The sequence below is a fragment of the Lycium ferocissimum genome, unplaced genomic scaffold, assembly GCF_029784015.1.
Source record: "Lycium ferocissimum isolate CSIRO_LF1 unplaced genomic scaffold, AGI_CSIRO_Lferr_CH_V1 ctg638, whole genome shotgun sequence".
Taxonomy (NCBI): Eukaryota; Viridiplantae; Streptophyta; class Magnoliopsida; order Solanales; family Solanaceae; genus Lycium; species Lycium ferocissimum.
This window is the reverse complement of record NW_026726335.1, coordinates 48,893-115,435: the sequence shown is the minus strand read 5'-3', so window position 1 is coordinate 115,435 and position 66,543 is coordinate 48,893. Positions and strand designations below refer to the sequence as shown.

At 33.7% G+C, this 66,543-nt stretch overlaps 5 protein-coding genes and 1 non-coding gene across 7 annotated transcripts; 2 read left to right on the top strand and 4 right to left on the bottom strand.

Annotated features, from left to right (window-relative positions):
- Nucleotides 1-9,128: 9,128 nt before the first annotated feature.
- Nucleotides 9,129-13,420, bottom strand: LOC132045238 (glutaredoxin-C4). The gene is made up of 4 exons (XM_059435790.1): nucleotides 13,209-13,420; nucleotides 11,064-11,137; nucleotides 9,378-9,476; nucleotides 9,129-9,282 (listed from the first exon to the last, which is right to left on the bottom strand). Exons 1-4 carry the CDS (start codon nucleotides 13,376-13,378, stop codon nucleotides 9,209-9,211), a joined length of 417 nt encoding a protein of 138 aa, XP_059291773.1. The 5' UTR covers nucleotides 13,379-13,420; the 3' UTR covers nucleotides 9,129-9,208.
- A 2,627-nt stretch (nucleotides 13,421-16,047) lies between these two features.
- Nucleotides 16,048-21,431, bottom strand: LOC132045252 (uncharacterized). 2 transcript variants are annotated; one of them, XM_059435806.1, is made up of 8 exons: nucleotides 21,401-21,431; nucleotides 19,940-20,067; nucleotides 19,302-19,494; nucleotides 19,153-19,199; nucleotides 18,867-18,936; nucleotides 17,310-18,742; nucleotides 17,168-17,224; nucleotides 16,048-16,584 (listed from the first exon to the last, which is right to left on the bottom strand). In XM_059435806.1, the coding sequence occupies exons 2-8, from the start codon at nucleotides 20,009-20,011 to the stop codon at nucleotides 16,342-16,344; spliced, it is 2,115 nt and encodes a 704-aa protein (XP_059291789.1). In that variant the 5' UTR covers nucleotides 20,012-20,067; nucleotides 21,401-21,431; the 3' UTR covers nucleotides 16,048-16,341. The 2 variants fall into 2 exon arrangements, with proteins under 2 accessions (XP_059291789.1, XP_059291791.1); XM_059435808.1 differs by lacking the exon at nucleotides 21,401-21,431 and having other exon boundaries at nucleotides 19,153-19,193; nucleotides 19,940-20,217.
- Nucleotides 21,432-25,159: 3,728 nt separating this feature from the next.
- LOC132045256 (uncharacterized) lies at nucleotides 25,160-32,403 on the bottom strand. Its single transcript, XM_059435812.1, has 10 exons — nucleotides 32,019-32,403; nucleotides 31,425-31,481; nucleotides 31,008-31,124; nucleotides 29,663-30,151; nucleotides 28,236-28,693; nucleotides 27,320-27,419; nucleotides 27,141-27,206; nucleotides 26,549-26,641; nucleotides 26,319-26,438; nucleotides 25,160-25,659 (listed from the first exon to the last, which is right to left on the bottom strand). The coding sequence occupies exons 1-10, from the start codon at nucleotides 32,061-32,063 to the stop codon at nucleotides 25,351-25,353; spliced, it is 1,854 nt and encodes a 617-aa protein (XP_059291795.1). The 5' UTR covers nucleotides 32,064-32,403; the 3' UTR covers nucleotides 25,160-25,350.
- LOC132045267 (U6 spliceosomal RNA) lies at nucleotides 31,881-31,983 on the top strand. Its single transcript, XR_009412388.1, has one exon. It is a non-coding gene; the product is annotated as a U6 spliceosomal RNA (small nuclear RNA).
- A 10,988-nt stretch (nucleotides 32,404-43,391) lies between the features above and the next one.
- On the top strand, nucleotides 43,392-50,553 carry LOC132045251 (ATPase GET3B-like). Its single transcript, XM_059435805.1, has 11 exons — nucleotides 43,392-43,597; nucleotides 46,329-46,540; nucleotides 46,838-46,900; nucleotides 46,993-47,103; nucleotides 47,241-47,315; nucleotides 47,436-47,504; nucleotides 47,581-47,646; nucleotides 48,177-48,254; nucleotides 48,332-48,430; nucleotides 49,503-49,637; nucleotides 50,207-50,553. The coding sequence occupies exons 1-11, from the start codon at nucleotides 43,465-43,467 to the stop codon at nucleotides 50,342-50,344; spliced, it is 1,179 nt and encodes a 392-aa protein (XP_059291788.1). The 5' UTR covers nucleotides 43,392-43,464; the 3' UTR covers nucleotides 50,345-50,553.
- Nucleotides 50,554-51,357: 804 nt separating this feature from the next.
- On the bottom strand, nucleotides 51,358-64,401 carry LOC132045257 (ABC transporter G family member 28). The gene is made up of 14 exons (XM_059435813.1): nucleotides 63,696-64,401; nucleotides 62,023-62,099; nucleotides 61,400-61,666; nucleotides 61,005-61,068; nucleotides 60,762-60,908; nucleotides 60,551-60,585; nucleotides 59,796-59,869; nucleotides 58,003-58,892; nucleotides 57,269-57,565; nucleotides 54,894-55,379; nucleotides 54,301-54,449; nucleotides 52,872-53,161; nucleotides 52,655-52,788; nucleotides 51,358-51,808 (listed from the first exon to the last, which is right to left on the bottom strand). Exons 1-14 carry the CDS (start codon nucleotides 63,911-63,913, stop codon nucleotides 51,652-51,654), a joined length of 3,285 nt encoding a protein of 1,094 aa, XP_059291796.1. The 5' UTR covers nucleotides 63,914-64,401; the 3' UTR covers nucleotides 51,358-51,651.
- Nucleotides 64,402-66,543: the final 2,142 nt, after the last annotated feature.

Below are 66,543 nucleotides of genomic sequence, written 5' to 3'. Positions count from 1 at the left end.
TCAAAATTGCCTCAAGGGGGTTTTTTACCTTTAAAAACTTTAATTTTTTGAATTTTCATAAAATGTTTCTAAAAACTTTATAAATTAACCACAGAAGTTTATTTAAAAAAAAAAAAAATTGAAAATGCGAGATAAAATAGTTTGCACTTCTTTTATGAGTTAAGCATTATTGCTCGAAGAAAACCGCATGTTGTTGTATCTAGTCTGCATTCTTTGACTATCTATGTGCCCAATCAATTGTCAATTTTCATAGTTTGTTTTGAAAAAAGTGTTAATTATTAAATAGATATATACTTGGAACAAGTAAGATTTCACTATCATAGAACATTCAAAAAATCTCCTAGGTTTATCCAGATCAAATTTGATACATTCACCAAGCCACAGTATGATTCAAAGGCGGGACCAGTATTTTAACTTTATGGGTTCTAAATTTTTAAAAAATGACTTCATATATTTTGGGATGTTAATAATTGGGTTCTTAATTTAATATGTGTATATATATAATGAACTTTTCAATGCAAATATACTATTTGAGCAAAAGTTATTGAGTTCTTGATCTTTTCTTCAACTAAAGTAAAAGCAACAAGCAAAAACACACATTTGGCTCCCATCCTATTCTTATAGCATCATATTTTTAACTTATTAAAGTTTCATACTTTTTAAATTATCTACCTCCGCCACTAACTCAAGGATATGGATTGACCAAATGATTCCAATATAATGTCGTATCACCAATCACTTTATTGTTATTTCATCAAATAATTCGAAAGTTGTTTCAAGAATTTCTGGATTTGTTATGCAATAAATCCATAAGTTGCTGGAATATAAAATTAAAGTTGTTGCAACGACGTCAACAATTGCTGAAATATTTCATAATTGTATATTTGTATTGGAGTCCTCATTTTAAAATTATTTCTTGAATCTCCAGTTCATCATCTGATCATAATAACAACTTATGAGTCTAATGACACCTATCTTGTGTCCTATGTTGCTCAATTCCGCTAACTCAAGGATATGGTGCGTATCACCAATCACTTTATTGTTATTTCATCAAATGTAAGAATTTCTGGATGTTGGTCTCCATAAAATTAAAGTTGTTGCAACGACGTCAACAATAATTTTGGATATTTGAATCCTCATTTTAAAATTATTTCTTGAATCCAGTTCATCATCTTGTAATAACAACTTATGAGTCTAATGACACCTATCTTGTGTCGACATTTTGAAAAGTCCGCACTAATTTTCGAGATCGTAGCATTTTGCCAACATTGTAGTGGAAATAGAATTTTTCTTTCATGCATGGCTTAGTTGTGGTGTCTAATATTCATGATTAAAAGGTCAAATTAATATTTTGTGATGATAAGAAAATCTTGTGATATAAATTGAACCATATAATTTTATTATGACAGTCAAAGGTAGTTACGGGGGGTCAACATCGACCTGATTGAGCAAAGCTTTAAGATATCTATATTTATATATAAAATAGGAGAGGTGCAAGCAATATGATTAAGCCAAGTGGCAAGCTAATAATAAGCCACTTGGCAATTTTAAGACAAAATCAATGAGAATTAGAACAAAGTTAATAAGAATTGTAATACAAGTTTTGAATTGATAATTGAAATATAAAGATTCAAATTTGAATCTAAAGCTAAATATTTAAAAACAGATATTACCAATAGTTATATTTATCTATTTTTTTAATTTGAACTGAAATATCATTTTTTTAAAGATAAAGTTTTTGAATTGAAAGATAATGTTTTTCAAACTTAGATTTATATAATACTGGAATCAATTATAAACTATGTTAATCACGTAAAAATTCTCAATGTAGTTAGCTAGTGTACATACGTTTAGTAGAAGGAAAGCTTGGAAAGTCTTTGGACTGATTAGAGGAATAACTTTGCCACCACATTTACGGCTGTAGGACTTGGTGTATTTTTGGTCTTCTCAATTTTTGTCAAGTCTTTGGGGCTAGAAAAGTTAAGGTTCCACTTCTTTCATGTTGAGAAAATATGCTAATCATGTAAAAATTCTCAATGTAGCTAGCTAGTGTACATACGTTTAGTAGAAGGAAAACTTGAAAAGCCTTTGGACTGATTAGAGGAATAACTTTGCCACCACATTTACGGTTGCAGGACTTGGTGTATTTTTTGTCTTATCAAATTTTGTCAAGTCTTTGGGCTAAGAAAGTCAAGGTTCCACTTCTTTCATGTTGAGAAAATTCTTAGAAACTCTTCTAAGAATTATTGTCCAGATATCGCATTTGCTTTAGTGATTTTTTCTTGAGTCTGTGTAGTCACATCCTAATTGTACATTTTAACACGAACCCTATGCACAATTCTAGAGTTTTTTATATAGTTCAATTTACTTTATATATTTCTAATAAATCAAGCTTTATGAAAAACAATAGGCAACAAATGTCACTTCAGTGCTTACAATTAAACTATTAGGAACAATCTTATACGCAAGAAAAGCTATCAGGAATAATCTAATGCTTATATTTTTATGAATATATATATAGTATATATATGGTTATTTCAAGTGTAGTAGATGTTTAATTCTAACGGTATATATTTAGTTGCTAGCTAATTAAAATTATCTATCATAACAAGAGACATTAAAAAAAACACATTAAGAAGAAATTATTCGAACTATGCACATTTAAAAACTCATTCGGTTAATGATATTGAACATTAAGTTGTTAACCAATGGAATTGCAAGCTAACAAATAATTTAGTACTCATATCAATTTCTTTCATATATATATATATATATATATGTGTGTGTGTGTGTGTGTGTGTGTGTGTATTTCTGTATTTTGTATGTTTTAAAAGAATGTTTATCTATAAAATATATTCAAATTTAATAGATTTGATTTTCTGAACTAACTAAAAATTCAATCAATTAGGAAATAAAGTTAAGATTCAAAGTGTAACAAAATACACGCAATATGAGATTTAATGTCTTAAAAATGTTTAATGTCAGAATTAAAATTATTCAGAAGTTCAAGTCCGTTTAAATTGCTAACAAACCTGGTAGTTGATAGTGACTACAAGTCCATCACTTATGAAGTACTTATCCCATTCAGCCAAAAAAAAAAAAAAGGGTACTTATCCTATCTCTAATTCGAAAAAGAAATTAACATAATATGTAATTATAAGATAAGGATAACCAATTTAAATATCATTTTCAAACTCAAATATACAATTATATGATAACAATATTTTAGAATCCTAACTTATCAAATAGATATTGTTTAACTAACTGATAAGTATTCGAATTTGAATTTAAACGCAATTAAATTGGCATGAAGTTTCAGCTCTTAACCTCTTACTATATATACTCCTTTAATGACACATAAATCTATGTAAGCTTTCCTATTCTCTTCTATTGCTAAATTATTTTCAAATTTAACTTTTGTTTATCTCAAGAGAATTTGATTATTTCTACACGTCATAATATTATTCTATTCATAGATACTATGTAGGATAGCGGAAAGATGTTTTAATTCTCATTGTTTAGTACTAATAAGGTCATATTTATGCCTCTTATATTCTTTTTATTCAAAATACTATGCTCGCAGTAAATTAAACAGTAAGAATACTTCCAGTTATGTTTTTTTGTCGTACAGGATTTCTATAATGAGTAAAAGGATTATAGGTTATGCACATCAAATTTCTCTGATTAATATTCAAGGTATATTTTCATGCTTAATTTAACTTTATTATTGTTATTATTTCATAGTTGTTTACAATTAACATTACATTCATCTTTTTTTGACAGTAACTAAGGAATTTGAAGTTCCAATAGATCCGATATATATAAATATCTCACAAATTCGAAATGAATATCTGAAAAATGAACAAGTACGATGGAGAAGCGAAATATATGGAGGAGTTTTGCCAAATCAATCAAGCAAGGAATGAGTGTGAAAATATTATGAATATACAAGAGTCCTTTTTTCACTATATCGATAACTTACGTGCAAATAAAATTTCATTTATATTATGTTCTCCAGTTTGATTTTATTTTATATGGCTATTATAATTGCATGTATGTCTTTTCCTCGAGTGTGTGTCTATATATATATATATATATATATATATAGACACACACACACACACACACACACACAGAGATATTACCATTTTCAAAAAAAAATTATTCATTATATATGTATATGCAGTCTAATCTAATAAATAAAAAGAAAACGATGGTAAATTGGATACAATTTAAGCATATGTGTTCTAGAAGGCATATGAGCAACTATATCGCCAAACGAGCTTTGCACATATGAATGTTAATTTTTAGCGATGGTATTTCCTCTACGAACAATGTATCATACACATATAAATCTTTTTGAGGGTTCAAATTTATTTTCATCTACAAGTCATTTTTGTTGCACTATTTTTTATGATATAATAATGTTTAATCTCAAAAAGCTCAAGAATGTTACGTAAATATAATATTTAAGTTACTTCATCATTCTCTGTCAAAATTACATTATAGAAAGTAACTTTAATTTTATTCACTTGATAAAAAACTACTATTTTAAAAAATATTAGAGGTGTTTCATTACAAGAAAAAAGTGCTATTAAGAGCAGTTAAATTAATATATTTTTCTACTATTGGAGAAAAGTGAAAATTTGCAGATTCATCCTACAAATATAAACTTATTTTATTTGAAAAGGTACTTTAGAGTTCTGTCATTTTGTATGTTTTTGTTAGTATTAAAAAAAAAATAGTCAAAGGTTTGGCTAAACACGCCATAAATCAATTTGCGAGCTAATAAAAAGACATATCACAGTGTAAAAGAATTATAACGCAATAAGGATAACTAAGGAACAAAAGGAGAAAAAAAAATCAAATGAGAACACTTATTTGAATTTATGATCATAATTTTTAAATTATAATAAGAAAGAGTTATAATGTGGAGGATACCACATGACTATTATCTTATAATTAATTGAGTCAAAAAAAAAAAAAAACAATGAAATAGTTTCTAGCAACAGAATAAACTTTTTATAACATAATTTTTTTCCGTATATGATAGTTTAATATCATAATTCAGAATGAAATTAAAAGCGACAAAAAACTTTGTTGTTTATTGCAATATAAAACAAAATAATTATTATAATATTTGTTAGATTTTAAACAAGATAATAAAATTACTGTTTTTTTGTACTTTATACGAACTCAAATAAAAAATTTAAGTAAGATATTTTTTAGTTTTAGTAACATAATAAGAAGGAAAAACCAATAAAAGTATCATAAAAGAAAATAAAATGTAAAAAGAGGGTGATACAGATACTTTCAAGATAAACTTTTTTTTGTAAAACTTTTTTTTTTTTGTACTTTATACGAACTCAAATAAAAAATTTAAATATGATATTTTTTAGTTTTAGTAACATGATAAGAAGAACAAACAATTAAAGTATCATAAAAGAAAATAAAATGTACAAAGAGGGTGATAGAGATACTTTCAAGATATCTATATGTTGAATTTAGTTCAAAAATAAAATAAAGTAATTAATACTCAAACATATTATTAATGTCCTTTAATTTGATAGATGGATCACTCCGTAACTCTAAGCATACTAGGAGTAAAGCTCTGAGGAAATTGGTCATATTTAATGGACTTCGAAATTTAACTTTTGACGAACCTTTGTCGACTTCTTAATCACAACCCGCTGTACTTCCAACTTCCAACCTTGATGTATGACTAACATATGATTCAAAACTTTATGACACGGCCTATTTAGCACGATGAGCACTTCTAATCTTACTCCAAAAAATGAATGGAGGGAGTAAATGCTTACCTTTTTGGGCTAGATTATACAGAGATTCTTATGTAATAGGTCGAGCTTACCAAAGGTCCTAAGAAAAAGTTCTAATTTTGATTTGAGCATAAGAATGTGTTACGAGGCTAAAATGAGAAATAATATACCAACTATTTTGTAATATTGTTGGGAAGTTAGAAGGAAAATTTTATTTCATGTGGTATATAATTTCGACACAATATTTTAAAATAGCGTTATAATAATAATAATAATAATAATAATAATAATAATAATAATAATAATAATAATAAAATCAAATCTCTGTCTATAAGTTACAAGAAGTTCAAGCAATTAAGTAAAGTCCTTCTAAGAGATTTTAAAATGATTACGTTGAGATACTACCAATATTCTTAGGTCTATCGCAAATTTGGATCGATTTAATTATTTATAGCTGTAAAAATAATATTTCTTTTATATATTTAAATAGTGAAGCAATTTTTGAGTCTTTAAAATTAATTTAGATTTAAGGAGTATTGAATATTTATTATATTATATTAAAAGAGGAGTGATAAGCAAGGACATAAGTAGAAAACTAACAAACAATCGCATGATTAAGTACTCACGAATGCTAACACAATAAATATGGAACAAGAAAAAGATAAAGTATATAAATAAAAAATTAGAGCGTATAAATAAATATAGAAAGGATAAAGGCATATTTAAATTTGATATGAGAAAGTCTTTGAATTATGATCAGAAAAAACATACTCTTAGGGTAAGGTCATCTAACTAAAATCTCAATAGATATTGAATAAAAAAATATATAATTTAAATTCTTGTATAGGTAATATCAACAATTCAAACTTAAATATCATATTGAAAACAAAAATATAAGTAGTTCAAAATTATTATTTGGGTTATAGGTAAAACACTAAATAAAAAATTAACTAAAAGTATTATTGAAAACAAATGCCTACAAGAGGATAATAGGGATTTGACAGGATATTTATGATTTTGATTAATTTGTAAAATAAAAAAAATGCTAAAAGTTATGGTTTCAACTTAGATAATGAACTAAGTTAATATTTTGGTTTGTTTTTCATTAGTATTGACTATTAGCATTCGCTCAAGTAAACTTAATAATATCATTTTACAACAAGTTGAATTTTGAAATTGCTCATGATTAGGTTTAATCACTAACCGCGCATCGCGCGGGTACGTATATTAGTTCATGAAAAATAGATAAATATGTCATTTTTATCCAAATAATATCGACGTGATACTTGGCCCAAAATAGTTAACAGAAAAACAAATTGATACTTAATTATAGTTATAGGACTCATTTATTTGTTTAGATTAGTAACTTTTTATGACTTATATTATTGTTGTAACGGAAAAGGGTCAAAAATACTTTTAAACTATGCAAAATGAACAAAAATATCCTCTGGTCATAGTTTGGTCCAAGAATGTCTTTAAAAAAATACAAAATTGAACAAAAATGTCTTTATTGTTACTTAATTGGGTCAAAAATGCCCTTTTTAATAAACATATTGTTTCTTGTCCTTTTAAACACATTATTTTTATAAAAATATTATTTTTAAAGAAACCATTTCTTGTTTCTTCTCTTTTAAAATCTCTTTACTGAATAAAAAAGTGAGAGATAATTTTTTTCTTCTTAATCTCATTTAATTTTATCAATCAAAATAAAATTATCCCATGTACTTTTTAACTGATAATATATATCATATACATAAGATCATAGGTAACCACATCATTAATATTCATTTAGATAACGATAAAATTATTTTTCCTAATAAAGTAGAAAATATATTTATTTTTTGATCTTTTCCGAATTGAAGTAGGATGAGCATTTGCTGATGTAATCCTTGGTTTAAATTTAAAATGAAAAAGGGTCAACAATAACTTCATCAACAATATCTTAAAGATATTTTGTGATTTGAGGCAATGTAATAAAATTTGTTGTTTTATGGCATTTTGATTGTTGCACTAAACTTTAAAACCAAGGATTATACCAAAGAAATGCTTATCCTACTTCAATTCGAAAAAGATTAAGAAATAAAAACATTTTCTGTTTTATTAGGAAAAAGAATTTTATCGTTATATGAATGAAAATTACTGATGGGGTCACTATGATCTTATATGTATGACCTATATTATCAGTCAAAAAAAGTACATAGGGTAATTCTATTTTAATTGATAAAACAAGATTAAAATTAAAAGAAATTACTTCCCACTTTTTTTCAAGTTAAAGGGATATTTAAAGAAAAGAAATAAGAAAAGTTTTCCTTAAAAATAATGTTTTTATATAAAAAAAAATGTGTTTAAATGAAAAAGAAATAATATGTTTATCAGGAAAAGGGCATTTTTGATCCAATTAAGTAACAACAGGACCATTATTGTTCAATTGTGTATAGTTTATGGACATTCTTGGACCGACCTATAAACGGAAGACATTTTTGTTCATTTCGCATGGTTTAAGAGCATTTTTGACCCTTTTCCGTTGTTGTAATAGTCTTATATGCTCTTCCATTCCATGTCACTTACCCGTTAACCTCCCCTAATTACAACTAAAATACACACAAAAAAGCTACTACTTTTTAATCTTGGTAATTGATAGTCACTATAATGGAAAATCAAATTTCACAGGTGAAACTCCATCATGAAGTTTGAAGTGGCGACTGGATGCTATATTTACTGTAATTAATGTCTCGTGGGTGAAGAGTTACAACATGATCCAAGTTTTAACCCCACCAAGTAGCCATTTTGGTATGTAGTTACTGTTATGTTGCTCTTGACAAATTGTTTATTACTAGTTGGATCAGATGTCGACCGGTTAAAGTACCTTTTGTTACTTTTGGAAAATTTTCTTTTTGATGATCCTAAGTAGAAATGTATTGAAATTGTTTTCTCATGTATGATATACAAGGTTTGTTCACACATCGGTTGGTAAAAACTAAAACAGAAACCAACATAGATCATTGTAGATGTACATTGGACTCGCTTTCCTCTTTGGACCCCTCATCATAAGATCTGAAGATATCAAGAGTTAAGTTTCATGTACTGAAAATGTCTTATTAGTTTTTACACCATCAGATTAAGTTAACCTACAATAACAGGTAAGTTCATTCTCCTAATACTCTTTGCAAATATTTGAAGTATTTATGTTCCAGAATCCCTGCTTGATAGAATCCTCTAAGAAAATACTTTTATGAAAACGAGGCTCATACTTCCAAAATTTAGGAAATCCAAAAAGGATATAACCTAAACTGGATAACAAGTCTTAACATATTGCAATCACCGATTTCTCCAACTTCTACCCTCAAAGGGACTAAAGGCTGCAAAAAACTTATGGTGATGATATCATATTAGAGTCATTTAATTTGAAACTACCATGTAACAAATTCAGCTTAAAGATCATCTTTCTTTGCATTAACACCAAGAAGTTTAGCTAGCTCCCCGTTTTCATAGGCATCGACGGTATCTGTACAGTAAATAAATAACATTGTCAGCACAGGATTAACTATGACTATCCAAAGGCAGCAGAGCACTTAGATATGTTTGTTTTCAGTAGCTTACCATCTGATCCTCCGATATGTTTTCCATTAATGAAAACTTGTGGCACAGTACGTCTGCCAACGATCTCACTAAGGGCATCCTGGATGCTCCAACCATCATCTGACAAGAGGAAAAACAGAATTCTACTGTTTAAAAACATATCTTTGTCACCTTCTACATTGAGTTCAAATAGTTACTGCTGCAAATCAGTGTTGTCAAAGGCAAAAAGTTCCAGAAAAACGCTCCAGGCCTATTGGGGCTTTAAGCGCAAAGCCCAATAGAGGAAAAGAATTAAAATAAAATGTAATTCAAGAAAAAGGTAACAAATCCATTCAATAATGTTTTCCTTAAAAACAACTCGTAATAAACTTATTTGCCGATTATATTTGTTGTTTAGTGCCACTAGATTCAAGATGAACTCACAGGCAATGAGTGTGCACACCTAGCGTTGAACCACAGCTTAGGTGAGGGAAAGCGCCCTCCCTGAGCTTCAGGGCTTAAGCACGCCTTTGACAACAATGGCCCCCTCCCCTCCCCTCCCCCCCCACCAAAAAAAAATACCTAGGTCCAAATGAAGGGGAAGTTCTATCCTGATTCTGCTTCTAACACCCACAAGAGCCTTCGCCATTGTGGAATCGTTAGATGCATGAAACAGCGAGGTCGATAATCTAAGACATTAAGATCATTCAAAAGCTTCCAAGGACTCGGGTTGCTAGGTGTAAATGCTTAGCTAAGTGTAGTACTTTCTTGACTGAAGAAGTACAGACCTAAAAGTTAGCCACCCATCATGGCAGTGGAAGAGCCTCAATTTAAAGCAAATAAAAGAGAAGCAAGAGAAAATAACATGGACATGTAGGACCTTCAGTCTTCCCTATATGTTAAAAAGACCTCCCATTAACCAAACAAAAGAAAAAGAGGTAAGACAAAATAACATGGATGTCCTCTTATAAATTAGTTTAGTACATATGTTACTTTTCCCTAGTTGCCTCTCAATTCATTGTTTCATTCCCTGCAAAGTATCCACAAATTTAAATCAACAAGAGGTATAAGCTCAAGACATTTATAAACCCTTTTGAATCCATACGCTTTTCCGGGTAAGTAACATAACCCCTTTTGAATTCCAGTACACGTGGGACATTATAATCTATACCCTTTGTAACAGGATACTATAAATCTTAATATATATATATATAAGGTTTACAACTGTCGTGAAATTTGGCCCTATAGGTGAGAGACCGGCCTAAATGGTTGGCTTTTGATACGCCATGACATTTGAGCATTCAACCAAAACTTTGTATCTCTTGACATTGAAGAATAAAACTGAGGTTCTCAACAGTCTGCATATGATAATGCATGCAATAATACCCTATGCGCACCTGACGGGTAGCGGCTGCAGGTTCCCATGTCATCAAAAAAAAAAAAAAAAAATGCAATAACATTTCTCGAACTCTCAATAGTGTCTCTTTTAATTGGATAAATCTAATCGACTGAAAGTGTTTCAATCCCTTGTAAAGAAATCGTCGAAAGTATGATTGGCGATGGCAAGCCTAATGAAATCCATTTTATCTTACAAATTTACTTAGCTACTGAAATCCATTGTAAACAGTTGAGAGAACCTTAGAAAGTTGGGGGCTATAATCCTGTCTTACAACATGTGGGGATTGAAGAAGGAAATTTGGGGGTGAGACTGGGGCAAAGGAAGGATACCTCTCTCATCAAGCTCAACGACATAAGGTTTTTGCTTCAACTCTTTAAATACAGCCTTTGCTTTCCTACAGTATCTGCAAAGCAATAGAAAATTGATACAAACAGTTAATATAACATACGATAAACACAAATAAAAAGTTTTGCATGTCAGGACATTAGTTGTCAGTAGTTTGATTCTTTTGGATCTTAAACATTCTAATAAGCGCATGTTGTATTGCCTCCTATTTACAATCTCGCACATGAACTAGACAAAATTTACTTGATAACATTAGAATTGTAAAAGAGCAAAGGATGGGCACTTTGAGTTATGTAATTGTCCTTGGTGATGAAATGTAATCCTTCCATCAATTTGAGTTATGCATTCAGAAGGTAAAAGGACAGTTTCTCTGATACACAACAACTACAACATGCCCAGTATAATCCCACAAGTAGGGTTTGGGGAGGGTAGATTGTCTTCCGAATTTAAGCGGAGATCATATTGCACAGAACATAATTTAAAGGGGAAATTACACAATTTGGCGGCTCGACCAAACAGATTTCCGGTCCCAGGCAATATACATACGTTAACACTAATTATACATATATATTATACATTTGCCGGCTATTTGTTGGGCGGACGGATATTTTAAGTTAATATCCCAAATTTAAATGCAATTCTCCCCGACATCACCGAACGCCATCTACGTCCCTCCCTTTAAATGCATGACTTTGCAATATAATTTATGTAGAATAACAAAGGAACGATAAACCATAGCAATTCAAAACTCAACCACTGTATTTTTAGCATACTATGCTCTTTAAAGACTTGAGAACCCTGACCCCAATTCAACTTTTATAAACGTGCGGAGTATGACAAATATATTTCTCCTCTAAGTCAAACCTACCCTACTTGTCACTCAAGCCCCTGAATATGGATACTTTCACCTCTTATGAAGATCTTGGTATCTCTTTGAATTTTGTTATCCATGCTCCTAGAAAGGCAAAATACATTTTCTAGAGGTACATACGAGAAAACAAAATATAAGAAAACCCACTAATTAAAGCTTTTTTGAAAGGTAATTGATCTGCAAATGGAAGGGAAAATAAAGATAATCCCTTACTCTCAGAAGTTAGAACCATAGATTTCTTTAGTATAGCATTTGAAATAGGAATTAATTTTCCCCTGCCACCTCATTAACACCTTCTTATGTAATACCTCCTGTCTAAATAAACAAGAGATGATTAACAATCCTTCTTCATCTCTTTGCTCACATGACCCTTTAGGGAACAAAATGGACACTTGGGGCTCTTTAATTAGACATCACATGAGCAAGGTAAATCAAATTTCTTTTTTCTTTTTTTTCTTTATAGTTATATCTGATGTACTATTCAGCTTTATCAATTGACACGCACCAAATTTCGCAAGTCCAAACAACTTTAATATTAAGAGACAACCATTTTTGCTCTCTCTTCCTTTGATTTCAAGGCTAAGATTCAAGTATAACCTAGCAGAATAATCAGAGTGCACCCACTACCATATACATCAATATTTATCACAATCAATAAGTCAAAGACAGCTAGGTGAAAAAAAAGGTATGATGCTAAAGTTAATCAAGAAAAGAGCTAAATCACTGTAAAAGAGGAAAATGTTCCACATTGTTACATCTATCCATCCAATCATTAACTCGAACACGAAACCAAAATCAAGATCTTTCTGCAAAGTTATCCAGACAAAATGTATTACAGCAAATTCTTCCTTGCGTGCTTCAAGATTCTTTCAATATCTTTTTGTATAATGTAAATTACGTATATTCCAACAAATGCTCACATTCATCAAAGACACAAACTTTATGCTCACTTTTATCATCATAACTCTAACCAACAAAAAGGGTCACCAAATATAGAATTTATCATATCAATTTGTGAAAGAACAATCAAGAACCATAAAAGACACAAACTTTATTGCTTAATTTTAGCAGAGTAACTCTAAGCCATAAAAGGATGTCACAATTGGGATATATCATATCAATTTGAGAAATATCAAGAACTGAATTACAAAGGGACATCAAAATATGATCTACAATTACAAATGTAACAAAATCAGATAAGCTAAAAATACCCACCAAAATAAACATTAAAGAAGCTTAAAAAGGAGAGAAAACTAACGGGCAATATGATTTGGAGAAGATAACAATGGAATGAGATGAAACTGTCTTTTTAACAAAGGAAGAGGAATCTCCAGCTTCAGCTAAAGTTGATGTGTATAGCAACACAGTTACAGATACTACAAATAAGAAAATGGGGACAGAAATGGAATACATAGCTGATTTTGCCATTTTTGAGCTGTGAAAGAGTTGAACACTACTTTGGTATTTCAAGATCTCATCGATTCAATATGTGAAAAGGAAAATGTATATCATGTGATTGGACTTTGGGCCTTGTTTTTTGGTTCTGGGCCTGATAATAAAAGGGCAAAAATACCCATAACATCAAAAAAAAAAAAAAAAAAAAAAAAAAAAAAAAAAAAAAGGGGGATCTATGACCTAATTTCGCAAGGCAAGATTTCATAGAAACTATGCCTATTCGGCATAGTTCTGTAGAAATTAAGTTATTCGGCATAATTTTATTTTAACAGAACTTTTGTCGGACAAGGCGTAGTTTCTATGTAACTTTGTCTTAGTAGGCATAAATTCTATGAAACCTTGCCTTGCGAATTTTTTTTTTTTTTTTTTTTTACTCTGCTTGGGATCGAACCCAGAATTTCTGGTTTCGTAGACCAGCGAATCATTTTTTTGCGCGGACTGCCCTTCTTTTGGGGTGGTCTTTAAATTTTGCCCCTCAAATTTGTGGTCTTTAAATTTTGCCCCTCATATTTGTGGTCTTTAAATTTTGTCCATCGCTTGAAAAGGTAGGTAAATACCTAAGGTTCTAGGTTCGAACTCCAGCTTAGACATAAAATAAAAAAATAATTTCGCAAGGCAGATCGGGGGAGAGTATGCCGGATCCGCATACAATCTTTAAGGAAAAGCTAAAGTTATGCGGATCCGCATAACTAAAAGTCCGCCCCATAAGGCGAATTTTTCCTAAGACATAGTTTAGTTATGCCTTATGGGGCGTAATTTTAGTTAAGGCATAACAAAATTATGCCCCATAAGGCAAGAACTTTTCCTTAATGCATAGACTTTGCCTTATAAGGCAAAGTTTAAGTTATGCCTTAAGAAAAACTTTCGCATTACGGGCATACTTTTAGTTATGTCTTTGGGGCATACTTTTTTAGTTAAGGCATAACTAAAAGTTTACCTTGAAAAGTAAATATATATATATATATATATATATATATATATATATATATATATATATATATATATATATATATATATATATATATATATATATATAACACAGGGGTTTCCCTTAAACATATATATTTTTTTTTTTTAACTTTTCAAGGCATAAGTAAAAGTGTGTCGGTCCGCCTTAAGGTATAACTTTGCCTTATAAGGCAAAATTTAATGGGCAAACTTTTCACAAGTGTATCAAAGTTATGCGTTGGGCCCATAAGGCATAGCGAAATTTAACTTTGTAATTCGCCTTGCGAATTTTTTTCAAATTTTTGATTTTTTTCAAATTTTTACGCGTGGGGTTCGAACCCGGAACCTATGGGTTTTAGCCGAAGGGCAAAATTTAAAGATTTCAAATATGAGGGGCAAAATTTAAAGACCACCCCAACGAAGGGCAATTCTGCGAATTGCCCCCAGCGAATAAGAATACTTTGACCCACAAATTTTCATTAAGTGAGAAGCAGGGCAAAAATTAAAGACCAGCGATTTGCGAGACAAAAATTAAAGACTAATCCATATGAAGGACAATCCGCACAAAAGCGTCGGAGATTTTGATAAGGGGTCATTTGTACGATTACCCTTCAAAGGCACTGAGCTCTAATTTTTGCCCCTCAAATTGGTGGTCTTTAATTTTTGTCCTTCGCCTAATACCATAAGGTTTGGGGTTCAAACCCCGGCTCAGTAAAAAAAAAAAAATCGGAAGGCAGAATTACATAGCAAAGTTAAGCCTATTCGGGCCAAAGTTAGACCTCAGGTAGAGTTTTGAATGCAAAACTCTTGCAAATCCAAACCTCTGTCTTGCGAATTTTTTTTTTTTTTTTTTTTTTTTTTTTACTGTGCAGGGGTTCAAACCCAGAATTCATGGATTTTAGGCGAAGGGCACAAATTAAAGATTTTAAATTTGAGGGTCAAAAATTAAAGACCAGTGCCTTTGAAGGGCATTCCGCACAAAAAAAATGATTGATAAATAGCCACTTTTATGGGATGATTTACAAGAATGACCTTTATAATGGGTGGTTTTGAATTTTTGACCTCATTTTCCCTATATGCACAATTTCAAGTTTAATAAGTTTTGCCCCATGAGCAACACTTATGACTTTGGACATTGAAAGTTTGCTTGTGGGACAAAGAGGGCTCAAGTTCAAGACCATCTATTTTCAAGGTCACTGGTTGTAATTTCGTTGTTGACGAGAAACCAAGTACCATTTCAAAACTAAATGAAATTAAGTTATTTTTAATAAGTACTCCCTTTTTCGTATTGCTTTGAAATGCTTGTCGGTGTGCCGAGGGTCTACAGAAACAACCTCTCGACCTCCCAATGTAGGGGTAAGGTCTGCGCACACTCTACCCTCCCCAGACCTCACTTTGTGAAATTGATATATTGTTGGTGACTTCAAGACCAACACTAGTCATATTAATGGTTAATGATACAATCAACCAGTGAATTATGACTTAATTATTCCCTCGCTAGGACTCATCCGGTCGAAGTAACTACGAAGTAGTAATAAGATTATTGAATTATCAAAACTACTTCGATATATCTTTCTCCAAGACAAAAACACCCAATGCAGCACATATACATTGACTGATGAGGTCATATTCCTGACAAGTGATTACAGCCACATAATAATTAACGGACATTATAGGTTAAGAAACTTTTTGCACCATACATGAATCAACAAAGATAGCAACTAAAACCACTTTCTTCAGTCTTGCACATATTGTTACCAATAAGTATTCTCTAACAAAAAAGATTTTAACTAGAATAGAAGTAGTTACAATCTGTTAGAAATTTGCATCTCCAGTTTGAACTTGTACAAGTTTAGAATTAGCTACTGCCTGCAAAACATATATCCTACCAAGAATTTTGCTGTCAAAGTTATCTATCTTTTTTTCACAGGTATGATCCTTCTAAATACCTTAGTATCTATATGTGAGATTCAATCCACGCATCCCACCTAGTGGAAACCAGTTTCCTGGTAGAATTCACTTGGGTTAGAGGACAAAAATGTTACGTTATGCTCATTCATAGAGAAGCACTGGTGATCAGACTCCACATTCGAAGAAGAAGCAACGGATGCAGTTGGAGAGATTCTTGATCTACATTGCCTCGAATATGGATAGATGACAGCAAGCTCCCGAACACGGTTTAACACATCGTGAGGAATTGAGCGCACACCGTGCTTCTTCTTTGCATCAACCTGCGGCAAATCTTGTAGTTTGAATCAAAATAGCCATAAAAGATGCTAAGCCATCAAGAGAGAGCTGAGGACGAACAAATGAGATTCAAAGTAGCAAATGTCTTAGGTTAGATTTAACACCTGACTGGTGGTTTGTTTCATTTGTTATGGGCATGTATGAAGTATGATATATCGACATGGTTTTTGCATCATAATACTAATTCTGCTAAAAAAATGTAGTATAGAAGTTGACTATAAGTCTTTTAGGCAATCAACTTTCTACCATCACATAATGAAGCTTCTAGTAAAACTTCCGCTATTCAAGAAAATTCAAGCACCGGCCAGTACTTTCACATATATTCCTCCTATAACCTGAACCTCAAAAGAGAATATCACATCCAGAGGATGAGAAAAGACCATAAAATAGATGTAGCGGATCAAACAGATGGCACGGATACTTATCTCTGTGCCATAGAATAATCACTCTTAAAGTGTAACAAGATATTGATGTTCCGATAATTATGTGCAAGAAATCATAAAAGAAAGTTGAGTTTTGAATTAAAATTGCATTAGAGGTTTTCAATTGATAGGAAGAATACGATACCCCTCTCTGGCTCTGCAATCGTCGGCTGCTTTTCCTCAGAAGATTCCGCCATTTGTCCTGACAGAAGCGACGGACTAAAAAATCAGACCAAAAAAATAACATGGAAAGAGGGAAAATTATATGTTGATAGACGGTAAAGTACCTTCAAATCAGCTGGACTACGATGCACAGATGATTGGAAAAACATCCTCCTTATATCACTCCATCTACCAACTCCATACTTGGAAACACCCTCCACCAACTTTACAACCTCAGGTGTTGACCAATACTTGTGTTTTCTGTATTGGTTAGTGCCTCGGGTATCGGTCCATATAGTCCAATCATCTTCAGATGTATTATCACTAGACTGGTCAGAAAGAGTGCCAGAAGAACCTTGTGCCAAAGGCCAGTCCTCAATTGGCAAACCAGGTGGAATTTGGACACATCCAACTTGAGAATTTCTTTTACCAAGACCTTGTGATGATACTTTGACTCCTCTGTGGTAATATCGCCGACCAAATCCTCCTCGTGAAGGTTTACTTTTCAGATACCGTTCAGATATTCCTGATTTCGTTCCATCACATTTTACATTTTCTTCAGCTGACTCCTTGCTATCCCATTTGAAGGAATTCCATTGGATATGTTCTCTCCTTTTCACGTGTTGAACCCTTGGCTTTCTTCTGAAATTGAATATACTAGCAAAGGCCGTAGATGCTGTAAGGAGATTTTCACTCGAATCAAGAGAGAATTTCGGAAAACTGAAATTCTTGTCTGACATCTCCTGGTTTTGCAAGCCAAATGTTCTATGGGGTTGCAGCCATTGCTTATCCGCAACTGAAATTTGATGTCCAAACATCTTCGTGAATACCTCGAGTAGTTTATCAGTTGACATGTCATCAAGTTTGTCTAATGGCACAGAATCATGATTAGATGAGGTACTTGCATCTGACAACTTTAACACATGAATGCCGCAATTTCTTCCACCTAAATCAGCTAGCTGGTTCTCCAAATTCACATTCCCTATACAGGATATATATCTTGTGACATCAAGGAGGGCAGGACTCTCTTCCACAAGTTCCTGCTTATCTGCGACTGAAGTTTGATGTCCAAACATCTTCCTGAACGCCTCGAGTAGTTTGTCAGTCGACATGTCATCAAATTTGTCTAATAGCATAGCATCATGATCAGATGAGGTACTTGCATCAGACAACTTTAACACAGGAAAGCCACAATTTCTTCTGTCTGAATTAGCAAGATGGTTCTCCAAATTCACGTCCCCTATACAGGATATATCTCTGGTGACATTATGGAGGATGGAAGTCTCTTCCTCAAGTTCAATATCTAATAACTCTTCAGTTTGATGTCCAAACATCTTCCTGAACACCTCGAGTAGTTTATCAGTCGACATGCCATCAAATTTGTCTAATAGCATAGCATCATGATCAGATGAGGTACTTGCATCGGACAACTTTAACACATGAATACCATTTCTTCCGTCTGAATCCAAAAGCCGGTTCTCCGAATTCACATTCCCTACAGAGGAAATATCTCTTGTGACATCATGGAGGGTGGGAGTCTCTTCCTCAAGTTCAACATCTAACAAACAGATAAAAGGACTGAAATTAACTTATCAGTTGAATGACATTTAATTAGGACAGAACCAAAGGAAGAAAAGGAAAGAATAGACAGGCATGACACAGGAGAGGCAAAAACTCCATACCCAAAAGGTAATCTTCACATGAAATGGAGAAATGATTTTCATCATATCCGTTCGACAATCCATCAAGAAACTGCAAAATCAGATATCTACAAATGATTGATAATAATGGAAGGCTATGGAACAACAAAATAGTAATACGTGCCAATATTTATGGAATTTTCTCATTCAAGGCAAGATAAAGCTCATAGACTTCAAACTAATCAGAAATAATGTGAACAAATTAGAACACATAAACGCTCTAGAATATACGAGTAACATATTATGCCTGCTCACAAGGGTAACATACCTTCTCCCTTGTTTTATCATCTTCATTAAGATCTCTTTGAACTGCATCTAGATGAAAGGCCAGATATCAAAATATCATTAGTTATGAAAAAACTAAGATAAATTGAATACTCATCTGATTCGCATTGCTCAAGTTGTTATGACTATTACCGTGATCTCTTTTTATTAAGACAGACTCCAGAGCTGAAAACTCCTTAAAGTAGCTCTCTGGAACACTGAATGTACATGTGTTAAAACCTAGAAGAGTATCAATTATATCATCATACTCAGGTTCTGCTAATAAATATTCCACTCCTATTGCTTCCTCCTCTGATGCAAAATAAACCGATGCACCGCCTACAACCTAAAATAGCAGAACAGGTATGAGCACAATAAAGTAAAAATAGTGATCAAAATGTGCACAATATTCTAGAACAGCTAAAAATGCCAAGTTCAAAAGTTCCAAATCCTTCAAGTGGAAACAGCAAGGTGCTGTTTGGTTGCAGGTTAGAGTTATACAGATACTAGTAAGGGAGGGATTAGTTATTCAGGGTTTAGTTATTGATGTATTAGTTATTCCATGTTCTACCCTGCAGAAAATAATACATAAATTGACTCATAACTTATACAAGTTGTAGTTATGCGGGATTATAAACTGGTAACCAAACACCGAACTTGGTGTGTTGAATTTTATACATAACAACTAAAATGCTACCAAACATGGTACTACTTGTACTGGTTTTAATATATGGATAATTCACTTCCTAACTAGCAACCAAACTAGTCGTCCACCAGAATATTAAGCTAACCTGTTCAGGCTCGTGTTGAAAGATCTTTGCATTCCCATTCGGTGTCTTCCAGTTGTTCTCTAACGAATCCATAGCAGTTTGCAATTTACCCGTCTGTCCAAGTTTACCTAACACATTCTTGAGAATATCTACGAGAAACAGAACAAGAAAAAATTCAGCCTCAGCATATAAAAAGTAGCGTTGAATGTCAAATTGAGATAAGCATAGGTATTCGCCCTGACAGCTATAGTCTACAATAAAAAAAGGCAGCCTAGTGCACGAAACATCGCGCGTTTACGCAGGGTAAGTAATTCTCAGTAACAAATAGTGTACTTTATCCATTTGGGAATACTTAATGGAAATAGTAAGTGAATAACATCCTTTAGGCATATACATTTACCTTGTTTTCCAGAAGTACGGGGTCATAAAAATTAAGAAAAGAACATAATACAATCAGACCACTCTATAATGGCATCGTTTGTCCGAAAACTTTTTGGTTGTTATAGAGAACATAGTATAATATATCATAATATGAAAAATAGGCTCCAAATAAAAGTTGGCCGTTATAATGAAATGTTGTCATAGAGGATGACTGTTATAGAGAGGTTCGACTGTAATTGATTTAGCCACTACAAATGTTACTGAATTAGAAGCTCCAAAGATTTCAAAATAACCATTAAGAAAATGCATAACCAACTAAATAGAGTCATCTAATCCACAAATTATGGAACAAAATTTTGACTAAACACCTCAGCAGAGTCTCTCAGTATATAGATAGGCCATTTCTTTTTAATTTTATATTTATTAACCAAAAGTCATAGGAAATATCAACTAAAACTTCAGCAACATGAACATATATATAAAATAAAACAAACTTGTCTATGCAATCAATAGGGTAACAAAAAGCTAGTACTAAAAGATTAATGTGGACAAACAAATGATTCAAGAAGTATAAGAAAATGCATGCATAAAAACACAAAGGAAAAGGTTAAAAACAGAACCTTTGTATAAACAAGAACCTAATGCATCTCTGATCATACTTCCATTTTCACTAATACAAACAAACAAAAAAAATCCATTTTTTACACAAAAACCAAAAAATAAACAAACCCCATATAAAATAATCACATTAAATGCATGATGCCACTATTGCAGTAATGTGAGCTGTTTTTTTTAATTTATTTACTTCATTTTAAACTTGTTTATGCAATCAATAAAATATAAAAAGCTACTACTAAAAGACCAACATGGAAAAAACAAATGATTCAAGAATTATAAGAAAATGCATGCAAAAATGTAACCAAAAAACAAAACAAAGGGAAAAAAGAAAAGAAACTTGTATAAACAAGAACCAAAGGCACCACTGATCAAAAAAGATTCATTTTTTGTACACAAAAATAAAAAAATAAACAAACCCCACTTAAAATAATCACATTAAATGCATTAAAATAACTAAAAAAACAAAAAGAATATATCAGGTACCTCTGTTTCAGTAGCTGTAGCTGATTTTTTTGACACACAGAAGTGGAGACGGATGTGAAGTGACATGCATAAGGAAATTGAAATTGTGGGGTTGGGGTCCGGAAAAAGTGACACGTGGAGTTTGGTGGTTGACTGTTTGAGAAATTGTACAACCTTAAAAATTGGATTTGGAGAAATTCTGTGTGAATACCCTTTTTTGCATTTGCCAACTCATTATCGTAATACTCGTCACGATAAAAACAAAAAAAAGTGTTCACTTAATTTTTTTTTTCCAAAAGTGTGTCTATTTATAAATAATTAATTTTATTTTTTCAAATTTTTACCTTTTTCAAATTTTTTTTTTTTTTATTACACAGGGTAGGGGAGGAGAAAATTTGCACCTATTAAGTGCTATGTGAACAAATTTCAATATCTATTTAATTAGGGACAGTTTAATCAAATTATTTATTTTTATCTAAGAGTTAGTATTTTCTTAAGAGTAAGTGGACACTCTTTTTAATCGGAGGGAGTAATATTTTGGATTTACATTCTACGTATAATCCGAATATTAGAATTTTGTATTTGATTCTACCTTGATTCATTTCATTTTAAATAATGTATACTTCCTTTTTCGAAAAGAAAAAAAAAAAGAGGAGGAATGAAAGATTATTTATTTTTCGGTGTAAATAGATTTTTTTTAATTTTTAAAAATAAAAGCTAATATATACTCCATATTTGTTGTCACGACCCAACCCCGTAGGCCGTGACTAGTGCCTTTCATAGCAACACATACTAAAAACTTATACATATACACGTATATATATACATCATACATACAACCTGGAATGTACAGAACGCAAACGTAATGAAACAATACTACCCACTAAACCCACATGTCTAACCTCAGTGATAACGAGTAATCATAAAAAAAACATAGACATATATGCACCAAAAGAATAAAAGTGTAGGCTCGAACAAAGAAATAGCACTCCAAGACCGCCGAGTAGGAATCAAAAAGCGGCTCAAAACGAGTATCCGTACCGCGCGACATGAAACGCGGCCCGAAGAAAGAATATGTACAGCATGTAAAGCATGAAATACAATAAACAGTGGAGGACAAAAAGTTTAGTAACCGAAACTCATAAAGCTTACCATGATACATAAATCATGCATTTCAAAATCGTAAATAGGATAAATGGAAAATCATCATGAACGTATACGAATAACGTGCCCCGACGGGACGCGGTGTGTACATGTAACGTGCCCCGCCCCACGCGGTGAATGCATCATATGCCATCCGGCCGCCTCCCCCATATCATCATATCATTATATATATAACGTGCCCCGCCCTACGGGGGACGCGGTGAACAATGCGGGGAATTGCACGAATACATGCCCCGGACGCAAAGTGGAAAAGTAGCAACCGCTCGCACGACGTGGAGAAACCATATGCACATAAATCATCATCATAGACTCAATGGACATGAAGTAGTCGACGCTGAGAGTCAAAACGGAAATCATGCTAAGTTCCTTAAAAAACAAGTCATTAGAAGTTGAAAATCTCGGGACCACGGATCTACATCAACCAATCAGGCCCGCCCATGAAAACTTCATTATACGTTACAAAACTTTGTGAATAATCCTATCTACGAAAGTTACGGACATTTCTAGACATAGGATCCTTTAGAAGCAAAACCGTTTACACAACATTCTAAATCCAACCATGTCAAAGACATAAAGACCATGACATGACCATATTAAGGATACTAACCTCGAAAAAAGTATGAATCATAAACATGCTCGAATTTAAGAGTTTTTCATAGCCTTTACAACTCATGCAAAAAGTGTGTTACATAAGATATTCCAAACTTAAATAATTAAGATCTACAATACGTCATTAAATACCAAACATTAGCTAAAGGCACTTTTTTTCAATCCCAAACTAACACTTAATTATTATACATTTCCCCCGTAAATGCAACACCCCGAGAATTCAACTCGGCCAAATTCATCAACAACCACACCAACAACATACTAGCAACATCAATAATCAATTCTAAACGTATTTTAACATTAGCAGCCCTTTACTACATAACTCAACAACATTCGTTATATTCAATTCAACCACTTACATTCAAACCAATATTCATGCTCATACGTTCAATTACTACTCCAAAACCATTCAAACAATATTCAAGAACACTTTAAACAATTCACACAATATTTCCAACAATCCAACTAAGTTACCAATTCACCCGAAAACCATCCCCAACCCGAGAACAACATCACCAATACATTCCTCTCTCCCAAATTCATAAACCATCCCAACAATCTACACTTTAACAATGTCATTTTCATAAATACAAAAATTGCATAAGAATCACATTAAAGTGCCAAACGTCCCACATCAATTACAACTTCAACTTAGATCATTAAACTCTCATTTTCATTATAGAACTCACAACAACAACACTAAGTAACATTAATTCACTCCTTGTCATACACAACACCCCATATTCGGCCACCACCACCTCATGCCAACTTCATGATTTTCATTCATTTCAACACATTACAACAACACACAAACATGCTAAATACAATTAATTCACCACTCCTACACAACATATCATGCACACGGCCACAACCCAACATCCACGGCCAAGCTCCAACAATTATGATTTCATGAATTTCATTCATTTCTACATGCTACAACATACACAAGCCATGCATAACATATAAAAAAAAGATTAAACCTTACCTTCTTCACTTGATTCTTCAACTTGGCTAGAGTTTGTTCTTGCAAAATTGAGTGCCTTGTTTGCTCCAACAACTTTCCAATTGGTAGAAAAACTAGAAGAAAATATTTTTTTGTGATCAATTTTTGAACCTCAAATTTCCATGGTCATGGCCGAATGGCCTTGTCTTGTGCTTCTCCAAGTTTCTTGAAATTTCTCTAAGTGTGGGAGATGGAAAAGATGACTTATTAGTCATCTTTTTATTACACATAATAACCATCCATGTGGCCCTTGGCCCACACCATAGGCCCCTTTCTATTTTTTTTTTTTTTTTTTTTTTTTTTTTTGTGTTCATGAACTAATACTTTCCATAAATAACTTTTGACCCCAAATTTATATTCCATGCCAAGCAAATTACGGGCAACTTATGTCTTAAAACAAAACCGTGGTTAAAAGTCTCGACTTTGTATCCCGGAATAGTCTTGTCCCTAACTTATCGTAGTTAACTCGGATTATCCCGACGTACAAAATGCGGGATATAACATTTGTACTCCATTCGTCTCAAATTAAGTGTCAGCTTAGCAAAAATCACTCTCATTAAGAAATTAATAAATACAATATGAAATTTACTAAACTAACCCTATTTGTTAGACTTTTTTTTTTTTTAGAATTCTACAATATTAAAATCGAGGATTACTTCTTTAATGTTAAAAGATATAATTGAAAATACTTGCCATTCTTAGTCTTGAATTCCTAAAATAACAATAATTTGGGACACTTTTTTTGTTTTGTTTTGTTAAGGTAACACCTATTTGGACGGAGCATGTCAATGATACCTTACCAATGTTAAGGTGCACTGATTCTTTTGGGCACGTCTACCTTTTTTTAAGACTAATTATTTATTTTAATTGAATGTTCCAACTCAAGTTCAAAATATATTTAAGAAACAATAACTTAACTTTTCTTTACCTAATCACAGTTATTCACTTTTATTGAGAAAAGAAAACAAAGTAAATGGCCAAGAAAACAAACACAGGACTTTAGGATCCTAAAAAATAACACTATCAACAAGTGATCATCACCTTTATTTTCACCACTTATTGTAATTCATATATGTATAATTGGACAAATTTTTCTCAAGAGGTATCAAGAATTAAGAATACAAAATGAAATAATATTGATTCATACAGAAGAAAAAATTCTTTATCGATTCAAATTTTGACTTACGGTACAGTTTTATACAGTCAACAAATACTGAAATTCGAAATCATAAGGTATTTTCTCAACAACGGTGGACACTTTTCCCCCATGAAGTCCTCTAAAGCAATCAACAATGGATTTCCTCAATGAACCTGATGTGGGCAATTGTTGGCAAATCCACTCTACTAATGAATCCAAATCTTGGGCAAAATCATGCATGTTTCTTAGCAATAGCTCTGGCATGGCTATCTTCTTGGTGCTTGTTACAATTAGTGAAGCTTGTAAGTATTCCAATTTTGATTTTTCTAACTCAGCTACAACTCCATCACCTGTGTATATCTTCACCTGCATATTCATTTCAATTGTAATTAATTAACAAGCTAATATTCACTTAACTAAGGTAAAAAGTAGTTTATGTACATTATTTTAGTAGTGTTCTTGCTGTTCCTATTTATGTGGCGATATTTAACTGAATATGAAATCTAGGAAAGAAAAAAATATTTTTGAAGCTTCTGGATTATTCTTCTAGGACAAAAATCATTGTCCCCCTAATATATTTTGAAGCCATCAATCTGACCAAGTTCCAAAATATAACGAGTTGTGGATAAATTTGTCCTCTGAAATTAATGTTTAAAGATCTAAGAACTACAATGAAGGACTGAAAATAATAACTAGCCTCAATTCCAAGCAGGATCGACTATATAAACTTTAATTTTTTATGTTACTTTATTTAAAACTCATCTCAATTTATTGTTACATAGAATGCATGTATTGTGAGAATTATATTTATCATAATTATTTGTCTAACTTCAGGCTAGTTAGCTAGCTACCCTCCTCCTTTATCTAAACTTGTAATCAACGATGTGATAAGCTCAACAAAACTATAAAAAAAATATGTATGCATCAAACAAAATTTACTTTCCGAAACTGCAATGCTAATATAATTAATTTGAGACAAATTAAGCAGCAAGAGTAATATATATACATAAGTAGTATTAACTTACTGCTGGAGAAGAACGCGTGCCACAACATAAGGCAAACATGATATTTGGATCGAATGATTCAAGTCCATGCAGCTGACGAACTACACTTTCTTTATCATTCTTTTCACCTTTTCGATTGACCTATATATTTAGTCATATAAATGTAAGAGAACATACATATAATTACATGCAACGGATTAATATTTAGAAAAATATACTTTTTTTAATAAGAGATGTGAAGAGGTAATTACCTGATCTTTTGCAGGTGAATTTACTGGTTTTCTCAAGATAAAATGTTCAATGGCATGTGCATTAATAGTATTGCCACCAATGTTTAGAGTTGCCTGAAATTAGATCACATATGTATAACTTAAAGTTGCCACTACCCTAATATTTAGTGTATAAAATTTGCAAATAATCACAGTTCAGCTCACGTAATTGAAAACTAGTCACCGTCATGGAGTTTGAAATTTTAAAGATAAAACTCCATTGCTTTGTCATCGAATTTCAAACTCCATGACATGACTGACATTTATCAATTACACGGCTAAAGAGTAATTAGCCCGTGCTATTACTACATATATGGATATGTAGGCTGACGTGATTGGTTTGGCATAAGTGAACCAGTAGCATTGACTCAGATCTTATATATGTGTTAAAGAATTTAATTAAATACGAACAAAAATTAAATTTAAAACTCAGTTGCTCACATTTGAGGATACTGTCTTACAATTCAAAGCCCACAAAATTCCAATTCTAGATCTGCCTCCATATTTGGGTTAATCAAGAAACTTTAATTCCAGAACAAAAGTATATATGGAATTAAAATGTAAAAGTAAATACCTTGTTCATAAGTGTCAACAATTTTTCCGGAGTAGAACTAGAAGGAAGTCCATGTTGAAGAAACCCCTGGAATAAGAATTCAAATTAAAATATATGCTTTATAACTAAATTAAGCTATGGATATTGAGATTTAGAAAGGAATTATTAAAAAAAAAAAAAAAAAGTTAAATTCAATGTACATGCATGATACAAGCGTTGTACATGTTGATCCAGAATGCTAGTTTCTGTTGGTAATTCAGCAATCTTAAATCTACATTCTGTAGACTGTTCATCATAAGCCTGCACAATTTTCAAAGAATACAAGAAAATTTTACTCCTGATCACATTAAGAAGAGAAAATATATGTTGCAATTAAGCTACATAATTAAAGGATTTTACACTACTAGAAATGTTATTGCAAGTCGTCTGCTTTATTTTGCAGACAACTAGTTCCATTAATTATGGGGCAATGCAACAATCTAATCCACTTTTGCTCATCAATGATCAATGGAGTCCTAGTTTGATTTAAAAAAAAAAAAATCCATTATTGATATTGTTCACTTTAGACATAAGCCAGCACGACTGTAAAACGTGTCACTAGGGTCTAAGGTTTGCTTCCTCAATTTACACTCAACTAAACATCTCTTCCGTATTTTGCTAATGTAGAATTTGCTCAAGTGTACACCCCCTTCACCATCCTCATTGAGTTTTGCCCCCGCCATTATCCCAAAGATGTGGGATTCGCCTAAACTTATTTGAACACTCAGGTTTGCTCCACCATCACCTAAGGTTGCACACAGAGTGACTATGATAGACCATCTCTAACAGCCCAACTTACTAGTGACATGTTTAGCTCTGAACTTATGGTCAGATGACTTTAAAGTGCGACACTAGGATCTAAGATTCACTTCCCTATATATCTTACATCTTTCTCGTGTGTTTTGCCGATGTGCAATTAATTTGCCTAGAAGTCATAGGCATTATCTATTGTTATCTTTTAGACGACTAAATAGTATTAAAATTCTTTTTATACTGTCAACATATAGAAACTAAACTCATATTCAATTTGCATGTAAGAAAATTAAAATAAAATATTGAAAGGTTTTGACAACATACTTTAGCTTTTGGAATAGAGGGATGGAGTTAGAGTTGGAGATGCATTTGGGCTCCATAGAGGTTGATGCAAACCTAACCAAATTCTTGTAAGGCCCGATATCTCTTGGAATTGACTCTTCTGAATCAAAAATACCATATGGATCTTGTTGCCTTGAATCTTTTTGTATCAGTTGACCAGTTTTTGAGTTCATAAAACTGGGCTCATGGGCCCTAAAACTCAATGAGAAATTGTTTGATCTAGCAATTGGGCCTGATTTTTCTAACTCCATTGCACGTGATGTTCGAAGCAACCTTATAAAAATGAAAATCAAACATTTCATAATGTTTTCTGATAATTTATTTGGTGGCCATCTATGAATTGTGTCTTCTTCTGTGGGGAGTGGACTTTGCATAACTTTTGGTTGAATTTCATGCATTGGAGTAGACATAAATTTGGGGATCTCTGCATTTCTTTCTCTCTGAAAGATTAAATAAATAAATAAAAAATTAGAATCAAGAAAATAATATAAATTTATCTTGAAAAAACGGTGGGTGTTTGGTATGACAGAAGTTATTTTTAGAGAAAAATATTTTTCATGAAAAAATTGGAGGCGGTTCAATAGAATTGGTGATTTAAAGTCAAAATTTAAGAAGATAACTATTTATGTAATTGGAAGTGAATTAAGCAAAGCCAAGAAGTAGGAAGTAACTGCAAATTCTAATTGTCTATAACTTTCAATCATAGTCACATCAATAATATTACGTTGCCACAAGAGAAAGTCCTCTTATGGTGTTTAAGTACTATAGTAATTATTTTTCAAGAAAAACTTTTTTCGTAGAAAGGAGAAAATATATAACTCACCTCACTCATGGATGGAAGTAATTTTCGTTACAACTATCTTATTTGTTAACTTCATACTTCTCAATTCTCATTTTTTACTCCAACAAATTTTTACACATTAATGTTAATATTTAGTGCTCAAAAGTTTCACCAAATCACCTTGCTAATACTACTATTATTAATTTGTAACATATGTATTTTTTCAAAAAAATATTCTCTACTCACCATTAAACACCGATTTTTTCATGAAAATATTTTTTTTATAAAAAATATTCTCTACGAAAAATGACTTCCCTCAATAACAAAAAATATGCCTCAATGCCAATCAAGTTGGGGTTTGGCTATATGAATTTTCACTAATCATGTAAATACTCTAGTTAAACCCATCTCAAGCCTATGATGCAAATGCTATATGCAAAATGACTTCCCTGGTGCTACATTTATGTTGCTTGGACTTTTCAAATAATGTTATCGCACCGGTATTAGATCCTCTAAAAATGTACTTCTTTTAGAGGATTTGACACGCATCTAGCAATATTTTTGAAGAGTTCAAACAACATAGTACCAGAATTACTTTGAATAAGAATATTAAAAATAAAGGACTTACCCTAGGTGTTGGATTTCTTGGTTCTCTTAAAGGTGAGGGAGTTTTGATCATCCCACTTTTCCTTGAAATCCTCTCTCCAAATGTTCTAACTTGTTGATGAAACTGATTTTCATCTTCTTGATCAGCAATAACGTTTGATGACTTCATTGGTTGTATTAATTTCTCATTATTTATTCTGAAGTCATTAAGACCATAATCACCTTTTATGGCTTTGCTAATGAAATGCAATGCCTTTGTCTCAAATGGCACTTTTTGATCATTTAGCCCTTTGAATTTGTTTGGATTTGGTGGAAGTGATGAAGATACATTATTTTGTTGTTGCCATTGTATTTTCATCTTATTGTTAAGTCCTTGTTTGGACTTATTGGCTTGATCAGTATTGTTCATTTCTTTCTCCTTGTTCACATCACATTGAATCTGACTGATTTGGCCTTCCAACTTAGCTATTTCACTCTCAACCATGGATAGCTCTGCTAACAATTCCTTCATCTACAAAAATTGCTAGTGCTAATTAATACATGAGTTTAACTACGCATTAACAATATAAGAAATACTTTAGAATTGAATAAGGTAATCTACAGGCAAATTAACCTCCTTAAGGTGTGAGCTTTGTAATTGTGAAAGTAAGACATGCTACCTAGTACCTACAACATGGTAAAGGTGACCCGATGATCTAAGATAATTCTTACATCAATACAGGGTTTATATATATATGCAATAATGCAGTGACCATATTCTTTTACACTATTAGATCACTTAAACAATAATTAAAAGTAACTAAGGGTAACCTAAAAAATAAGACAAAATAACCTTCTACATAAGGGTAAAGTGCGCTTAAAGTTTTATTTATACTACTATCAAGTTAAAGCTATTAATATATACGGAGAGAAGAAATTGATCATTATATTTCACCGGCTATAAAACTGGCATGTTATAGACCTAAATTCGTTCGCAATATTTTTGAAAAAAATGAATAATTATATTTCATTTAGCTTTAGTAGGTACATATGGATGCGTTGGTTGAATCAAGCTTAGCTTGAAAGTAAACATCAGATCCAATTTGATGACAAAAGGTTGTTCCTTCATATTCAAAAATTTACTTCAGAAAAAAAAAGGTGCATTCTCAAAATAAATCTCAAAGCAGCTAGGATTAGCATTAATTTAGTACTAATATATAATTCCAAAAAAAAAAAATTACATACTAATATTAATTCCACTTGTAACTAAATCATTGAAGAAAATCTTACTTTCTATACTTTTGTCCTAAGCTTATGATAATTAATCTATATAGCACAAACGCTAATTTCAGAAACAAAATTCACTAAGAATTAAAGTATTAAATTACCTTAGGAGGAAGATAATTTGGAATGCTGAAAGATGAATCATCCTTTCTTTGATACACCTTATCCAGAAATTCATGCACCTTTTGTTCATGATTCAACATTTTTCGAAGCTCAGCAACCTAATATTATAAGATCAAAATAAATAAAGATTTCAACTGCTCCTTATATAGGATCCAAATTATAAATTCCCTTCTAATTATTTTTGACTTTATATCTTTGGATTCCAGTTTGCAAATTTAGTAACATTCATATGTATATGACTAATTTTCTAAAAGAGCTTAGGCTAGGTACATGGACCATAACCTATATATGCGAAGTACTTGTAACTTTTTGGTCATGTTTTTCATAACTATTTAATTACCATGCAAAAATAAATTAAATCCACCAAGAAAGGTACATTCAAAATCTCACTCCCATACCTCTTTCTCAAGTTCCTCTTTCTTTTGTTGTCCACCTGTACTACTCTTCTTCTTTCTCTGAAACATAAACCAAGAACATATCAACACTGAAAAACAAAATTCAATGGCGGATCTAGAGTAGACACAGTGAGTTAGGTTGACCCTATTGTTGTGCGTGTGAGATGAAAAAATAAGAATATGTACGTATAAATAAAGAACAGAATCCGGACGATGCTAAATTCTGAATCTGCCACTAACAATAGTAGCTCAAAGTTTCAAGGACCAAACAAAATCACAAAACCAAGAAAGAATTTGAAAACCCATCTAAGACCGTTAAAACTATGTCCATTCGAGGACATATGATAAAAATTGAAACGATATAGAGAAAAAAGTACGACCAAAGCCCAAAAACCAAACAAAATCACAAAACCGTGAAAGAACTTGAAATCCCATGTAATTAAGTCCCTTAAAAAATATGTCCTTGCGGGAACATCTGATAAAATTGAAACAATATAGAGAACATTAGCATGACCTTTGCACCGACATGCACAACCCGAGAAATGGTTAAAAAAAAATATATTAAAAAGACCCCTAAAAAATATAAGACAAACTTACAAGTGCTGGAAAATGAACTGCCAATAAATCTTGATTGTTTGCCATAAGCTAGAAAACCTCAAAGCCTTTTTGTTGATCCAAAGCAAAATGGTGCTCATGAGGTATTCATTAGTAGAACTGTGTGTAGGGCTATTATTATTATTATTGAGATGATGATCAAGTCAAAAAACTTGGACTAGAAGCAAGGACTTGTATGGTATACATTTTTTGTGGTGGTTGTGATTATATTGTTGAAGTTGTTGACATCTGGAATTTGAATATACTGAGAAAATGAAGTGTATATATGTATTGAAACTTCGATGAGAAGATCATGATAAAAGGGAGCTATCAAATGATAGTATAGTTGTAGAAATATTAGGGGAATGGGAGATCATGCAAAGAGAGGAGAGAGTTTTTAAAAGAAAAACAAAAACAAAAAAAATATAGTAAAATTTTGGCGTAGCTTTCACTTGCAGAATTTATAGGACTTAAAGATTAAGGTATTTGTACTTTTTTGGTATAATAATAGTTTGGATTTTTTGTTGCCTTAGCAGAAAATGATTGCTTATTTTGCAGGAAATTAAGGCGTGTGAATTAAGAAGTAATGATCATCTCATGGAAGAAAAAAAGGAGAGACAAAATGTTCTCTCTTTTTTTTTTTTTTTGAAAAATAATTAGTAGTTTATTTCCTTTACTAATGAAACAATAATAAAAGTGCTATAATTCATTCTAATCATAAAAGTTGAGTTGAGTACCTCGTCACATTTACACTCTGTTGGGATTGTTGTTACATATTGTTTCATAATGTATCGTATTATATAGTATTGTGTTGTATTATATCATATTGTATTATTTTGATAAATATAACATTTGAATAGATTGTATCGTTTCCCGTCTTTACATAATGTCACACATCGGCTATTTAACGGATAAAATTACAAGAAAAGTAGTGTACGAGGTAGAGCTACTATAAAAAGGTAGAGTAAATGATAAAATAAGATTATTAGATAATAAATAAAAGCAAAATAAGAACAAAAATTAAGGTAATGAAGCGATCACACCAAATCGGCCGTTACACAAAATTGGACCTTTCGTCGTTACATAACGATGGATTTAAAGATACGATACGATAAAATTTAAGTAACAATCAAAACAAACATTATATTTAAATTAACAACACAATGCAATTAATTACTTTCAACATTTTACTATGCAACAACATATCCAGTATATTCCCACAAATGAGGTCTGAGGAGGATGTATAAGGTGTACGCAGACTTTACCCCTACCTCAAGGAGGTAAATAGGCTGTTTCCGAAAGACCTCCAGCTCAAATGACACGAAACAAGGAAGTTAGAAAATTACAATGCAGAATTAAAAAGGCATAGCAAGACAGGCATAATCAACAATAGTGAATATTTTACTATGCAGACAATAGAAAATAAATTTATTTATACCTAATATTTACATCGAACTGCATAACATATTATATGCATCTCAATTTCATAGGGCAATTTGCAGGAATGCTCTTATTTTGGGGTGGTCTTTAATTTTTGTCCTTTGTTAGAACCCCTTGATTTTGGGTTCGAACCCCCACTCAGTCAAAAATTAAAAAAAAAAAAATTACAAGGTAGAGTTTGAATTCGCAAGGCAAAGAGTTGCTGAAAACTCTGCCTCAGGCAGAGAGTTGCTGCAGCAGAGTTTCAAACTCTGCCTCATGCAGAGTTTCAAACTCTACCTTAAGGTAGAGTTTTGAGGCAAACTCTACTTAAGGTAGAATTTTGCCTCCTGGCATGCCAAAACTCTCCCTTAAGACAGAGTTTTGCCTTCAGGTATAAGGCAAAACTCTGCCTTAAGGCCTAACTTTGGTCCGAACAGGCATAACTTTGCTACAAAATTCTGCCTTGCGAAATTGTCTTTTTTTTTTTTTTTACTGAGCCGGGGTTCGAACCTCAAACCTCATGATATTAGGCGAAAAGAACAAAAATTAAAGACCACCAATTTGAGGGGCAAAAATTAAAGACCAGTGCATTTGAAAGGCACTCCACAAAAAAAAATGATTTCATAATCATTTCTATCATTTAATTGTGGTTAAATTAGTAAGCTATTATAATACAAATTGATGGTAAAAACTTAGCTGGGCTTCTAAGATTCTAAAAATGATGAAAAAGGTCGGATAAGAGGACTGTGCAATAAAGGGGGAATGAATTATGAATTTCTTTGGATATCTCTCAAACACTACACAATAGTTGAATTATGGCCTTATATGGACTCATAATTGCTAAATAAAGAAATCTCTTCCTTGAAAATCAACATTAAGTTGGGGAGAAATGGTTTTTTAGCCCCGTATAAACTCTTTTTTTTAAAAAAAAATAATTATGACATTTCTATTAGAGATGTTTATTTTCTAAACATAAGTGATCTGAAAATGTCATTTTCTTCTATTTAAATTGTAAAAAGACAAGAGATCTCATTTCCTCGTTAATTCGTAGCAGCGTCCTATAAGTAATGTGGTACGTTCTAACATTATTAATGATGACTGCTGTGGTTGATGACTGATATTGTGAATTAAAAAAAACAAAGGCTCCTACATCTAAAGGCGGAGGACTTAGCTAAAATGGGAAGTAGACTATCCAGTCCTGAGTGGTCAAAAACAAAAAGCATAAAAGAAAACGTTAAAATAGATTTCCTGAAGGCTTGGAGCTTTAAGCGAAAAGCACAACTTTAGCGAAGAGAAAGCACGAAAGAAGAAAAGAAAAAAGTAACTGAAGAAAATAATTATAAATGCACACAATAATTGTCTAAACAACAACGACCCAATGAAATCCCACAATGCGGGGTAAACAAAAGAATAAAAAAATTGTCTAAACAAAAGAATAAAAAAATTATAATAAGCTATTAATGTGGAAGTGCCCTTAAAAACATAACCTATAGGTTTGACGGTGCATATATCGTAGCAGCTTCATGCCTATACTAAAGTGCCATCAATTAAGCAAGGTGAAGACTAATATAAGTTTCACCAAGTTTTATGGTTTAAGCGAGTTTTTAACAATACTACTATTGTTATGAAATTATGGATGTCCATTCCTTTTTCTTCCACCATGTTAATGGTTCTTCCTTTTTCTTCCACTATGTTAATGGCTCTCCCATTATCTTCCACCATTTCATATATTAAATGCATATGTATCACTATAAATAGGGGCATAAGTTTTCATATGGAATGCACTTGTAATACATCTTGGAAGAACAATAAAATCTCTCCTCTTTGTCACTATATTTCTATGGTTTTCATCCTTTAATATTGTGACTCTTTTAGCTTCATTTTATAACACGTTATCAGCACGAGATTCTAACCAACTGAGTTAATAATCTCCAAACATGGGAACTTGAAGATTCCACCATTGCATGTCTGGAGATAAGGGAGAAGGTAGAACGTCCCAAAGAAAAACAAAGGTTTTATATCTTTGGAGAAATAAGAGGCTTATCATATGCCAATTCTAAGTACTATTGATTACTTAGTGGACAAATAGTAAGCCGGAGGTATCAGGTAAGCACTACTAATTAATGGGAGAAAAGGTAAATCTACTCTATGATTATTTTTATTGATTGTCAGATTCTTCCTTGAACATTATGTATTTCATAAGTTATGCAGAAAGCCATTTGACTCATTTGGAAAGTCTACTGCATAAATGAGCTTGCTTCAAAAAGCTCTGGCATGCACTTACAGGAATTTAGATGCAAACAAAATTGCTCCCGAAGAGCACTGTCGTTAAAAATGGCTAATGCTATTTTAGTTACTGCTTATATATTATAGTGGTAGAATTTATTATACAATAATTTTATAAATTGGATATCTCACGGTGCTTCATAGCTCCTAAAGCAGAAATTGCTTGAAGCCTGATATACTCTTAAAAGATATGTTAAAGAAAATTCTCTAAATTATATATATGCCTCGATTTGCTCCTGAAGTAGCAATATCTTAAAAGAAACTCTAAGCTATCACAATTTGATATGCTTATGGCACACGTTCGGATGATTGTGTTCCATTTTCGAAGAATGAGAACTTTTGATATAAGCTATAAATATAGATCCATTCCACGAAGTGAATGTGATAATATGTAGTAAAGCCTATAAATATAAACGTGCATTTGATTGTGAAAATATCATGATTCATCTCCAGAAGAGGTAGAGTAATTGAGAAGAAATATTCTGAATATTATATGTTTTACTCCCGAAGTAGTAAACTCGGAAATTTGCTCTCGAAGTAGCAAAACTCTGGACCCTACTCCCGAAGTAGTAGAACTTTGAACTCAACTCCCGAAGTAGTATATCTTTGAAATCTACTCCCGAAGTAGTAAAACTTTGAAATTTAGTCCTGAAGTAGTAAGACTTTAAATTTTACTCTCGAAGTAGTAAATATTTAAAATTTACTCCCGAAGTTATAAAACTTTAAACTTCACTCCCGAAGTTATAAAACTCCAAAATATCCGAGAATTATATTTCTCTAAAGCAATGTCTTCTTGTGTTTGAGCAAAATAACGAGTTATTGATGAACGTTGTATTGCAAGCACATTTGAATAATCAGGTTTCATTTCCCGAAGTGAATGAAGAAATACCACAACCTGTCTCCTGGAGAGACAAAATATAAGGAATATACATGTTATTTTTGTGGTATGAAATTAAGACATAGCAACACGTACACATCGTACGCGAAACATCTTAAATAATTTTTTCAAAGTATCATTCTAAGGCAAAAGGGAGCGAGAGTAGAATGGTTACTATAACCCATTAATACATTATGGTTAATTGTTATTGATTTCCTCGAAGGAAATAACAATTAATGTATTTTCCCGTGAAGGAATTAATAACTATATGGTTGCCTCTTTGATACAAAATGATCGATGTTAATGATGAATCTCCTGAAGGAGATGTTTAAAATATTGAAGTTTAGAATTCAATATTTATTTCGTGACACCGATAGTGTCGAAATTTACTTTCATGGTACCAAAAGTATTTAAGAAATATTTGGTAATAGAAATTAATGATCAAAGGCTCCGGAAGAGCTAATTATTTATTTGCAAGTATCATGACACTAGCGATTGTCCAAATAATATCGATCATGATAAATAAATTGAAGTCTCTTGAAGATGTTATATATGATAATACCATTCATCGTAGATCGTAATTGGTACGGTCGGAACAACGTAGTAGACACGAAGTTTACTAACAATAAAAATGGTTATCATATTGAGACTACAAATGATCGGAATATTAAATATCTTCAAGTTACTACGGGTAAGAAATACACATGTGAAATTTTACCCGAGCATGATGAGATCACATACCACGATAAACTAGAAGTTTATTGATATATAATTTCATGCAATAGTAAACCAGAAGTTTATTAAAAGAAATAGCACTCGTCATAGTAAACTTGAAGTTTACGAGTACAGATAATTTTATCAGTTGACAAGACCATTTTGATCGTCACGATTTAAATCGATGTGCTAATTGAGTATTAAAAACATATTGAAGAACTAGAAGATTCTTCAAGAATTTGTTTGTGTTGCTTGTTCTCATGATAAGTTGATTACACCAGCTAATGTTGGGACTGAATCCCCAAAATTCTGAAAAATATAAAAGGTGAATGTGGGCCCCTTCACCTGTAATGTGATGTCTTAAATAGATGCATCTATGAGACGGTCACATGTATGTTTATTGTCAACTGGCAGTTTGACATTTACGAAGTTGCTCGCTCAAAATGATTGAGTTGGAAGCACAATTTTCGGAATATGTAATCAAGACAATCATCTTGATAATCTTTGGTTTATATCTAAGTTGGTTTGGCACTAGATGCCTCCATAATACAGCTAAACCATTGCTTATGAGAACAGAGTTTCAGATGTTGGTCTGAGATATGATATATTGCATACAACAACACTTGTATGCTTTAGATCAATAAATTTTGATAAAATCTCCCCTCATATTTGGTTCAGGGTCAGGAACTAGATATTTACATCTTTTAGCATTTGATGTGCGGTACATGATTAATGGATATACCATGATGCACACAGATGGATTTTCCCAAAGAAAATGGGGACATATGTCACTAAAATAAGGGGAGAGAATAAGCAGCTAAGAAATATGTTGTGAATTATCATCAGTATGATCCTCAGATAATTCAAGTCAAATGCTGGAAGCATTTGCTGACCCAACTATTTCATATTTCATCTGCAAAATGCTTCTAATGTCCCTGAAGGATAGAGTCTACAGCATGCATGGAGCATGGTAGACCAATCGGTTCCAAATATAATAATCCTTGAAAAAGGGAGGAGCAAATGATCATAATAAGGAGGCAATGTGCTCTTGAAGAGCTATGACATAACACTTCATGAAACCTTATGAGAGGTTCGAATTTTGAAAATAATGAAGTGATGAGATCTCGATAAGTTATGTCGAATTGCGAACCGATACAAAATGATATCTTGTCGACGATATCTTTGATACAATATGGCGCACAATATTGTATAAGATTGTGAGGATCTGAATTCTACGTCTCTTAAAGCATGCTGACGTAGAAATAATTACCAAGTGATATGATGCATCTTGGTAAGCGTAAAGCTTATTGGACCAGCGTTGTCCGGACATCGGAAAATGTCACATTATTTAAATAGAAATAGATGTTGTCACGACCTATATGAATCACTTGATAATGAAATCTAGATGAAAATTCTGAAGGATATAAAATGCACAAGCATTTGGTTTAAAGTCTCGAGAGATGTATTCAATCAGATTACAAAGATCGTTATATGGTTTAAAACAATCAGGGCGCATGTGGTATAATCGCTTAAGTGAGTACTTGATAAATGAAGGATATACAAATGATGCCATTTGTCCATGTGTTTTTATTAAGAAAACAAAATCAGGGTTCATTATACTTGCTGGTTATGTTGATGACATAAATCTCATTGGAACTCCAGAAGAGCTCCAAAAGGCGATTGAATATTTGAAGGAAGAATTTGAGATGAAAGATCTCGGAAAGACAAAACTCTGTCTTGGTCTGCAAATTGAACATTTCACAAAAGGGATCTTTATCCATCAATCTGCATATATAGAGAAAGTTTTAAAACGGTTTTACATGGACAATGCGCATCCTTTAAGTACTCCAATGATTGTTCGCTCACTTGAAGTGAGTAAAGATCCGTTCCGACCTCGAGAAGAAAATGAAGAGCTTCTTGGTCCTGAAGTACCATATCTTAGTGCAATTGGTGCACTTATGTATCTTGCTAACGCTACAAGACCTGACATAGCGTTCTCTGTTAATTTGCTAGCAAGATATAGCTCTTCTCCTACACGAAGACATTGGAACGGAGTTAAGCATATATTGCGATATCTGAAGGGAACTAGCGATATGGGTCATTTTATACTAACAAAGGTAGTACGGATCTTGTTGGTTATGCGGATGCGGGTTATTTATCGATCCACATAAAGCTCGATCTCAAACGGGCTATCTTTTTACATGCGGAGAATCTTGCTATATCATGGCGATCCACAAAGCAGTCCATTGTTGCTACTTCTTCGAATCATGCTTTGAGATAATAGCTATTCATGAAGCAAGTAGAGAATGTGTGTGGTTGAGATCGGTGATACATTTCATCGAGAGAAAGATGTGGCTTGAAATGTGATACAAAATTACCCACGTATTATATGAAGATAATCTTTGCATGCATAGCTCAATTAAAAGGAGGATTTATAAAAGGAGATAGAACGAAGCACATTTCACCAAAGTTATTTTTCACACATGATCTCCGGAAAGAAAGGTGATATTGATGTGCAACAAATTCGTTCAAGTGACAATCCCGCATTTGTTCACCAAATCTTTGCCAACTTCAACTCTTGAGAAGATGATATTTAAGATTGGAATGCGAAGACTCAGACATCGAATCTTAGTCTTCGTCGGGGGAGTGAAATACGCGTTGTACTCTTTTTCCCTTAATCAAGTTTTGTCCCATTGGGTTTTCTTGGTAAGGTTTTTAATGAGGCAACTCTCAAAGCGTATTACTAGATATGTGTACTCTTTTCCTTCATTGAGGCTTTTTCCCACAGGGTTTTTCCCAATAAGGTTTTTAACGATGCACATCATCTATGGACATCCAAGGGGGAGTGTTATGAAATTATGGATGTCCATTCCTTTTTCTTCCACCATGTTAATGGTTCTTCCTTTTTCTTCCACCATGTTAATGGCTCTCCCATTATCTTCCACCATTTCATATATTAAATGCATATGTATCACTATAAATAGAGGCATAAGTTTTCATATGGAATGCACTTGTAATACATCTTGGAAGAACAATAAAATCTCTCCTCTTTGTCACTATATTTCTATGGTTTTCATCCTTTAATATTGTGACTCTTTTAGCTTCATTTTATAACAACTATGTACTATTACTTCTGGACATAATAGTATTAGTTCCCTTACTAATGTCTATGCACTTGTATTTTTTGACTTTAGAGTTCTCACAGGAGGAGAATCCCATAATAATACTCTCTATAACATAAAAATGACTTTAGAGTTTATTGTAATTATGTTATATTATATACTACTAAAAGTAGCCGCGCTTCGCGCGATGATAGAAATATCACCAAATTTATATTTGAATTACATGTGTTTTACAATAAAAAGTAAATTATACAAAAAATTGTATGCCGTGTATTAATTTGCGAGACCTCCAAGTTATGATGGCAGAGGTGATGTTGTTTGACCAACTAAGTTGTTAGCATATTTTTCTGTCATAACTATCAATTACGCTTTGAAATAAATGTTTTCTCCAGATTTATTGAACTTTTTTTTATATTTAAACCTCTTTTTTTGAATTTTAATGTTCCATATTAAGCAGAAAACCTTCCTAATCATATGCTACACCTATGTGGAAGTAATATGTAATTGTTATGCTCTTTAAAAGACATGTGCTTCTAAAATTGCTCGTTAGACTTGATCTTATAGCAAAATATCAAAGCAGAGTAGCTTTACTATCATTGTATGCTAATCTTGTCTAAGCCAAATCACAGCCAGTCACTGTCTTTGACCTATATAAGTTAGCAGGGAGTAAAAAATAAGACCAAAAAATATTTGTTTTTCAGATATTTAAGTTAGCAGGGAGTAAAAAATAAAACAAAAAAATATAAAATTGCTCGTTAGACTTGATCTTATAGCAAAATATCAAAGCAGAGTAGCTTTACTATCATTGTATGCTAATCTTGTCTAAGCCAAATCACAACCAATCACTTCTTTGACCTATATAAGTTAGCAGGGAGTAAAAAATAAAACAAAAAAATATTTGTTTTTCAGACTTGATCTTATAGCAAAATATCAAAGCAGAGTAGCTTTACTATCATTGTATGCTAATCTTGTCTAAGCCAAATCACAGCCAATCACTATCTTTGACCTATATAAGTTAGCAGGGAGTAAAAAATAAAACAAAAAAATATTTGTTTTTCAGATATTTAAACCTCATTTTTTGAATTTTAATGTGCCATCTTAAGCAGAAAACCTTCCTAATCATATGATACACCTATATGGAAGTAATATGTATTTGTTATGCTCTTTAAAAGACATGTGCTTCTAAAATTGCTTGTTAGACTTGATCCTATAGCAAAATATCATAGCCAAGTTGCTTACTGTCATTGTAGGCTAATCTTGTCTAAGCCAAATCATAGCGACCCACTATCTTTAACCTAAGTTTACAGGGAGTAACAACAATATTTAACTTGTATAGACACAGTAGTTGGAACTATAATTTCTTGGTTAGGTGACAGTCTTTTTCAGGATAAACATAATGAATAGAAAACATGAAAAATAAGATAAGTATACAAATAGAAAGATATTGAGAAAATAAAAATACCACAAATAGATTGTTGATTATCTCCTAATCATCTCTAAACTCTATCAAGCAGCACATCTAGGAAATTTATGTGCTCCCTTTACTTGGTTTCTCTGCTTTTCTATTCTTTATGATTGAATCTTGAGGATTTTCATGAATGCAATTGGCGATGACCCAACAACTACAAGTTATATATAGCTATAATTCTCAACTTTCCAACTTCATAACCCCTTAATGAGTTTATTACAATTAAAAGTGTGTCTGCCGTTTTATTCCTCCATGGTCACTACGTTAGGCATGTTGGAACAATGCTTCAAAATAAATCTAACTAATAAGGTAGTTACTTTTTGTAAGGTCTTAAATAGGTGAGGGAAGAAGAAGTAAAATATTGATTAAGAATGAATGAAGTAGTAAATTTTGATCATTTAAGTATAAACATTAAAGAATAAGAATTAATAGAGAAGTAGTAATTGAATAATAAGTAAATAGAAATGTAGGGAAAATCTTTCAAAAAAATAAGAAAAAAGATATATAGGATCCTTGCCCCCAAAGAGAGGTGACACATCACTTCTCTAATGCCTAGCTTTATATTATATATAGATTCTCTATAACATTGTTTCACTATATCAATGGAAAAATATCCCGACACACGCCACCTATAATGTAATAAACTTATGCATGGAATATAACAAAGAAAAAAATAAACTAAAATAAGACTATTACGCTGATTGAGGGGTGTATTTGCTCAATTAACAACTTAGGATACCAATGTTAACATCCAAACATGTTTTAAGACCAAAGTTGCTCATCCCACAAAATAAAAAAATTGTAATTTTGACCCTATCTTCTTTTCCAAGTCTCCAAAACACCCCCCAGAACAAACTTTCCTCACTTTCCATCCATCAACCTCAAAAATAAGCTTCAACCTAACAAAAATCACCATAGCAATGGCTATGGCGTTTTTTTACAATCAAACTTCGAAAACTCATTTCTAGCTTTCTTTGCTGAGTGTAGAAGAAGCTTTAGCTCTTTCCCATCAAGTTTCAATTCAAGAACTTTTGCACCGTCATTTCAAGGTTAACCCTCAATTATATGTGCATATATCTCTTCATTCTGGAAAAAAATTACTAATAAATTTGGTATTCCATGTAAAGTTAGATATCCAAAAATTATACTAAAAACACTATAAGTTGCAATTTTTCTTATGTCAATATGATGAAAAATTCATTAAAAAATTGTCGGTCAAAATATACATTATTTGAATCTCGAAAACGAGAAATGTCACATAAAATGAGTCGGGGAATACCGCTTATGCACTAACAAAGAAAAAAACTAAAATAAAATCAGAATAATGGAAATTACCTTATTTGTGGGTTTTATTTGCTCAATTAACAACTTAGGATACCAATATTAACATCCAAATATCTTTTAAGATCAAAGTTGCACATCCCATAAAATTGAAATTATAATTGTGACCCTATCTTCTTTTCCAAGTCTCCAAAACAACCCCAAAAAACAAAATTTCCTCATTTCCCATCCATCTACCCCAAAAATAAGCTTTAACCTGAAACAAAAATCAAAATAGCAATGGCTATGGCATCTCTTTTTCATCAAACTTCAAAAACCCATTTCTACTTTTCTTTCATAAATGTCACCAAAAGAAGCTTTAGTTCTTTTTCAACAAATTTTAATTCAAGAACTTACACACTGCTATTTCAAGGTAAACCCTTCATTATATATGTATATATTACTTCATTCTTGAAAAAATGGATTATAAAGTTGGTATTTTTAATTCTTTTTAACATTTTTTTTCCTAATATATGTGTTATGTATATACTTCATGCTGGGAAAAAATGGATTATAAAGTTGGTATTTTTAATTCCTTTTAACAGTTTTTTTCTAATATATGTGTATATACTTCTGCAATTCTGCATATGTTAATTGGAATATGAGGTTTCTAGTTGGACTATATTAATATTTTTCGGACTTGGGCATTTTAAGTGGTGTATATTTGTTTTTAGGCTGTTATGTCACGGGTTCGAGGCGTAAAAGCAGTTTCTTTGATGAAGAAGGCTGCATAGGGCACTAAGGGGTCGTTTAGTTGCTGGTTAGGAAGTTAATTATTCATGTATTAAAACTAGCATAACTAGTAGTACTATGTTTGGTAGCATTTTAGTTGCTATATAAAATTCAGCACATCAAGTACGGCGTTTGGTTACTAGTTTACAATCCCGCATAACTAATACATGTATAATTATGAGGAAATCAATGTATTGTTTATGCAGAATAGAAGATGGAATAACTAATACATGAATAACTAAACCCTGCATAATTAAAACTTAAATAATTAATCTCTACATAACTAACACATGCATAACTCTAACCAACAACCAAACGACCCCTAAGGGTATGGCCTGGTTGAGAACCATGCGGTCTCCAGTTCAAATTCCAGTGAAGGCAAAAGTACTAGGTGATTTTATCTCATCTATTATAGTCTTGGTAGACAGAGTTACCTCGTGGAATTAGTCGAGGTACTTGCAAGTTGGCCTGGACACCATGGGTTAAAAAAAAGAAAGAAAAGGCTGCATAGCAGTTTGTGCCAATAAATGCAAGTGATTTTCCATGTTAAAAACCTAAAGACTAGACCTTTGTAGCCATAATGAATTCAGACTTGAGAAACACAAATTCCAAGTAGTGAGTGATTCAACTATGCCTGTTTGTTTTTCTTTCAAAAGAGAAGCCAATAATCCTGGTTCTAGTTAGGTGTTATTTGAGACTAATAGTGGAGGAATGCGATAAAACTGCACTAGATTTGTAGAAACCATATCCAGAATTTAATGCCAATCAACATTTGATACCATGCTTTTCTGACTTGCTTCCTATGGAGATGCTTGGAGGCTAAAGGTGTACCTGTGGTGTACATTAGAGCGATAAAGGACATGTATGATGGAGCTAAGACCGGGGGTAAGGACGGTAGGAGGAGATTCGGAGCAACTTCCATTCTGATGGGGTTGTATCGGGGATCGACTCTTGCCCGTTTCTATTCGCCTTGGTGATGGATGAATTGACGCGACAAATACAAGGTGAGGTGCCTTGGTGTATGTTGTTCGCAGATGACATAGTCACGATTGACGGGACTCGCAACGGAGTTAACGATAAGGCTGGAGGGGGGAGACAGACGTTGGGTCTAAAGGATTTAAATTGAGTAGGACCAAGACGAATACTTGGAGTGCGGGTTCGGTGGCGTACCGCGTGAGGGGGGATGAGGAAGTGAGGCTTGGTACCCGGGCCGTTCAAAAGAAAGGAAGGTTCGAAGTACCTTGGATCTATTATACGAAAGATGGGGATATCGACGACGATGTTTCGCATCGTATTGGTGCGAGGTGGATGAAATGAAGACTCGCTCCAGTCTTTGTGTGATAAGAAAGTGCCTCGAAACTTAAAGGCAAGTTCTACAAAGTGGTTAAGGCAGAGCTTTATTGTACGGAGCGGAGTGTTGGCCGGTCGAAATGCCACGTTCGGAAGATGAAAGTCGCGAGAAATGCGAATCTTTGCGGTGGATGTGTGTGACACGGCACAGAGAGATAGAATTAGGAATGAAGATATCGAGACAAGGTGGGAGTGGCATCGGTGGAGGACAAGATGCGGGAAGGGCGAGATGGTTTGGGCATGTGAAGAGGAGAGACAGAGATCTTTGCGGTGCGGAGGTGTGAGAGGTTGGCTATGGATGGTTTCGGGCGAGGTAAAGGAGGCGAAGAAGTATTGGGGAGAGGTGATTAGACGGGATATGACACGGTTTCGGCTCACCAGGGACATGACCTTAGATAGGAGGTTGTGGAGGACTCGGATTAGGATAGAAGTCTAGGTGGCTTACCACTTTCACCATAGTAAATGCGGTTTCGCTCATTTGTTTATTACCTTTGGTTTATGCGTCGATTGTTGCTTATATTTGTTGGGCGTTGGTACTTTGATTATTTTATTTATCTATAGTAGTTAATGCTCCTTTATTCCGTTCTACCATGACTTTCTCGCTTTTGGTATTCGTGTTATCATATTGTTTTCGATATGCTTGGCCCTATCTGACCTTTTGTCTTGTCTTGTTTTCCTCTTATCTTCCTCTCTTCTCCTCTCTTGAGCCGAAAGTCTTTCGGAAACAGCCGCCCTACCTTTCAAGGTGGGGGTTAGGTCTGCGTACACTCTACCCTCCCCAGACCCCACATGGTGGGATTATACTGGGCTTCTTGTTGTTGTTGTTGTTGCTTTTCTGACTTGCTCTAAAATCCTGTCAATTCTGCTTTTGCATATAACAGTTAACAGTAAATGCCAACTCAAATCGATTGAAAAAAAAAAAAAAGACATGAGTCCATGTTATTGACATTACACCGAACAATTCTAAGAAGTTTTATAGAGAACAAATTTTGGGATTATTTAAGTTCCTCTCATCTTTGTAGTGAGGTCAGTTACTACTCCTACTGAAGCTTTTGTTGGATTCAATGAGATGGTTAATGGGACCCAACGGAAGTATTACATGTTGGGAGGGAAAGGAGGCGTTGGGAAGACTAGCTGTGCTGCTTCTTTAGCAGTAAAATTTGCAAACCACGGTCACCCGACTCTTGTTGTTTCAACTGACCCTGCTCACTCTTTGAGTGATTCTTTTGATCAGGTACCTACTGCAAACTTCTCTTCTTAAATTCTGTCAAAAGAGAATAACAGAAAAGAGCCAAAATTGCCCCTGTGCTTTTTGCCAAGGGGCACTTTTTGCCCTCCATATGAATTATTAGATTTTCTTTTAAAGACTCCGTTAGCTGAAAGGGCAAAACTGTCACCTTTTGGTAACGGCAGGGGCAAAAAACATCCCAACTATTAATGGAGGGCAAAAGTGTCCCTCTGTGAAAGTACTGGGGCAATTTCAGCCCTTTTCCGGAGAAATAATTTATGTAATGTTTTGTGCTTTCTGTAGGATTTGAGTGGAGGAGCACTTGTTCCGGTTCAAGGAGTGGATTCTCCATTATATGCGCTAGAGGTATCTTGTTCTTAATATTTCGATGGTACTGAAGTGCAGTATCTACTTGTTTAGGACAAATAACGGATCATAATAAACTGATGTTCAAATAGATAAATCCTGAGAAAACAAGGGAAGAGTTCCGTGCAACGAGCCAACTAAATGGTGGTAGTGGTGTCAAAGATTTTATGGGCAGCATGGGTCTTGGAATGCTTGCTGATCAGGTGATTGAAGAAGCAAAATGTTTCATAGCTTTTTTTTTTTTTTCTTTTCTTTTCCAAATAAATCCCTCTCTTTGTATGGCTTTAACTGTGCATGCCTAGTCTTGGTATCTGACTCTGCTATTATTAACTTGTGATAGTTGGGAGAACTGAAACTTGGAGAGCTATTGGACACTCCTCCACCTGGTCTAGATGAGGCTATAGCAATTTCTAAGGCACGTATAATGATTGTTCAGTACTGTTTTTCAGTTAGATGGTTATCAGTACCCTACATAAACAACTGTCCTTATTGTTTGTCTTATTCCAATCTCTTTGACCATAGGATGGTTCTGCAGGTCATGCAATTTCTTGAATCAAAGGACTATAGCGCCTTTTCTCGTATAGTTTTTGATACAGCACCAACGGTGAGTTGAAAGAAACCAGTTACTGTAAAACTTGTTCTTTGAGCTTAATGTTTGCATTTACCTGTTGATTTTGAAGGGCCACACACTTAGACTTTTATCACTCCCAGATTTCTTGGATGCATCAATAGGCAAGATGATGAAGGTAACTACTGTCATACTACTGGAAGGACATTATGGATCATTTCTTCCATCAAATTGCTTCCAATTTAAGAATGAAAACCCTCAACCCATATGTTTCTTCTCCTTACCCGAAACTTATAGCCTGTTTGGCCAAGCTTCTCCAAGGCCAAAAGTGATTTTTTTTTTCTCTCTATCCAAAAAGTGTTTTTCTTTTGTAGTTGAGGTGTTTGGCCAAGCTTTTAGGTGAAGAAAACGTGTTTTTGAGTAGAAGCAGAAGCTATTTTTGAGAAGCTGAAAAAGTAGCTTCTCCCCAAAAAGTGAAAAGCACTTTTGACAAAATATACTTAGAAGCACTTTTTAAAAGCTAGGGCAAACACTAATTGCTGCTCAAAGGTGCTTTTCAAATTGATTGGCCAAACAGGCTATTATTAGAGTGGTTTTAGCATGTTTAAATCTGAGACTGTGTGGCCATGTATTTTTATTGCAAGTTCGTCTACCAAAGTCCTATTATCACTTACTTCGGCTTTATAAGTACTATTTCATGTGTCACAGCTTAAAAAGAAAATATCATCAGCTACTTCAGCTTTAAAATCCATGTTCAACAAAGAGGAGCCACAACGAGATGATGCTGTAAGCACTGAACTTGCACTATTAGCTTTCTTGCTGTGCTATTTCTTTGCGTTGAGCATTATGTCCTTTCACTGCAGACTGACAAGCTAGAGCAATTAAGGGAGAGGATGGCAAAAGTTCGGGATCTGTTCCGTGATTCAGCAACTACAGAGTTTATCGTTGTGACAATCCCCACTGTAATGCACAAATTCTGCCTTCGTACATGACCTGATCAATTCGATCAGGCACTCGCCATCTATTTTCATTGTTCAAATCTTTGACAACACGAAAAAACCCGAAGATGAACGGGGCTAAGCGATCTGCCGAAGCTGTGGGATGTAAAAATACATCGGTAGGGGAGACATACTGAAAACCATGCCTTTCGAACCGAACGCAATGCCCGTCTTCCAAATCAAAAAAAGGGCTCGTTGGGAAGAAAGATTATAATCTAACAACTCTGGAGCATTAGTTTACAACAGAACTCTCTTGTCACTTCGTTAGTTCCAATCATAAATAGCATATTTTTTTGCCACCTTGACTTTTCCTTTCCTGTAGTTCGTGCTCCTTATAGTTGAGCTGTTATAACGAAGTGAGAGAGGTTTGAGATCCAATATATTGTAATACCGGCAGACCAATTTTATTCATCATATAGAGGTCTCTACAAAGTATTTCCGTTAGGGTTGCAAGATTTTGATAAACGTAGGAAATGCATAATAGAAAAATAAAGAATAAGAAATAGCATGCCGACAATGACTCTGGAAAGATGTTGCAAATTTTGTACCTTCAGTGTTTGATAAAGTTACAGTTTTCTTCTTTTTGTTTCTTCTTTTTTCCCCCTTAATCTTCCATTTTTAAAAAGGAAAGAGGCCTCCATTATTCTTGTGCATTCATCATAATCCTCCCATATCACATGGTGGCAAGATGATATTATATAGCTTTCTATCTGACATAAGATGAAGGCTGCTTATCTTTCAGTGCTGATCTTTCACATCCTTTCGAGTGCTTTTCATAATATATATATGGGGAAATAATTAAGCAAGAATGCTGCCCTGTGATATTGTTTCATGCTTATTTTGATCATCTCAGAAGCCAGTGCTGTTCCTATTATATTTGCCTTTCAAGTACTATTATTTGTATTTCCTTTCTCACTTAAATACATTTGCCTCAAATATCTCCATGTGCTACTTATGCTCAACTGAGCAATATGCTTGCAAGTTCTTCTTGAGGACTTATTCAGTTACCTCTTTGTGACAAATACATTCTCTATAGGTGATGGCGATCAATGAGTCTTCACGGCTCTGTGCATCCTTGAAGAAGGAAACTATCCCAGTAAGAAAGCTTATTGTCAACCAACTCCTACCTCCATCTGCATCAGAATGCAAGTTCTGTATGATGAGAAGAAAGGTAAGAGTTGACTCGTCAAATTCTGCCTAGGGAAAGATATTCCAATTCATCCTGTTTCCAAATTATGTGAATGGTTGATTCTTGTCCAAATTATTCTCTCTTTTAAGTTGATCCTTTCACATTTATACTGCTAAACGAGTAGTTTTTTTTGTGAAATAGAAACCTAAGGTAGATGAAAGAATATTGTGCATGCTTGATTTAGCAAGAGAACATTGAGAGTTTGTACGCAATAAAAGACTTACTAGGATGGCAGATTAGAGATTCAAAAATGAGAATTTACTGGGTGTCGTTGATGAAAGAAGTGGCAATGATGCTATATATCGCTATATAGAGTGTAAAACGAGTGATATAAGAGAGAAAAATTGCTAGGATTTCTGTGTCCCCTTTCTAGCTATGGAAAGTTAATGCTATTTACTTGCTTAAGTGCAGATTCAAGATCTTAAACTTTTAAAATAATTAACCTTTTTATCTAAACAGTGGTAAAAACCGAATTGTCCTGTTAGTCTCCAAATTACCTGATCCTTGCTTGCATAGTTTTGCTGATGTCTCTGTTGTTTTACATATTTCAGGATCAGATGCGAGCTCTTGATATGATCAGTAAAGATCCAGAATTAGCAAGTTTAAAGATAATCCAAGCACCATTGGTTGATGTGGAAATAAGGGGCGTCGCTGGATTAAAATTCATGGGGGATATGGTTTGGAAATAAAATTGTTTCAACAATCATGTAGAATAGTGTTAGCAGTCCTTTATGATTTCTCTGTGCCAAATGGTTTAGCCTTCTAAAAAGGTAGACATTTAACATTATCTAACAAGTTGGTATTGTTGGAGCTGAGAGAAATTTACTTAGATTAGATCTAAACTAGTTGATTCTCTTTCGGTAGCCGACTTTTAAGTAACTTTCGCATTTCTTGCTGAGATCCAAAGTCTCCAAGTGCACCCTCTTGGCCACCCACGAACTTGGCTTTTTAGAGTGTCTTCTTGATTTGTCTAACTAAACTATTTTGAGTGTCTTTCTTGTGTTTATGCACACACATGTAAGACCTAACTTGTCTAACTCAAATATTATACTGCACGGCTTTTGTGATTGCAAGGAAAAAGAAGGGATGGCGCGAGATACTTAGAAGAGATAAGTAAGGTATTAAAAACGAATCAAGTATATAATTTCATCATGCAAACATTAAAAGAATACAAAGAGAAATCATTGTTATCCAATTTCTTTTAATTTGCATTTTGCCCCATGAGTAAAAAAAAAAGAAGAAAAAAGAGAGACTCTTTCTCTTCAATTTTACTCTCTATTTACGAACAGCCATATGTGTGCTCAAACACAATCTCTCATGAATGGAATAACTTTCTCTTTGATACAGAACACATTTTGCAATACCTGCACTATTTTTTCTCTTTGCTTATCCGAAAAACATGAGACAATTTGTGAACAGAAAAATGAGTCAATGATGACTGTTGGGACAGGGGGTTCGGGGCCAAGTTGGTAAAATATACTATCTGCTCAAAAGTGAATTTATGCTGTCAACAAGTTGGCACTATCACATTTGGCTGCATAACCATTCCATAATGTGATATTAATATCCTGATCTATATCAACTTTGAGGTATACTGTACACTCCAATTTCTGAAGTGACCCAGTCATATCCTTGCCAACTTCATGAAGACGAGACGGACATTCTCGGTTATTTCTCGAGGTTCAAGCTACATCATGAGGCTCAGGAACCCGGTAGCATATCAATCTCCAAGAGAAACTACTAGTAACACATGTTACACTTGGTTTTTCACCTAAATCAGAAAGAAGCATTTAACCTGTTTAATCTACTCTTGTTTCGAGTAAATTACATTTTTGGCAAGAATCATATCAAGGTTATGTACAGTAATCTTCACAAGGGACCCAACTTTGTGAGGCTTCCCAACATTTTTGGTCGTGGTTTTGAGTCTGTAAACTAGCATTCTTCCTTGTTTTTGATAGCATACCAAGTGACGAAGCAAGACAGCAACAAACACGACTTATTTTTTCTGGAAAGTTATCAATAACAGAAATGCTACGCAGCGACTGATGACACCAAGAAGGATGAGTTTTATTAAGCAAGGGTACCAATGATCCAGGGCAAAGCCCTTTTTACTTAGTGCACCACATCTTGTGATCAGCCACACCCCAGAGTACCTAAAGGCAGGAAAATTGAAAATAAATAGAGAAAGAAAAAAAGAATTAAAATTTACCCTGGAATGGATGGATCAACATATGACTTCTTAAATCCCAAAATATTGGGAAAACAACACAAAATACCTATAAAAGGCAAAATATTTACCGGCCCTGTCCCCTCATAAGCTAATTACGTTTCTACCCACCCGAGTACCCCTCACCCAAACCCTTCCTCCATGATACCATCTTAATATATTTATATACCGTGATGGTATCATGGAGGACTGGGGGAGTGTTTCATTGAAGGACTGAAGCAGTCCTCTATGATACCATCTCAGTATATGGTATATATCGTGATGGTATCATGGAGAACTGAGGAGTCTCTCATTGAAGGACTGAAGTCCTCCATGATACTATCTCGGTATATTAATATGATATGATGGTATCATAGAGGTTTTTTTGAGGAAAGTGTTTTTTTGAATGAATAAACATGGTCCTCTATGATACTCTGTCAGTATATTATATATATCATATGGGTTTCATAGAGGGTTGATGAATGTTTTTGAAGAAATGAAAGAATTCCTCTTTCATACCATTATGGTACATAAGAGATACCATGTTGGCATCATAGTTTTGGGGGCATCCCTGTAAATAGTTTTGGGGTATGAAAGTAAGGGGGCAGGCCCCGGGTAATTATTTTGGATGCAGTGGCACTTGTGTTCTTTTCCCAAATATGAGGTGCATTTGATATTCAACAGCTGATGGCTAATGATTTTGGTAGTACTCTTAACTTTCAGCAAGTATCAGTTAGTAAGGTAATTGTAATGCAAGAAGAATTTAGATATAATAGAGAAGGATTCACCAGACCTTTTAGCATTCGCAATTATAAATGCTTCCAAAGCCCACTTTGTATAGATATAATTTCCTAATGTCCCTGTGAATGAGCCATTGTCCTCCTGCCTTGCTATGAGAGTCAAAACAACTGGTAGTAACACAGACCACTGAAAGACAGATTAGTTTGTCAGTAGAGGATAACGGTATGGAGTTGAAACGTATTCACATGATCAAAGCTTCGAGTACACACCAGTTGAGCTTGACCAGGTTCGAAATAGATGGCAAGTGCATAAGCTATCCCAGTAACACAATATACAACACAAAGCAAGACGAGATAATTATCCAAAATCGAAGATCTTGGATTGTTGAAGAAGTAGAACATTGATAGATAAACTGCTGGCTTTATAATTGTATTGATATGGTCAACTGTATCCTTAGCCATAAAGTACGCCAAACCGCTCATACCAGATGAACTCTCTCTCCAGTAGTGTAATTTATCTAAAGAAAATGATCTCAAAGCCGCAATCTTGGTGAGAAGAGCTGGAAAATAGTTAGGAAGATTAGAACTATAAGGTAAAGAGAGAGAGAGGAAAAAAGAAAAGTAATGAAGATATATGAGGACTGCCAGTTATAAATTTTTCAAATAGGTTTGGAAAACCATCAAAAGATAACAACAACAACCCAGTGTAGTCCCACGAAGTGGGGTCTAGGGAGATAGAGTGTACACAGACCTTACCCCTACCTTTAGAAGGTAGAGAGGTTGTTTCCAATAGACCCTCGGCTCAAAGAAAGACGCAAAAGGGAAAAAAGATAAGGTACCAAAATTCATATTGTCTGACATCTCCACAGTTTTCTATAAAATAGATGTTATTCTCCCAAGGTAACCATGCTAGATCCATAATTCATATTCTTGGTCTAAACTTGCAATTTGCAAGAGAATTTCTGGGCGGGGTGTGAAAATTGCTATAACATATCTTTACTTTAACTTCTCCATTTCTGTTGTACTATCTCCTTATCTGAGATGCTATGCTTCTTTAAAGGGCAACCCGGTGCACTAAGCTCCAGCTATGCGCGGGGTCCGGGGAAGGACCAGACCACAAGGGTCTATTGTACGCAGTCTTACCTTGCATTTCTGCAAGAGGTTGTTTCCACGGCTCGAACCCGTGACCTCCGGTCACATAGCAGCAACTTTACCGCATTACGCCAAGGCTCCCCTTCGATGCTTTGTTTCTTTGAGATTTATTATTTCTACTTGCTTTAATAAACGACTACTAACAGTAAGGAGGGCCAAACATAACAATTGCAATTAATATCTTTGTTTTTACTTGAAAATAGTTCTTCAGTTCATACCAGAAAGTTTTACATGATCACATCAACATTATGCTAATCTCAGATCTGTGCTACTCATTATCGGTACAAACATTTACAAATTTTTAGCATTAAGAAAGAAGCGGAATTACTAAGTGATAACATAGAGATGAACTGCATGAAATAAATCATGATCTTATTTTAGCATGTATTAGGAAAGAAGTTCAAAATCTGATTTTATATTGAGAAACTTTTTCTCGTAAATTTGCACATAAAAATAATCAACTGTTTTAAGTCATTAATACTCTTAATAAAGATTAAAAAAAAAAAAAAACTTCAGTATATACACTGTTCCGAGGTTTTGAACTTACGAACTGCAATGACGGTATAAAGGTACCCATTTGCTCCAAAGGTTTCATCACTCACTTCAGCAAGTGTTCCCAAACAGAGTCCAGCAAGTAATAGAATAAGAAAATCAACTGCTTGTATCCTGGCTTCTCGCAATCGCTGCTTGCCAACTCTGACAATATGAAGTATCATAAATGCCAACCATCAAAACAAACTCAAACTCAAAAACATTTGTAAATCAAATAAAACAACTAGTACACTTTTTTCCTCATGAACTGTCACATGGATACTTCCCACTAAATGTCCGTAGAAGCTTCTCAGTTGGTCATGCTACCTAGTTGCATTATTGTTCTCCTACTTGGTTCTAAATTTCTGATAAAAAATTTACTCCCATCTACAGTCTAACTATATAAAAGAAAAAGTACAGCAAAGAAACTCCAAACATTTGCATATAGGACTGCAAGCACAAAATAAACACACACACACACACATCTTGAACAATAATTAGAAGGTATACAACTGAAAAGGAGAGAGACATATATATACATATATACACATGAATCTTGAACAATAATTAGAAGGTATACAAGTGAAAAGGAGAGAAATTTATCATTACCTTCCAAGGAAATACTTATATTGAAGCAATACACCAGGCGTTTTCCGATGAGACAAGTCCGTCCATGCCAAAAAGTTGAATTTCATGCGGTCCTTCTTCTGTGCAACATTGGATTTGACATCTGACCACATGTCTCCTCCAGATTGATCGGAGGTAGCAGTTGCAGGACTTGCTCCTCCATCAGCTGAATTTTCTCCAACCGAAGATGTTCTTGATCCAGAAGAATCTAGCATGTCTGGTGGTACAGGGTAACCGTTATGAAGCATCCATCTGAGAGGAAGATCTTTATAGCTCACTCCTGTGGTCGGGAGTTTAACAATTCCTTCTAAAATATCAATGAAATGATCTGGAGGATTAACGCGATCAGGTACAGTTATTCCAATGCCTGCAAAGTATTCTTCAACTGTCTTTACTGGTCCATGATATACTGTAAGGCCACCCTTGGCTAGAAGTATCAAATCGTCAAACATCCTGAACAAAGTATAGCTGCAAAAGGAAGGGATTACTGAGATAGGGTGTCAATGGTAACATTCAGTTGGTTATTCTACAAAAGATAATTTTCCTTAATTTATTTAGTACATAGAACCAAAATGAAACTTTATCAAATCATCCCAGTTGTGGTTGTTTTCCCTCCATGTCTGTTCGGTTTCGCTTATCTTTGGTACAATCCTTTATTCTGGAAGATCCTGTCCTAAGGTTTGAATTTGATTTACAAGTGTCATCAACTTGATTGAGTATATTTTCACTTTAGTTTCCTCCAACTTAAGTTCTCTAGTTGACTCTTTGGGATAATGGTTTTCATATTTTTGTCTTTTCCGACTCTTGATGTTACATTTTCAATGTTGTCATATTTTTTTGGGAGTAGTTGAAGACATAACTTTCACAAAAATTGCTTCTCATACAGAAGCATGGAGACGTATAAGAGCCTTGGCTCTTTTCTTGTTTTCTACTACAAAAATCTGGATTTGAGCAACACTCAGATTCTTAGGCAACTCAAGTAAGCTTTTCCTATCTTGCTCACATGCTATAAATCTGCAGGTTGAATAAAGCTCTTATTTTCACTTCTCACACGGGGTAGGTCTCCCTGAGGAATTTGAAGGCATGACACTCATATGTTTTTTAATCTTTCAAAAGGATCTCTTGACTTAGAGGGTGCTTGGATTGGCTTTTTAAAAATAAATTAAATTTAAAAGTAAAAGCCCCTGAAAGTTGTATTCTAACTTTTGCTTATTTTTGTACTTTTTGGCCTAAAGCTAAGCTCTTAAAAACACTTTTTATCTTTGTCAAACACCACAAAAAGTATAAAAAGAGCTTAAAAGCCAAAAAGCACCTAATAAGCCAATCCAAACACCCTCTTTCTAAAAATAACTATAACACATAAGTATTTATATGTATTCTTCAACATGTACCTATCTAATAATTCATGCATTTGCAATGGTAAATATTTAAACATTTTAACCCAGAAGTTTTTTATCTTTCAATACAAATTTCAATCTTCAACAAATCTAGCTATAAAGTATATTATTCCCTCCGTTAAATTTTATCTAGTTTGACTAAGCACAAAATCTAAGAATGTAAAGAAGACTTTTGAATCTTGTGATCTTAAAGGTGTGTATAACATGCCCAAGCCCGAAAGTACCATTTGAATCTTGTGTTATTAAACAAGCCATGTCATTCCTTTAAGGGAGTGTGATTAAGGGTAAAATGAGAATATTAGGATTAAAAACTTCCAAAGCTTACTAAATAAGAAAGGTGGCATAAAAACTTTCAAAGCTTACTAAATAAGAAAGGTGCCATTCTTTTTGAAACACATTAAAAAGGAAAGTAAGACACCTATATTGGAAACAGAGGAAGTTATGTTACTACTAGCCTATCACAGACAAGAAACCCAAGAATTTTCTGAAGCTGAGAACCAGAGTCAAGTTTTTCTGAAACAAGATGCTGTGTGGACTAAGCAAGAAGAGGTGCTGATTTTGAGTCTCATTGTCAATTATAAACTAACTATTTCAATGAACTTGGTCCCAAGAGCCACTAATTGCAGCTTATATTAAGAACAATATGATATATCCTCCTTCACTAGCTACATGTTAGTCCAATCAGTTCAAACGTACATCAAGCATCTAATTTGACTTCCATCACTGTAGTTCAAAATTAAAGCAAAGACCACCATTAAACTGGAGGAAAAATTAAATAAATTTATATGGTTATAATTCCACATGTTTTATGATTGCAATACATTCAATGAGTGCGAGGATTAAAAAAAAAAAAAAAAGATACTGCAATAGATAAAAGTCAATATGACCACCAGGGAATGCAGATGTACGAAGATGAATAGAGTAAGACCAAAGACTAGAGGCTATCATTAGCAACATCACCTTGGTTGGTGCACCACCATGCATATATTCACTCCTTCAAGAGCTTCACGACGAGTTGCTCTAAGCAACAATTGAGATGAAGAGCTATCCAATCCAGAAGTGGGTTCATCTAAGATTAACAAAGAAGGTTCCATAACCATTTCCAGCCCAACATTGACTCTCTTCCTCTGACCCCCCGAGATGCCTCGCTTCTCCACTGTCCCGACAAGAGAATCTCTCACTGGTTGCAATCCCAAGGACTCTATGACTCTTTCAACAACTAAAACCTTTTCTGGTTTAGGCAAATCAGATGCCAATCTGGAAGAGTGATTCAACAGAGAAGAGTAGACTAGCGTCAGATGAATATAGTATCAAAAAACAGCAAGTTAACTAGTGAAGCAGTAGTAAAAAGTAAAATTAATTTCCCTTTGGATAATATAAGCTGGTCATATCTCTACATAGTTTGTGTTTGACAACAATAGATGGCATTTTCAGACTCTCACATGAATACTTTGAAAATCCATTGACAACTATCAGACAGTAGTTTCTGACAATAAGGGTAGGCATGTAGCACTCCACAATAAGAAGGAAAAGAAATGCATGACCTTTCCAAAGAACAAACTACTGGAACCTGTCACCACCAAAACGTATACTGATGGTTGAAATCATGAAACTTACGAAGAAAAAGAATACCATGCAAAAAGAGATGGTAAATGAATGAATAGATTCGGCCTAACAGAACTACAATAGCATACCTGCACCGAGCACTAAACCAAAGATTCTCCTCCACAGTTAAATTTCCGTGTACAATGTCATCTTGAGGTACAAAGCCAATAATTTTCTTGTATGACTGCATCGGTTCAGGCTTCCCATTTATGAGAATCACACCAGTCATGGTACACCCAGCAGCTTTCCCAGTCAATGCAGAAAGAAACGTTGTTTTTCCAGCACCAGATGGACCCATAACAGCAGAAATACGGCCAGGTGATAATTTCCCAGATACACACCTCAATAAATGTTTGTTTTTCCCCTTCAATGTAAGTGTCAAATCTTTGAAACACACCTCAATGGGTGGTCTAGTTCTAATCTCAATATCACTTGCCATTGAGATCACACCAGAAAATGTCAAATTCTTATTCTGCTCCTGCAGAGCTTTTTCTTTCTCAATTTGACCATATGCATATTTAAAGATTTGGCTCTTGGTTTGCAACTGTTTAGCTTTAGGCTTTTTTATATTTTTGTCCCCAATCTCAATATTGAAACCCTCATGACTATCAGGATCTTCATCAAGTTCTTGCACCATCTTTGTGAGGTTCGTTTGCTTTTTAGCTTTGGCCTGAGACATACCTAAGGGCAAGGGGGGTAAAGCAGCTTCTGAACGAGATCTAGCGTGACTAGGAACCTTATGCGGGTCCTGTTGACTTACATATTTTTTCCGGGAGAATGTCCTTGACAATTGAGATTGTAGACCAGTTGCATGCTTGCGAGCAATCTCTTTAGCAGATTTCCATTTCTCACGTGCCTGTACAGTCTCTCTTGCACTTTTTGCTGCACGTTCCCTGGACTTTGCTTGTTTTTTCTCTCTGCTGCTTAGCACTTGGCCAGAACAGTTGTATATAATAAGAAGTATAAGTGTGATTCCACCCTATTAGAAATGAAAAGGCCAGTTACATGTCACACTTGCGTAAAATATAATTCTTAGCCTAACTAGGTAATAAAATATGCATGTTTGAGGCTGAAGCATGACAAGTTTACAGAAGTCATATCTATTATATGCCTCTCTGAAACACAAAACAAGTGTATAAAGTCAGGATCAGGACAGATGGAAGTCTTTTCAGATTAGAGGAGCACTTGTAAATTCATTACTTAAGAGCATGTCAAAGCTCAGTTAACATACTTATAGAACTTTCGCAGTTTGAATCTCTAACGGACATCCATTGCAAACATATCACATGTTTTAGCAAATGCAGCATGAATCTGATTATTACAAGGAAACATAAATATAAGATTTTACGTCATTGTTGATAATTAGCAATGTCAAACTCAAACAGACTCCTCAGAGATCAAGTGGGAACTCCGAGAAATGAAGTTAATTAAATTAGAAAACTTCAAATGAAAAGAAAAGCAAGTTATCGGAGAAGCTTGTTGGTTAATTGTAAGTTGTGACTTGTTACAGATGAAAATCAGACGAGAAGGAAATGTGTTATATCTTGTGCGATCTGTCCTTCTTTTGGGTTCAGTTGTGTTATTACTATTATTAGGAAAAGAGGAGTAGAAGTTATGTCCAGATGAATCCCTCCCATTTCCTCCTCCTTTGATAAGGAAATAGCGGACATTAGCTGAAGCCAGATCTTTTCTTTTGCGGGTTCATTTCTGTTCTTTCGGGTATGCATTTCTCACTTTCCTTCTCCCACTTCAAGCCTAAAAATTTAAGACATGCATGAACATACTAGCTAACATCCCAACAGCATTATGACATTATCTCTAAAGTAGAACCTTAAATAGATAATCCACATTTGTACAGACTAGGAGTGAGGAGATAACTTACAAAAAACATAACACCATAAGCTGTGATATTTTGATTTTCGCTCTGTGATTCACAAATAGCTAATTTATAGCAGCCTGCATGTCCATAATAATAGATAAATACTTGATGATGATGGCAATGTTCAGACCAGAAAATATTTCCAGAAATAGAAATTGAGAAGTACATGCAATGAGTTGTTACTTAATATAACTTTTCATCTTGTAGTATTACAAGTAACACATACTCTGTAGCATGACAATTATAAGATGTCTCATCTCATCAAAAAGAACTCAAAGAAATCTTTCTTTTAGTAGAGAAAAACGTCAGGTTCATCCACAATCAAAATAAGAATGTTGGTAAGGTCGATGCAAAATATGCTCATATCTTGATACGTCCGGCTAATTTCTAATAATAATTATTGGATATCCATCTTACATATTTCAACAGTACTATTAGCCTAGGCAAAGAAGATAATTGAATATAACAGCAAGCCAGATTTGCATCCTAGTATTCTTTTTTGTATTTCACTTGGAACTGAGAAGCTGCTAAGATATGCCAAGGATTTTTTTTTAGCGTGCGTGTGTCTTTCTTTATGCCTTTGTATTTTCTTTTGAAGTGTGGTACAAGTGAGACAACAGAACCGAACAGGTGTCTTTACTAGTACTATGTAACTAAAAGGATCAAATAAGCCAAGATTGATCTTTTATTGAAATTCAAAAGTAAGAAATGAAGCAACACAGAAACAAATCAGACTGTCACATGAGATGAGGACTTACTTGATTGAGTTGTAGAACCAGTTCTACAGTAATGGCTGGAAAAAGCATAAACAAACAGTATGATAAGCGAATGGATTAGCATGATCTTCTAATATGAGAAAGGATGAACCAAATTAAGCAGAAGCAGCATTTTGCTGACTAAACAAGCAGGAGGGGATAAAAGCACGGTAAGATATATATATGTTCTCGGTTTTGGGATAAATGTAAATACCCTTTAGTGCAAGGAATCTTCAGGGCAGTAGTTGGACAGTAAAATCCCGCTGAACAAAACAGTTCAGGAGTACTCTGAACATCAGCCCAGACATCTGCTCCACCACAACTATGATTTGCCTGCCCCGGAGGAGGTTGATAATGGTACCTTCATATTTTAAGGAAGGAAATATTAGTTGAAGGATGCAAAAAGCATTTGGTCAAGTAAGAATAAGAAGAACTCCAAAAGATTTATGAAACTCACGGGTCACATGCACCAGAGTCGTCATTGAGATTTGAAAGAGGGCAATATGCACCTAACGGGCAGGCTTCAACCGGAAAAATAGGAGAATAAACAAACATAAAACAGATACAAATGAAAAGAATAACCATAAAATTATGCCAAAGGTGCAACTTATGATTGTTTGTTAGAGAAGCAAATTCATCACTTCAAAAATTTGTAAAGATCACCTCAAGATAAAATAAAATAAAAAGAAAACAATGTCTTGGTATTAAGCAATTCTGAAATGTTAGAAAAAACTATCTGTTGATAGTAAGTAACTCTGAGATGTTGTTTGGTCCAAATTGTTTGAGCACATCTACTTCAGATAGTGGTCATGGTTTCAATGACTATAAACTAATATTCTTGTAGATACTTACGTATCATGCAGGTGAGACCACGAGGACAGAAGAAACCTTCACAACAAGGTTGACAATCAAGAATTCTAGGTGGCATTTCCTTTGCATCTTTAAGGTGAACCGGATTTTCTCCAACACTACAAGCCCATCCTGGCTCGCATCCAGGAGCCCATGATGATAGATTACAATTCTTGTTAGGTTTCAGGTTACCTCTTCCACCGCCTTTCGTTAAAAGTTGAGAATAGAACTTTACCTCCGCTGCTGTACACAAGCGCTTTAGTACATCACCTATTCAACCACCGAAGACGTTGTGAATATGAAAGTAAAGACAATAGAAAAATTAGTAGATAGATTCACAGAGCTATCTTACCATGCCATTGGTATTAGAAGCAACCAAATCTTAAATGCAGTACTTGTGGAAATTAACTATTGATCACCGCAAAAGTGAACTTGCTATTCAAATGTTTACCAACCAAAGGAACTCATATTATTATCTTGTCAGAAAAAGTAAGGCTACACACTACATCTTTTCACTAGTTCCTGAATTTTCATGATGCACAATGTATAGAACATTATGAAGTAGACCAGCAGACTTTGAACTAGAAAAATACAATCTCAGAGAATCTTATCCAGCAAATTAGTACCTTTTGTCAGTTTAACACATTCTGTCAAAAAATCCGTGTTGTCGGTGAAATTAAAAGCCGCTTCCCACTCAGCATCCCTACAACACAATCAGAATTCATCAACTGAAAGTTAGCTTTCAAAGTTCTTTAGGTGAATTGTCAAAGCCAAACACTATAAGAACCAAAGCGAAATAAGACTTTGGAAAAACTTACGCAAATTGACTTAATGGCATAGGAATTGAAAAATATGTCCTTTTCTAAAGCAAGATAAGAGACTGTTTTCAAGACAATTCTTCAATTATGAAACAATTTAAGATTAAAGTACTACTAAGATAGTAAGAATACAACCACAAAGACTTACAGTCCAATAGTACGTGTAGAAATTATCACGGGTTCAATTCTTACTATCTGCCTTCCTTGATTCCCTATGCATCAAATCTTAGTCTAGTTAGGTTGACTATAAAAATCTTCACTATCCATGTCACTCTAGTTAAACCCGTCTTATAATGCAATATTCAATAATTTAGGTTTTCTAACACTAAAAGTTCTCTACATTTTCTAATAACATAAATGGCCAAGCTGGCCGTATTCAAGGCGTATACCAAAAGTCAAAGAATCTACAAAATATTATTCTCTACAAAATCCACCCAATCATCCATACAACAAAGAATTAGACCAAAAGAAAATAAGAGAGCGGAGACTACTCCTCAACTGAGAGAAACTCGACTCTACACCTTCAAATGCTCTCCTATTTCTCTCTCTCCGCACTACCCCACATTAAAGAAAGTGGAATCACATTCCAAGCCCTTTGTCTCCCACTCTTCCAACTAAACAGAAAATCTTTCACAGTTTTTGGCATTGCCCATGGAGTGTCAAACCACCTAAGCATATTCCACCATAACCTTATGGTTAGCCCACAATGTAAGAGAAGATGGTCCACATCCTCGCCCACCTCCTTACACATGTAACACCAACTGATGCATACAACCTTTTGCTTTCTAAGATACCACCCAAGGGTGTGGCCTAATGGACAATGAAGTGGGTAGAGAACCCTGAGGTCTCAGGTTCAATTCCCAATGGAGGCAAAAACAATTGGTGATTTCTTCCCATCAGCCTAAGCCTTGGTGGTTAGGATTACTCGGTACCTGTGCTGGTAGGAGGTAGCAGGTGCCCCGTGGAATTACTCGAGGTGCACGGGAGCGTAACCGGACACCACGGTTATAAAAAAGAACAATTATTACTAGATTAAAAGACTCCTAACTAACATTAGACCTAGAATAAGTCTACTAAAAGACATGTTCATTAAATAAATGCATGTTCCTTATTTGAGTTTGTTCTAGTCTTCTAGAGAGGTTTTTGCAGTGTTGGAAACTGACAGATTATGTAACCTGCTCAAAGATAGAGTGAATTGCTCTGTTATTCCCCAATGCCGTAAAAAACACACCTAAACTATCACTTTTTCGCATCACACTCCAACTATCAGTTGTTCCCTTTTCCTGCCTGAACTATCACCATCTACTCAACTAGATGTGTTTTAATACACATAAATGGTGGTACTTAGGTAGGAAATGGGAATAACTGATAGTTAAATTGCGAAACTCGTGAAAATGTGATAGATCAGGTGTATTTTTTACCGTTATCTCAACAACAACAAAAACGCGGATGCTGAAGAAAAATGGAGAAAATAAGCTTACGCATCTTCGATGCAGAACTTCAATTCCTCAGTAACGCCAGGATCAAACAAGGATGTGAAATTGCTAAAACTGCTATAAAGGACCTGTGTCAACATCTGTATCGACTCGGGTTTGCCGGTCTGCTGCGCCGCGATTTGATTCGTCAAAACAATAAAAACCAAAAAAATGGCGAAGATTTGAACCAAGGCATTGTTTTTCTGCCATTTTTGCATGCACATTGTTTTTGATTATGAAAAAAGGAGAGAAACACTAGGCTAAACCGAGGTGCCTAGTCAAACTAAGAAACTTAAATTGGTACGGAGGGACTAGTGTATAAGAGGTGTTTAAGGAAAACTGAGCTAAACCGTGCTACGGTGAAAACACGATTTTTAAGATCCAAAGTCGAGTAATCCTAATGTAGGCGGATTTGGTCAGAGAGATATAGAAATAGTACTTCAAGATTCATTACGTGTCCAAAGACTTTTGTTCTTCTTTGCATCTGTTATCGTTGAGACGATGAAAACCAAGAAAATGGACAAGACTTGAAGCAAGGCATTGTTTTTGTGCCATTTTTTTTGCATGCACATTATTTTCATCAAGAACCATAACAAGGGGTTGGATTTTGCAGGTGATTAAGGGAAGTTTTTGGTGGAAGAAGAAGAATGGTGATTTGGCGGAGGGAAGAAATGGCGGGGAGGGGAAGTAGGAGAAGAGGTGAAAGAGATTGCATGGATTTGTATTTGGACCGTTAGATTTACGCAACGGTATTCAAACTATGTTAAAACTTAGAATTAGTATGATTAAGACCATTATGGTAATTGTGAAAACTTAGAATTAGTAAGTTTAAAGACCATTATGGTAATTGTCAAAACTTAGAATTAGTATGATTAAAGACCATTATGGTAATATCAACAATTCTAAGGGTCATTCGCACAAATGTCCCTATTTCAGGTAGTCTTTAATTCTTGCCTCTCAAATTTGTGATCTTTAATTTTTGCTTTTTAGCACTTTCGGTGTGGCATAGTGTAGATTTTGCTTGCGGCAAAGTTTACATTTAGCTCGACATATGTATCATAAACATCCCACAAGTTATATTGGAAAAGGCAAAACTTTCAACATTAAACATAATCTGAAAAAAAAATACACAACCTATACTGCATTACTTAATTCCTACAGAATTTGTGCCGAACGAGATAAAAGTTTAGTTTACGAAGATAAAAATGTTACATAACTTATGATTAGCAAAATAGGTCTGGATACTTTCATTAAATGAGCAGCAGGGCAAAAATTAAAGACCGCAGTTATGAGGGAAAAAAATTATAGACCAATACGTTTGAAGGGAAATTCGTGCAAAAACTTCCATTTCTAACACTATTAAATGCTGGGAAAATAACACTCTGTCTGTGTGAAAAAAATATTTATCCGAAATGGCCTAATTTATACCCTCACTTTCAAATATCACTTCCATTTCATTTGATACCCTCACTTTCAAATATCACTTCCATTTCATTTGACTCTCATTTCCACTTCAATTCATTCAGCATTCATTTCAACATCATTTTCATTTCAATTTTAATTTCATTTACATTTGCGTTTGCATTTTAATTTCTACTTCCCTTTTCTCTCTCACTCTATTACAGAACTTTGTCTTCTCACTCTCCTCCATGTTATACCACTAGATCTCCACTGGATCTCCTTTATTGTACAATTTTATACAATGTAGATGTAGAAGTGTGTATGAACGCCTTTTATGATAAACACCTCTTGTATAAGTTTGTATAATATTGTGTATCAGTATAAAATTGTGTATAAACACCTCTTATACATTATTATACATCTTTATATAAGATTTATACATTGTCTACACAGATCTGTATAAAATTATATATTGTTGTATAATATTGTATCCCGTGAAAAAAGTGGCTATAGGATATAATTTAAAAATATGACTACGCGAATGAAATTTTGTATGTTGAATTGTACATTATTGAAATTTTCCCTTGGATGCTTCATTAATGATTATTTCTCTCGATTATTTGATGTAATTTGTCATGACTAATGAAAATTGATAAATATATCTCCACTATATTCCTTATGTGAGCATATGCTCACAATAAGCTCAACTCTATTCTTCTCAATTGTTAGAAGCATAGGTGATTTTAAAGTATCTAGACGGTCTTCGGTCTTTCTTTTACAAAAAGATACTAGTAAGTGAAATTCTAGCCAATTCTTATTAGTTTGGATAATGTTTCTTATAAGATTATGCTTGGTAGAATCAAACCCACAATTCATGATTTTATTGAACCTTATCAAGCTGGATTTATTTGCTTTTTTTGCACGGATTGCCCTTCGTTTGGGGTATTTTAAATTTTGCCAAATTGGATCTTTAAATTTTCATTTCATTCATTTGTAGAAATTTTACCTCTCTCTCGATTATTTGATGTAAAAAAATAATTTCGTCATGATCTCTTTAATGAAAAAGTTAAAGTTATTCCTAAGATAACTAAATATGCCCTTCATCTCCACTTTTAGTTAAACATATATTCAAAATTTAAACTTTGCCTTATAAGGCAAACGGAGTATCATAACTGTGGTTTGGACAAAAAAAAGTTCTGTAGTTTATAAAGATGCTTTAAGGATTAATTGGCTCAAATATGGACTTGAAGTGCTCTATTCTTCTTAGATTTAAAGAGTGTACATATTTGAAGGTATCAGTGATATTATGTAAATTGAAAAAGAAATTAAGTACATCACTGATTCAATATTTACATAGGTTTGTCTGTTTGTAACTTTCTAACAAAAAGATATTAGTAAGTGAAATTCTAATTCCAACAAGTTTATTCATACTTTTAATTACAAACTTTTATGG

Bases quoted from the DNA above. Each gene is read 5' to 3' on its own strand.
- LOC132045251 (XM_059435805.1), top strand. From the start codon at position 43,465: ATGGCTATGGCATCTCTTTTTCATCAAACTTCAAAAACCCATTTCTAC. The intron at 46,541-46,837 runs GTACCTACTGCA...TGCTTTCTGTAG, and splicing joins TGAGTGATTCTTTTGATCAG to GATTTGAGTGGAGGAGCACT. The intron at 47,104-47,240 runs GTGATTGAAGAA...AACTTGTGATAG, and splicing joins TTGGAATGCTTGCTGATCAG to TTGGGAGAACTGAAACTTGG.
- LOC132045256 (XM_059435812.1), bottom strand. From the start codon at position 32,063: ATGGCAAACAATCAAGATTTATTGGCAGTTCATTTTCCAGCACTT. The intron at 27,420-28,235 runs GTATGTTGTCAA...AAAATTGTGCAG, and splicing joins CCTCTATTCCAAAAGCTAAA to GCTTATGATGAACAGTCTAC. The intron at 26,439-26,548 runs GTAATTACCTCT...CTAAATATATAG, and splicing joins ATTCACCTGCAAAAGATCAG to GTCAATCGAAAAGGTGAAAA.
- LOC132045238 (XM_059435790.1), bottom strand. From the start codon at position 13,378: ATGGCAAAATCAGCTATGTATTCCATTTCTGTCCCCATTTTCTTATTT. The intron at 9,477-11,063 runs GTATCCTTCCTT...TCCTCTTGTCAG, and splicing joins CGTTGAGCTTGATGAGAGAG to ATGATGGTTGGAGCATCCAG. The intron at 9,283-9,377 runs GTAAGCTACTGA...TTTACTGTACAG, and splicing joins ACATATCGGAGGATCAGATG to ATACCGTCGATGCCTATGAA.
- LOC132045257 (XM_059435813.1), bottom strand. From the start codon at position 63,913: ATGTGCATGCAAAAATGGCAGAAAAACAATGCCTTGGTTCAAATCTTC. The intron at 61,069-61,399 runs GTAAGTATCTAC...TTCCGGTTGAAG, and splicing joins TGGTCTCACCTGCATGATAC to CCTGCCCGTTAGGTGCATAT. The intron at 55,380-57,268 runs GTGATGTTGCTA...TTCCTTTTGCAG, and splicing joins ATGGTGGTGCACCAACCAAG to CTATACTTTGTTCAGGATGT.
- LOC132045252 (XM_059435806.1), bottom strand. From the start codon at position 20,011: ATGGATTCGTTAGAGAACAACTGGAAGACACCGAATGGGAATGCAAAG. The intron at 19,495-19,939 runs GTTAGCTTAATA...CTGCTATTTTAG, and splicing joins TTCAACACGAGCCTGAACAG to GTTGTAGGCGGTGCATCGGT. The intron at 18,743-18,866 runs GTATGGAGTTTT...TCTGTTTGTTAG, and splicing joins ATGTGAAGATTACCTTTTGG to ATGTTGAACTTGAGGAAGAG.